The following is a 72089-nucleotide window of genomic DNA, read 5'->3' on the forward strand; positions in this document are numbered from 1 at the left end:
GTTTTTCACAATTAAATTCCTAATGTATCGAGCAAATTTTGCCAGTAACATAAAGTCCAATGTGTCACGAGAAAACAATCTCAGAATCGCTTGAATAGGTAAAAGCATTCCGAAGTTATTACCACATAAAGTGAAACATGTCAGATTTGAAAAAATTGGCTGCGTCGTGAAGGCCAAAACAGGCTGCGTCCTGAAGAGGTTAAGTCTGACAAAAGGCAACATCTGCTTGGAGTTTGGTCTCCCTGTGTTTGTGTGGGTTTCCTACCACATTCCAAAATTATAGGTTAATTAACTTCCTTTGGTATTGGCTCTAGAGTGTGTGCGTGCGTGCGTTTGTGCATATATATAACATAAAATTAGAAATAGAAATTAAACTATGACTAATCTTTTTATTGTAAGAGAAAAGTAAGGCTCCATGCACACGAACGTGCTTTTGCGGCTGCAATTCCCCTAAAAATGCACGGGTGAATTGCAGCCGCATTCATTTCAGTGGGCCCATGCACACGACCGTGGTTTCCACGGTCCGTGCATGGCCCAGGAACCTGGACCGCAAAAAGAACGGACATGTCTTATTATGGCCGTGTTTTGCGGCCCAGGGTCATAGAAAATAATGCACGCGGCCATGTGCACGGCCCGCGATTTGCATGTGGCTTGCCAACCTGAAAATCACGGCCGTGCACATGGCTACGGTCGTGTGCATGAGGCCTAAAAGGCAGGTTAAACTATTTATAAAGGAATCTCTCTTCTATGTTTGGTTTATGAAGCAGGGTTGCCAACCATCCGTTAATTTACAGACAATCTGCAAAAATGTGTGTTTTTATCTGCCGTCCGTAGCGTCCGGCAGAAAAAAGCACCGTCCGGGATTTTTTCTTATTCTCCCGGAACTTTGCACTGCGCATGCACCAAAAAGTACATGCACAGCGCAAAGTTAGAGTAGGCCGTGGCCGGGCATGTTTTCTGTTTACGCTTGACTTCTGCGGAATCTGAAAATATGCAGGCCGCTGCCAAGTGAGGTTGGTGCCAGGAGTCAGCGACATGAGGTCAGGTAACTCAGGTGAGGTGACTGGACTGGTCCACTCCCAGGCCGTCAGAAGTGGAACTCCGCCGCTGCACCGCATTACCTCCTCGGCTTCTCCTAACGGTGAGTCACGTCAGGCAGAGCGGAGAGTGGTAGGGGTAGGCTATTATTACCGCTCTCCGCACTGTTTGCAGTGTGGCGCTAAGTACAAGGGGGGGTGGCATTATTTACAAGGGGGCTATGTGGTGCTATCTACAAGGGGGGAAGTGTGGCACTATTAACAAGGGGGAGCTGTATGGCGTTATGTACAAAGGGGGGCTGTATAGCGCTATTTACAAGGGGGCTGTGTGGCGCTACTTACAAAGGAAGCAGTGTGGCGCTGTCTACAATGGGCATGTGTGCCGCTATCTACAAGGGGGGCTGTATGGCGCTATTTACAAGAGGCGGCTGTGTGGCACTATTTACAATGGGGGCTGTGTGGCGCTATTTACAAGGGGTGCTGTGTGGCGCTATTTACAAGGGGGCTGTGCGGCGCTATTTACAAGGGGGCTGTGTAGCACTAGCTACAAGGGGCAGCTCTGTGGCGCTTTCTACAAGGGGGGGCTGTGTGGCGCTATCTACAAGGGGGGCTGTGTGTGGTGCTACCTACAGGGCCACGGTTACTGAAGAGGCACTTTTATTGTTTTGAGCACTGAGGGATCATTATTACCATCTGGGGCACTCTGGATTACTCTAGTTTGTTTAGCGGATGGGATATGGGTGGGGATGATGCTGGAAAAGCAAGAAACCAACATGTCTGTGTGTCAAATTCTGCAGAAGAGTCATGGCTGGAATAAGTCATCACAACGGTCTGGGCCGGATGGAGAAAAAAAGGGAAAGTGAACGAGAGAAAACATCATCTAAGTTAGCATGGGAAAGCTTCAAGCGGAGCTGTAATTGGTCAATCACTCCTAGCACACTGCACAGTGCACAAGCAGTGATTTTGTAATGTGTCCGTAAACATTTTGGTCTGTCCGTGATTTTCAGCTCAGTTGTCCAGAAATTTCTGAAGTGGAGGTTGGTAACCCTGTTATGAAGGAGTGTGCATTTTAGTAAACAAGAACAACAGCAAAGTTTTGATGTTACTAAAATTAACCATTTTTTATTTTTTTGTACTTTTAGAAGATAGTGATCTTTATGTGTACCTTGATATAAAAAAAATTCAGGGTATTTTGTCAGTTAAATTATAAATTAACATTAGTACGAATTTCAACATTATTATCAGACTACAAAATGTAAAAAAAAAGATATTGTGTTATCTGCTTTACTAGTTTAAGTGGAGCAAAGTAATCAAAATAAGAATGTAATCTATATCTGATTTTAATTATAAATGATAGTAAATACAACAAAATGCATATTGTATTAATTTGAATAGTATGAAATTCCGGAAGACATTTACAAAAATTGCTTTGTCTTGTTTAATATTACCAAGTTCCATTTAAAGAGCATCATCTCACCATCTTTTTGCTACCTTCACTGAGGGCAGTATAAGGTAACATCAGTGATGCTGATTTCAGCCTTTTTGAGTGTTATGTCTCCGCATTCTGTATTTTAAAAAAAAATTTAATACTTAGTTTTATCTATGCAGCGCTCACATGGCGCTTTGAGGAACAATCCTTGGTATTTATGAGCGGCCGCTGTGCATAGGGAAGAAACTCAATCAGGGGTGGGAGGGAAGAGTCATCAGCTCATGATTACATAAGACTCACAGCACAATGCTAGCGCTGCAACGATTACACTTAAAGAGGCTGTCACCAGATTTTGCAACCCCTATCTGCTATTGCAGCAGATCGGCGCTGCAATGTAGATTACAGTAACGTTTTTATTTTTAAAAAACGAGCATTTTTGGCCAAGTTATGACCATTTTTGTATTTATGCAAATGAGGCTTGCAAAAGTCCAAGTGGGCGTGTTTAAAGTAAAAGTCCAACTGGGCGTATATTATGTGCGTACATCGGGGCGTTTTTACTACTTTTACAGGCTGGGCGTTCTGACGAGAAGTATCATCCACTTCTCTTCAGAACGCCCAGCTTCTGGCAGTGCAGACACACAGCATGTTCTCGAGAGATCACACTGTGACGTCACTCACTTCCTGCCCCAGGTCCTGCATCGTGTCTGACGAGCGAGAACACATCGGCACCAGAGGCTACAGTTGATTCTGCAGCAGCATCGGCGTTTGCAGGTAAGTCGATGTAGCTACTTACCTGCAAACACTGATGCTGCTGCAGAATCAACTGTAGCCTCTGGTGCCGATGTGGCCGACACGATGCAGGACCTGGGGCAGGAAGTGAGTGACGTCACAGCGTGATCTCTCGAGAACACGCTGTGTGTCTGCACTGCCAGAAGCTCGGCGTTCTGAAGAGAAGTGGATGATACTTCTCGTCAGAACGCCCAGCTAGTAAAAGTAGTAAACACGCCCCGATGTACGCACATAATACACGCCCAGTTGGACTTTTACTTTAAACACGCCCACTTGGACTTTTGCAAGCTCCATTTGCATAAATACAAAAATGGTCATAACTTGGCCAAAAATGCTCGTTTTTTTAAAATAAAAACGTTACTGTAACCTACATTGCAGCGCCTATCTGCTGCAATAGCAGATAGGGGTTGCAAAATCTGGTGACAGAGCCTCTTTAAAGAGGCTCTGTCACCAGATTTTGCAACCCCTATCTGCTATTGCAGCAGATAGGCGCTGCAATGTAGATTACAGTAACGTTTTTATTTTTAAAAAACGAGCATTTTTGGCCAAGTTATGACCATTTTTGTAGTTATGCAAATGAGGCTTGCAAAAATCCAAGTGGGTGTGTTTAAAAGTAAAAGTCCAAGTGGGCGTGTATTATGTGCGTACATCGGGGCGTTTTTAATACTTTCACTAGCTGGGCGCTCTGAAGAGAAGTAACATCCTCTTCTCTTCAGAACGCCCAGCTTCTGACAGTGCAGATCTGTGACGTCACTCACAGGTCCTGCATTGTGACGGCCACATCGGCACCAGAGGCTACAGTTGATTCTGCAGCAGCATCAGCGTTTGCAGGTAAGTCGATCTTACCTGCAAACGCTGATGCTGCTGCAGAATCAACTGTAGCCTCTGGTGCCGATGTGGCCGTCACGATGCAGGACCTGTGAGTGACGTCACAGATCTGCACTGTCAGAAGCTGGGCGTTCTGAAGAGAAGAGGATGTTACTTCTCTTCAGAGCGCCCAGCTAGTGAAAGTATTAAAAACGCCCCGATGTACGCACATAATACACGCCCACTTGGACTTTTACTTTTAAACACACCCACTTGGACTTTTGCAAGCCTCATTTGCATAACTACAAAAATGGTCATAACTTGGCCAAAAATGCTCGTTTTTTAAAAATAAAAACGTTACTGTAATCTACATTGCAGCGCCTATCTGCTGCAATAGCAGATAGGGGTTGCAAAATCTGGTGACAGAGCCTCTTTAAGCTTTACAAAAACAACAGCACACGGAGACATAGCGTTCGTAACTTGGAAATCAGCATCTCTGTCACTGCCTTATACTGCCCTCAGTGAGGGCAACAAAAAAGTTGTGACAGATTCTCTTTAAAGTTACTTGGTGAACTAGTCCAGACAATACTAGCTGCTTATAAATGAATGCGAAAATCATCTTGATCCTTATGTCTAGCAGCAAGATAAACTGCTGGTAAGCGTTGTCAGCTGACAATATCCCTCAGTTGCCAAATACTTCAAGTTAATGCCTCACCATCAGGGGCGTGGCTAAAGGCTCATGGGTCCCGATGCAAAGGTTCTTCTTGGGCCCCCCCAACTTCTCATGGCCGACGGCCCGCAGCTCTCAGCTGCCTCGCTGGGTCTCCTAAGTGACCAACGATACATCATTAGCAGCCAGGGGCGTCACTAAGGTCTTGAAACTTATGGGGAAATAGTCCCAATACATATACCCCCCAAAAAAATATGGGTGAATGTATGTATATGTATAGTTAGGAGACAGCATATCTATAACACTACGACCCTAAAGCTATGGATAGGATTAGATACAGTGGCTCAGCAGACAGTATCACACATGATATGATTAGGTATAGGGCCCAGCTCGCTGACATTGCGGCTCTGGCGCTGGACCCAGAAAAAGTAAGTATAAGAATTGTTTTACTTTTTTATGTTACTAATTATTTTTGTGTGTTTGTGTTTTTTTTACAAATTTGGTTGTTGAACCACTTCAGATTCGAGGACTACTTTGATAACAGCGTTTTTCTTCATTATCAATAAAATGGTTAATGAGGGTTGTGTGGGATTTTTATTTCAATAAAATATTTTTTCTTTGTCTTTGTATTTTTCTAAACTTTTTTACTACCGCCTTAGTAATGGCCGCTGGTTGATTGACAACGTTCATTACTAAGGCGAGGCTTAATGTTAGACATGCAGAGGCTAACACGAACCCCCTATTATTACCCTGGTACCCACCGCAACCAGGGGTACCGGGAAAAGGGTACGATCCAGTACCCGACTTCCTGTACTGATGGAGGGTACTAGCGCGGCCACAGGCTGGTATTATTAGGCTGGGAAAGCCCAAAAACAGTGGCCCTTCCCACCCTGGTAATGCTAGCCTGCTGCTGCTATGTTGTATTTGGCTGGTTATAAAAATGGGGGAACCCAAATCATTCTTTCCAATTATTATTATTTTTATTTTATTTTATAGGGTCTCCCCCATTTTTTATAACCAGCCAGATACAACACAGCAGCAGCAGCCTGGCATTACCAGGGTGGGAAGTGCCACTGTGTTTGGCCTTTCCCAGCCTAGTAATACCAGCCTGCGGCAGCCTCAGTACATGGCCATCACTGCAGATGGTCAGGTACTGGATCGTACCAGATTCTTCCCAGTACCCCTGGGGCGGTGTATACCGGGGTAATAATGGGGGTTAGTGTTAGTCTTTTCACCGGCTAACACTAAGCCCCGCCTTAGTAATGTATGCTGTAAATCAGTCAGCGGCCATTATGAATAGTAGTAATAAAGTTTAAAAAAATAAATAGACATAGAAAAAATAGGTTAATTGAAATAAAAAAAAAACACACATCCCTCATTAACGATTTTATTGATAACAAAAAAAAGCCGTCATCGAAGTAGTCCTCGAATCTGACGTAGTCCAACGCCCGAACCTGTAAAAAAACACAAACACAAAAAAAAAACATTAGTAAGGACCTGTTCACATCATTGCTGCCCTTCCATTGAGGGGTTCCGTCTGAGGTTTCCGTCGGGTAACCCCTCAACGAAAAGGCAAACTGAAACCTCAGCTTCCGTTTTCCTCACCATTGATCTCAATGGTGACGGAAACATTGTTAAAGGTTTCCGTTTGTCACCGTTATGACAGGGTTCCGTTGTTCTTGACGCAACCAATAGTGCAGTCGACTGCGCTATAGATGCCGTCAAAACAACGGAACCCTGTCACAACGGTGACAAACGGAAGCCTTTAGCAATGTTTCTGTCCCGGAAGCTGAGGTTACATTTTGCCTTTCCATTGAGGGGTTAACCGCCGGAAACCTCTGATGGAACCCCTCAACGGAAGGGCAGTGGTCGATGTGAACACAGCCTAACACCTATGGTAGGCTTAGATACAGGGCCCCTGTGCATGTGTGATACTGTAGGTAGGCTTAGATACAGGGTCCAGCAGAAAGTAATCTTATACAGTATAAGATTACTGTTTGCTGGGGCCCTGTATCTAAGCCTACCACATGATAGGCTACTGATAGATGGCCTATCCTTAGGATAGGTCATCAATAGCTAATGGGACAGGGTCCGACTCCCAGGACCCCCAACAATCAGCTGTTTTGAAGGGGGTACAGCGCTCGTACAAGCGCTGCTTCCCCCTCCATTTCCTTTACTTGCTCACACTGTGAATCACTGACACATCCGTGTAAGGCAATTCACAGTGTGAGAAAGTGACCGGAATGAAGGGGAAGTAGCGCTCGTACGAGCGCTGCACCTCTTTCAAAACAGCTGATTGGCGGGGGTCCTGGGAGTCGGACTCTGACCTATCAGCTCCAGCAGACAGTGGTATTAAACTTACCCTCCTCTTCGGCTGCAGCGGAGGTCCTGACTCCATCCAGGGTTGGGATGTTGTGAGCAGTGCATAGCTTTGTGACGTCATGCGGTGCGCACAGCGTTGTGACATCAGGACCTCCGCTGCGCTCCGAAACCAGGAAGATAAGTACTGGGTTACTATAGCAACCGGGCCCGTGTAGTTTATTACATAGGCCCCAGCAATTGCGACCTCTGCGACCCCTATAGTTACGCCACTGCTCACCATTGTTATCACAAAAAGGCAATAATGAAAACATTTTATATCCAACAGTTTTGTCTTCTAAAAGTCAAGCTATAAAACAAACTAGAGCAATACAACAAGAAAGACTTCACCTACAGAGTAGAACATTTTTAAATAAAAATATTGAAACGTAGACAAACAAAACTGGTTCTTCTTTTCTCAAGTTTTTATGGTACAGGTTGGACTCAAAAATGGAAAAGTTGGTTTTCTCCAAGGTATTTTTGGAGAACAATGTTGATTCAATATACAGTGAAACCTCTCCAAAAGATCCCCCAGTTTGAGAAGACCACCCCCTTATCCAGACCAAATTTCTTTTGACACATTTTCTGTTCCATCATAAACTAGGCATGTTGCCCATCGTCTTTGAGAAGGAGAAGACCACTTTTTAATGCAACTTTGGGTGGTCGTATCAAAGAGGTTTCACTGTGTTTCAAATAATTCAAGTTATCCCACCTTTAGCCAATTGCTGTCCATTTGGTATATTAAAGTCAATCTAATTATGCCTTTTTCACACAACCGTGCTTGGTCCGTGATATACGGACCGCATGCCGGACCGAACACAGTTCAGGGAGCCGTGCTCCTAGCATCATAGTTATATATGATGCTAGGTGTCCCTGCTTCCGCGCGGGAATACTGTTCCGTCCTGAAACATGTTTTCAGTACGGAGCATTAGTCCCGCAGGGAGGTAGTGACTCACAGCGTCATACATAACTATGATGCTAGAAGCCCGGCTCCCTGAACTGTGTTCGATCTGGGAACTGCAGCCGACATGCGGTCCATATATCACGGACCGAACATGGTGGTGTGAATAAGGCCTTAATTTTCTTTGAGTTAACTAGATGGTATGCATGCTATTTTCACTCATCTGCAACATCTAACTTGGGAGCAATATTTGAATTCAGGTATATGCAATTGTACGGGTATGTTCACATGTAGTGTAATTACTGCAATTTTCCGCAACAGATTTCGTTTCGGAAAATCTGTCGAACTATACAGTAGCAGCAAAGTGGATGAGATTAATCAAATCTCAGCCTCATGCTGCGTAAATGATGAGTGGAAAAAACGCTCAGAAATTGACCTGTGCAGTGTTTTTTTAATCCGCAGCTGTCAATTGTATTTGCATAAACCCTACTTTTTATTTTGCTGATATTCCCCATTGTCCGAAACATTTTTTTTTATGTGCAGTCTTCTGCAGCAGACATTCCGGATGAAAAACTGCTCCACAATTTGGTGCGTTTTTTCGGTCGGAATACCCTACGGCGATGTGTGCTTTTATGCAGCGTATACTCTTTAAATGTAAGAAATTGAGGAATTTATATACTTTTGACCTTTGCAGTTCTTCAGGAGGGAAAGTCAAGAGATTTTCTTTAGAAGAACCATTAGGCTGGGTTCACACGACCTATTTTCAGGCGTAAACGAGGCGTATTATGCCTCGATTTACGCCTGAAAATGCGGCTACAATACGTCGGCAAACATCTGCCCATTCATTTGAATGGGTTTGCCGACGTACTGTGCCGACGACCAGTAATTTACGCGTCGTCGTTTGACAGCTGTCAAACGACGACACGTAAAATGACTGCCTCATCAAAGAAGTGCAGGACACTTCTTTGAAACGTAATTTGAGCCGTTTTTCATTGAATTCAATGAAGAACAGCTCAAATGTTCGGCCGTCAAAGACGTCTCGCAAAATGCGAGGAGGAGCATTTACGTCTGAAACGACGCAGCTGTTTTCTCCTGAAAATAGTCTGACTTTTCAGACGTAAAAGCCAGTCTCGTGTGCACATACCCTTAGCCTTCCACTGAACTATTATGTATAGGTACATGTTCAATGTCAATTGCTTATGACATTTAGTGCTAACTGCATTTTGATTGCTTAAAGATTTGCTGCTCTGAACCTGATTTCTGCATACATTTTCTAAACTGTTACCTCGAGTTGATTTGGAGCTTTCAGTTGTAAAGACAATAAAAAGAGGCATACCTTTTTAGTTTATGAGTAATGGGTCAAACACTTGAATGAGATTGGAGAGCTGCGCCTGCATTATCTGGTGCCATGCAGGTCTGTCTTACTGCAAAGTAATTTCAGAAAAGCTCCCCGGCTCTCTGATTGCAGTGTTGGATTACTGCTTCAATCATGGCTTATCGTGGGTTTCCACAAAAGGCAACTCACCAGCAGTGTTCTCAAGGGAAGCCAGATTTAAAAGCCAATTTTCAGCAATACCTACCCCTTTTCTAATGTCGCCTTACAAATAGGAGGGTGTAATAAACTGTAATATTACACATCAATTTATGGAAACAGCTCAAGTAGAATTTTTAATCAGCAGGTAGCTAAGGTTGTCGTTGAAGAGATTACAGCAGGATCACACTTTAACATGTTCCTTGCTCTAAGATGATTTCCATATAAAAAGTCTGTGTACACAGCACTGATTCCCATCCATCAGATGTGTTGCAGTCTAGATCTTATTGTTCACGGATATTTATAATGTTTAGAATGTGTATTTTGTTATTTCTATTGAAGTAATGTGTTCTAAAAAGAGACAAAGAATAAGTAAACTGTTGTAACATAATTACCTTGCTGTGCTCCTGCGCTGTTTTTCCCCTGCCAGTCGCTGCTGCAGTGAGAGAAGTGGTGGGGCTAAAGGGGACATTGGCGGACTATGCCTAGCCAATCAGACAGCTAGGCTCTCTATTTTTTTCCCCAGCCCCCTGGCCTCTTTGCCAGTTATTAGTTTATCCTGGTAGCATTATTATTCTATTCCATGGGCTATCTTTTTGAACCTGCTTTACTGAACTATCTATTTTACCCTGCTTGCCTCTGTCTATGCTTTTTTCATTTCCCTATTGGAATATAGACTATGTATCCTGTTACTGAACCCAGGACCATCTGATTATTTATTTGACTTCTGGCTTGGTACCTGTGTTTCTATTCCAAGTTCATGATTGACTCCTAGTTGTAATCTCTGGTTTAATATACAACTCTGCTACCACTCACCTATCCAAACTATTTCCAATTGGTGACTATTCTGGGGACCGAAACTTGGGAATCCTCTTTCAACTAAGTCCAAACCTCCTTTCAGGGGGTCAATGCTAAAGACCAGAGAATCCCTTTAGACTGTGTACCCAAGTCTAGCCTGTGCTAAACTAATTACAGCTCCAAATAAACTTATATTCATCTTCCCCACCAATTGGTGTGACGCTAAATCTGACGTTGACTGTGGCTAGAGCGCCCATCGTCGGTGAATGAGGGAATTGATCGTGCTCTTTGCATGTCATCATATTTTTCATGTGATGCTGCTATTGTTTAGGTTAGGAAGTATGGGTGTGGCACACTTTTAACAAAGACAGATAAAGAAGCTGCGTTTTACTGATCTACTGCTGATTTACTATCAGTTCATCCACTCAGTTTCCTTTTCTTGGGATGTTGTTGGCAGGGGCAGTATTTTGTAGACTGCTGTCTCTCGTGGGAATTGCTCCATTTCCTGCTCCTATTTGGAAATTTTCAGCACCTTTTTGAAAAACTATAGGTGGCTAGGGGAGAAGCGCAGGTGTCATCTGTGTTGCATTACTTGGACGACTGTTTTAGTGCCCACATGACACCAGGGTGTGCGTTGCTTTGTTGCATATCATGGAAAGGCTTGCTTCTGACTTCGGCATTCCTTTTGCTCCAAATAAAACTAAAGGATCTGTTATGGTCTGTAAATTTCTAGGCATTGTTGTTAAATCGAAGCGTACGGAATGCCGGCTTCTGGGCAACAAATTGGGGGAGTTGAAATCTGCAGAAGATCATGTTTTAACAGTGAAGAAAATTCAGTTGCAAGACATGCAGTCTTTACTTGGCAGACTCAAAAGGGTTTTCCCACGAGGGACGTTTATGATATATCCACTGGATCTGCTTCCGTAAGTGCTATTTACTACTATGGGAGTTATGGAAACAGCGCAGCTCAGCGAGCTACGCTGTTTTCGTAATTCCTGACCATAAAGTCAGGAAGTGGCCGGGAGTCAGCGATAGCAGACAAAGCTAGAACGGGGTTTAGGGGGCCCCATTCTAGAGATAGGTGCAGGTCCCGGCCACTTCCTGACTTTATGGTCGGGAATTACGAAAACAGTGTAGCTCGCTGAGCTGCGCTGTTTCCATAACTCCCATAGTAGTAAATAGCAGTTACGGAAGCAGCGTAGTATGCAAGCTACGCTGTTTCCGTAACTACCATTCAGCTCTATGGGGCTTACGAAAACAGCATAGCTCAGCGAGCTACGCTGTTTTCCCCTTCATGGTCGTAAATCAGCCGACACACACAGAGGTAGAACAGGGTTTTGGAGCCCTGTTCTAGAGATAGGTGCAGATCCCAGAGGTGGGACCCGCATTTATCTGACATTTATGACATATCCTGTGGATATGTCATACATATCCTGTGGATATGTCATAAATATCCCTCGTCGGAAAACCCCTTTAACTCCGCATGCAGGATAATGCCCATGGGCCATGTCTTCTGTAGGCAATTGGCCATAACGACAGTGGGTGTTACGAGGCCCCATTATTTAATTTGCTTGATTGCTCCACTGCGTGATGATTTTGTTGTCGGGTGGGAATTTTTAGCTCAGTACAATGAGAAGTCTGTGTTTCTTGTGAATCCAGTGTCCAATGCGAAAATTGATATTACTGTTGTGTTGGGTGCGCACGGTTTTGGCGCCTACATCCAAGGTCAATGGTGTATTGGTCAGTGGTTGGATTCCTAGAAGGAGATAGGGTTGGTTTCGAACCTGGTCTTATTGGAATTGTTCCCCATAATAGTGGTCACAGAGATTTGGGGTGATCGATTGTGGAATAAATGGTTCCGGAACAGAGAGCTAATTCTCCTCCTGTGGTTGAAGAATTTAGTTTAGAGAGGGTTTGTTTTAAATGCTGAACATGTACCAGGGGTGTTTAACTCTATAGCAGATTCCCTTTCTTGTCTACAGTGGAATAGGTTTCTGGAACTCGCTCAGCATGCGAATGTACAGGGAGTGCTTTTTCCAAGCATCTTTGGAGTCTGGTATAGGAATGGAGGTGGCTTTGGATCGTTGGTCAGTAAGTACGGCAATGTGGACTGGATATCTCAAGATTTGAGGTGAATGGGAAGAGTTGGTAGATGGAGTAGAGGCTTGCAGTGGCGAGCTTGTGCTGTATTGAATTGGTAGGCATTATGGGCATGGTGTGTCCATAAGCTGTCGGCTCTTGCTCTTTTGTTTAAACTCAGTAATGAACTTGACTTCACAAAGTCTTATCAGGCCAGGCAGGCCATGAAAGGGTTTAGAAAGGGTAATGTGGTGCGCAATGCGAGGAGGCCAGTGTCCTTTTCTTTGTTATTGAGGTTAGGCACAGCTGTGGGAGGTGGGTAGGTGTGAGTTTGAGGCAGTAGTCTTTTGCTTAGCTTTTTTGCTTGCCTGGTAGCTGGTAGGAAGAAACAGGTCAAATGCATGCATTATGCTGATGTGTGCTTGTGTGGTGCACTAAGACTAACCAGTCAGAGAGAGAAGTTACTATACAATTGAGGCAATTGCAAGGGTCTGACATGTGCCCCATACGTTGCTTTCAAGATTATGTGGCGTTAAATCACATGAAACCCGTTCATGTTGGTTCATGCTGATGGGCGTTTTCGTTCGAGATTCCAAGTTGTACAGGATTTCAGGAAATATTTCGTTTTGTTGGGGTTGTCGGACCAGGAATTTAGTTCACATTCCTTCCGTACAAGTAAGACTACGGAAGCAGCAAGATGGGGGTCTGGTTTCAGATATTGCAAAGAGGATTGGTTGGTGGGAGTTGGCACGCTATAAGATTTGTGTGTGTCCTCATCTGTTCGAGGGATTGTTGGTCTGATGTGCTTTTTGCTTATGTCTTTTTTTGTTTTTCTTTCAGGGAACAGACCGTGCATGTTGTGGATCGCGGGACACTCCTATGTATATTGGGGTGAAGTTAGAGCTGATGTACGTTCGGCTGGAAACTAGTTGGGCTTTACTAAAGATGAGGTGCAGGTTTAGTGGTTGGGAATGGGTGGTCTTTTGTGAAGCAGGTTACTTCCGGAGATTATTTTTATACAGGTTTTGATTGGGCATGACATATTAGTGATGCATGCCGGGGGAAAAGGATTTGTGTGTCCGAGCATTAAGAGACTTAATGAGAGACATTATACTAGATTTTCTACGATTGTGGGCTTAACAATTATTTGGTCCAATATTTTGGCATGGCAGAAGTAGAGGCAAGCCAGATCGGTTTATGGCGCGAACAAGTACAGACCAATGGTCAACAAGGTAGTGGAGAAGTTTGTGGTGCGGAATGGTGGTATTGTGGTACGTCATTAAGACTTGGAGGGGGCTGACAGTGGTTTTCTTAGGTCAAACAGGGTTCATCTCAATGATGTCAAGATCGACATTTGGACATCGGGCCTGCAAGACGGTGTTGAGTAAGCCCTTTGTTTGTGGTGGGAGGATCATGTATAAGAGATCATACATAATTGATATGATGTGGAGGAGAGTGGTCTTTGAAGGCAGAAAGTAAATATTTAAGTTTCATGGAAACTTGGAGCTCGCAAATCCCAACCACTTGTTTTTGGATTTGTGGGGTTTTAGTGAATCATTTAGCCGCAATGGTTTTAATTCCTGTGGGCAAGGTCCTCAGGATGGGTTTTTAGGTCTTGAATATATTAAGTGTCCTCAGGTCATGTACAGAACGGCTAAGGGGAAGGTGTAAGACCTGTTTAGTAGTGGAGTGATAATTGCAAGAAATGCCTTGAAAACCCCTCAGCTGGTTTAGGTCCTTTAATAATGGGAAATGGGAAATACGGTGTTCTGTTCCGACGGGGCGTTATTTTACACCTCATTTTCAAATAACGGCGTGTGAAAAGACGCCGTGTAAAAAAGTAGTGCATGTCACTTCTTGAGCCATTTTTGGAGCCGTTTTTCACTGACTCAATAGAAAAACAGCTCCAAAAACGTCCGTAAAAAACGCAGTGAAAAATGCTAGTTTGATAAAAAAAACGGCTGAAAATCAGGAGCTGTTTTCCCTTGAAAACAGCTCCGTATTTTCAGCCGTATTTTGTTAACCATGTGAACATACCCTAATTGACATTCGTTTGACCAGCTGCTACTCCATTAGGGCTTGTCCACACGTAGCGGAATTGCTGCGTATTTTCCATCCTGAATTGCGGATGGAAAATACGCAGCAGAATACAGTAGCAGCAAAGTGTGTGAGATTAAACAAATCTCATCCACACGCTGCGTAAAAATTCCGACCCAGAATTGACCTGCGGTGCATATTTTTCGTATCGCAGCATGTCAATTCCTGCTGCGGAAAGTGGACTGAATTGCTGCGTTTTTCTGAGGAGATGTCACCATCTCCCAGCATTGAGAAAAACACCGCAAAATACACACCATTTTCTGCAGTAAAAAAATGCTTTTTTTCCACAGCGGATTGTCTGCTACTTTCAACTGAATTGCTGCAGAAATTTTCTGCAGCAATTCCGTTACATGTGGACAAGCCCTTAAAGGGATCCTGTCATCAACATCTTACCTGTTAAACTCGCCTTACCCCTCAATGGCCGCAGCTGTCCAGAGTTCGTTCCTGTCGCTCTTCTTTCCTGAAGTCCTCCTCTGTCTGTAAATATAGTCGTTTAAACTTTTCCCGCCTTTTATGGTAATTATTTTTCCCTCTGGGACGCAGCTTCTTAACCACGCCCACTGCCACCACCTGTCCGGCCCTGACTGGCTAAGGAGTTGTCAATCAAAAAGAAGGAGGTGGAGTCCACTCTGAGACACTGGAGGAATGAAAACCTGACTCTTTTCAGATGAAGATTTGACTCTTTTCTGCTCATTTGCATACGGCGTGGGACCACTGAAAAACGGAATACTAAAGCTACAGAGCTTACTTATAACATATTTATAGCTTAGATGACAATGATTTTCCACCCACTTTCACAAGGTATTGCTGGCTTTATAGCTAAAATGCTGGTGACAGGTTCCCTTTAAGGCGGAGTGGCCCAGTGGGTCCACAATCCCCACAGCCCTGACAATGTTGCTTAGGCTGGGTTCAAGCACTCAATTTGCGTCTTCTTATTCTTGCCAGTTTTTTGCGATACCCCCACAAAATGGTGCAGGGTTGCTGCAATTTTACGAAATTTGCGGAAAAAAACACAAATTGGTCCGCAACATGTGTACCCAACCTTTGAGAATCGCAGATTATTTACGACTAAGCTTTTTCCAGGTATTCTGCATGGTCATGCAGTCAGGTGAAGGAAATGCAGCCTCAAAAGCTGATTTGCTTGAGGGATCGTGGACCATAGTTTTTTTTTTTTTGCCAATTTGGTCATTAAACAGTAGAAAAAAACCTACATAAATGTCCTTACACAATGTTCTACTGTTGCTTTATACTTTTCTTTCCATCATTCAATTATTTTGAGTGAAAATTATTGAGGGCTCTAAGAGATGGCCATTAGAAATTTAAAAATACAATTATATTTTTGGTGTTTACATTTAGGCCAGTATCACACAGTTTTGATCCAGTTTTGGGCTCCGTTTTATTGTTTAGCTAAAGCCAGAAATGGACCCAAAGGGACGGAAAGATTTAAAGAAAAGATTAATGCAAATCCTCTCTTTTGTGTCCACTCCTGTGTTTGGCAAAAAAAAAAACAACTGGATGCAGAGTTTCCGCTGCAGAAGTTGCAACATTTGCTATTTGTTGCTGGTTTTATCTCACCATTGAATTCAATGAGGAAAACACGCAACAAAAAAACAAGGCATCTGCTGCATAAATTGACATGGTTGCAGATTTAAAAACCGCACTGCATGTCAATTTATGTACGTTTTAGCTTCAAATCTCATTCACTTTGCTGCTACTGTAGATGATACAGAATTCTGCAGCATTTACACTACGTGGGAGCCCAGCCTTCGACATGTAAATTTAAGCTGCGTATTTGTCGCTTTGTCCGTTGCGTGTTTTCCCCATTGAATTCACTGAGGATGTAAAACCTACAACAAATAGCCAAGTGTTACGACTTGAAACGCTGCAGTTCTACCCCAAAAAAAAAATGTCTCCGTAATTATGGCAATGCGTCCCTCTGTTGTCCTGCAGCCCGGCCTCCTGGGATAATGCTTCATCCCATGTGACTGCTGCAGCCAATCCCAGGCTGCCACCGTTACATGGGATGAAAAGTAATCCCAGGAGGCTGGGCTGCAGGATAACAGAGGGAGGCATCGCCATTAGGGAGACAGGGGTAAGTTTAAGCTTTTTTTTTTTTTTAACCTGCACTTTTCCGCAGCGGAAAATTCCGTACGGTTTTTCGGCCTGATTTCCCGGCGGGGTCCAGCCTCCTGGGATTACTGTTCATCCCAGGTGTACTTTTACACAGCGTATCAGCCCTGTGTGAACATGGCTTTTGTAGCTGGGAGAGGGACCCCTGGCGAGACATTCACCCCTGAACAAAAGGAACGCCTGTTCACCATGACGCATAATTCCTCTTTGGCCAGCAGATTTCAGGAGGCAGGGTTCAAGATTCTGTCCCGTTTGTATAGGGTGCCTTCCAGATTGCATGCAATGATCCCGGCGGCCTCGCCATTATGCTGGAGATGTGGTGACCATGTGGGTACGATCATGCATATTTTTTGGGACTGCCCACTCCTGACTGGGTTCTGGTCCGAGGTGTGGCGCATTTCCTCGAAATTTACAGATTTCCCCCTCCCACGATCCCCGGGCCTTTTCCTGCTCCATCTGTGTGAGGTCCCTCTGTTTACATATAGACGCTCAGTAGTTCGCCACTTGGTGAACGCGGCTAGGGCGTGTGTTCCTGCACTGTGGAGACAATCCTGTTCCCCGTCAGTGGGCATGTGGTTCGGCAAGATTCAGGAGATCATGAGAATGGAGGACCTCACAGCATCAATGAAAGGGTCCCATGCTTCCTTCCTCAGAACATGGCGTGAATGGATCAGATTTCAATCAACTGCGGAATATAAGACCATCATGGCCTCTTGAATTCACATCTAGATCCGGTGTGTCAGGTCAGCTCCCCCCTCCCTTTTTTCCTCTCCTTCCTACTGTCTCTCTTTTCTTTCTTCCTCTTACTGTTCTCATGTTTGCTTCTGGAGTATTATGCACGGCTGCGGGTTCAGGGTGCTTATCGGAGATTCTTTCATACTTGATTCAAGCGATGTATTAATTTCATGTGACCCCATGCACTTATGTCATACTGATAGCCGACCTGTGGCCTGTTGACTGTTTTGCACTGGCAATTTCCAACTGTGTTGTGTATACTTTATATACTTTGTGTTACAAAATTACAAAATGAAAATAAAAGAATTTATAAAAAAAAAAAAAGAACATGGCTTTTGGGTAGATTCACAGGTAAAAGATTTTGTTGCAGAAAATTTTTGCGACTAAAATCAGTTTCGTTCCATAGAATGGAACTTGTAGAAATCATTGCACCTGCTGCGGAAATAATCTCAGAAAGATGAATGGAGCTGATTTTCAGTCGCAGAAATTTCTGAAACAAAATCTCCTGCATGTGACTGCTCTCTTAGACAGGGTTCTCACGTAGTGTAATTGCTGCGGAATTTCCGCAAAGGAATTCTGTGCGGAAATTCCGCAGCATTTACAGTAGCAGCAAAGTGGATGAGATTTTCAAAATCTCATGCCCACACTGTGGAAAAATAAACGCAGTGAAATCGTTAATAAATTGACCTGCAGTGCTGAATTTAAATCTGCAGCATGTCAATTTATGCTGCGTTTACGTTGATTTTCTGTTGCGGGTTTTTCCCATTGAATTCAATGGTGATGCCAATCTACAGCAGATAGCCAAGTGTTGCGGCTTTTTCGGCTGAATCGCAGCGATTCAGCCGTAAAATCGCAACTCAGCAAAAAATAAAATAAAATCATACTTACCCGGAACTCTCTGCTTCTTCCTCCAGTCCGGCCCCCTGGGATGACATTTCATCCCATGTGACCGCTGCAGTGGCCACATGGGCTGCAGCGTCACCTCTGGAGGCTGGACTGGATGGCAAAGGAGGGACACGGCACCATGAAAACGGCCACAGTAAGTATTAAAGGTATTTTTTTTTCGGAACGTCCTGCAGGTTCCAGGACAGATATGCTCCGTAGTTTTATGCAGCGTATCCAACCTGTGGGAACCTGGCCTGAGGGTATATTAACGTGGTGTGGTTTTGACACTATTTTTGCTGTGTGGCTACAAAACCGCATGTGTTTTTCCAGTGTGGTTTTTAAAAATGTAAAAACTGCACCGTGTGAATACACCCTGAAGCCATGTTCACATAGTGCAGATTTGCTGTAGATTATGCATGCGTTTTTTTTAAGACAAAACCAGGAATGAAATCTAAGAAATATATAAAGGAAGGCCTTATAGGTTTGCTCTCTTGGCCCCAAATCTGTTTTTGGCTTGAAAAATTATTGCATAATCTGCACTGTGTGAACAAGGCCTTACACATACAATCCTCTGCAATGCACAGTCAGCTACTCCAAAAGTGGAGTGTTTAATGTGTTGTGAGATGCAGAGTCCCGACGCCTGATTTTCACTGCACTAAATAATAGCTTTTTGAGTTTCTTGAAGGCTGCTGTTTCATGCACACTCATCTGTGACCTATATCAAATTAAATACTGGCAGAAGACGGCTGTTTAATATTCAGGGTGGGTGTGCATTAGCACTCTTGGCTTCACCTAGGAACCTAATTACCACTTCTTGCGTTGTACTGCAAGCAACCTGCTCAAATTCACACACTGACCTGCTATTACATATAATCTGAGTGTTAAACATCGGAGAACGAAAAGATGCCAGCCCTTGGATAGTGAGTAGTTTCATTAACCAGTTGTAAGGAATCCCCCAAAAATATTTTCTCAGATTTAGGCCAAATTCACACGAACGAGCGCGAACTCGAACGTGAAAAACAATAGTTTTTCACGTCCGAGTTGCATGCATGCAGGACTTGAAAACAGCTCCGTGTTTTCAGACATTTTTTTGCTAAGGCCTCATGCACTCGACCGTAGTCATGTGCATGGCCGTGGTTTTCGGGTCGGCCGGTGAGTGACACGCGCGAGTGCATGCCCGTGTGTATTATTTCCTATCCGCCTGGACCGCAGAACACGGCCATAATAAGACATGTCCGTTCTTTCTGCGGTCAAGGCTCCTGGGCCATGCACGGACCGTGGAAACCATAGTCGTGTGCATGGGCCCATAGGAATGAATGGGGCTGCAATTCTCCCGTGGATTTTCGGGATAATTACGGCCGCAAAAGCACATTCATGTGTATGGGGACTAAGCGTGTGAACATACCCTTAGGCTTTATTCAGACGAACGTGAATTACGTCCGTGCAACGCGCATGATTTGCACGCGCGTTGCACGGACCTATATTAGTCTATGGGGCCGTGCAGACATGCCCGTGATTTTTACTCAGCGTGAGTCGGCTGAAAAAAAGTCACGACATGTCCGTTCTTTGGACGTTTTTCGCGCATCACGCACCCATTGAAGTCAATGGGTGCGTGAAAACCACGCATGTCGCACGGAAGCACTTCCATGTGAACAGCGTGATTCGCGCAACAGCTGTCAAAAGGATGAATGAAAACAGAAAAGCACCACATGCTTTTCTGTTTACAAACATCCAAATGGAGTGTCATAATGATGGCGGCTGCGCGAAAAGCACGCAGCCGCGCATCATATGCTGCTGCCCCACGGAGCTGTTAAGTGGCTTTTGCGCACACAAAACGCCGCGTTTTTGCGTGCGCAAAAACGCCACGCTCGTGTGAATGAGGCCTCAGAATAACTTTCTCGTCAAAATCAATTTATGAAATAAATTCCATTGTTCTTATTTGTTCTTTAATTATGAATGTGCTTGAAATCTGGCCTAAAAAGTAAATTGCCATCTGACCTGATTACGTTTCAGTTTGTAATGACCAGAAATGTAACACGTGAGTGACCATGGGGCCCCATAGCAAAAGTTATAATGGGACCCTGCTAAATGTGGACATAAATTTAGGATTATTTGGGTTTTTACTTTGATTCTCTGTGTCATTTCCGCCTTTAATTGGTGTCCCAGTGATTGACATTAGTTTTTCCACTCTTGTCTGCCATCATCTACGTCTTTTACTAGCTGCACCTCTCCTCTGAGTGAAGACAGGCCTAATCAAATGCTGGGTCCCATAGAAGCTGGTATGCCTTCTACGCTGGTAGGTACACCCATGTAATAATGATGGCCATGAGGGTATGTTCACACGGCTTATTTTCAGCCGTTTTTTGGGGTGTAAAAGCCCAGAAAATGGCTGAAAAAAACAGAAGCTGCCTGCCTCCAAACATCTGCCCATTGATTTCAATGGGAAAAACCGTGTTTCGTTCCGACAGGGCGTTTTTGTACACGGCCGTTTGAAAAAAATGGCGCGTAAAAAGAAGTGCATGTCACTTCTTGAGCCGTTTTTGGAGCTGTTTTTAATCGTGTCAATAGAAAAACGGCTCCAAAAACAGCAGTAAAAAATGCAGTTTTCTTAAAAAACGGCTGAAAATCAGGAGCTGTTTTCCCTTGAAATGTGATGCTAAATCAGGGATTGAAAAAGCTCTCTTGGTGCCTTAGGCCCCATACACACAAACTTAGTTTTTCCCATCCGTAAATACGGATCCAATATCGCCCGTATTCCACCCGTATTTACGGACCCGTTTTCTCTGCTATTTCCACTGCACTAATCGGCAGCCCCTTCTCTCTATCAGTGCAGTAAAAAATGCAGTTTTCTTAAAAAACGGCTGAAAATCAGGAGCTGTTTTCCCTTGAAAACTGCTCCGTATTTTAAGATGTTTTTGCTTAAGCGTGTGAACATACCCTTAGGGTATGTTCACACGGCATATGTTTGAGGTAGAATAATACACGGCTGTTTTAAGAGAAAACTGCCTCTTAATCCGGATGTTTTTGGAGCTGATATTAAAAGCGTATTTGATTTTTGCAAGCAATTTTAAGCGTATTTTGACGTTTTTTTTAAATTGTCAATGGAAAATCAGCTTGCAAAACATTTCAAGAAGTGACGTGTCGCTTCTTTTGTATGAGGCTCTTTTTAATTCAGCATTGTAAAAAAACGCCTCATATGAACTATACCGTGTATTTCCCTTTGAAATCAATAAAAAACTGTTTGCAGGCATATTTTAAGTGTATATTGGAGAGTAATACAGGCGTTTTACGCTTTGAAATGCGCCTGAAAATTAGCCATATGAACATACCCTTAACCTAAATTCTAAGCAACAGAATCCCTGTGACATTTCCTTTACTATTCTTATTACTATTAAGGCTGGGTTCACACACCCTATTTACGGACGTAATTCGGGCGTTTTAACCTCGAATTATGTCCGAAAATAAGGCTCCAAAGCGCCGGCAAACATCTGCCCATTCATTTGAATGGGTTTTACGATGTGCTGTGCCGACGGTCATTTTTCTTACGCGCCGCTGTCAAAAGACGGCGCGTAAAAAAGACGCCCGCGTCAAAGAAGTGCATGTCACTTCTTGGGACGTAATTGGAGCCGTTTTCCATTGACTCCATAGAAAAACAGCTCCAATTACGTCCGTAATGGACGCTGCGAAAAACGCTTGCACATGCCATTACGTCTGAAATTCAGGAGCTGTTTTCTCCTGAAAACAGTTCCGTAATTTCAGGCGTATCGAACGTGTACGTGTGAACCTACCCTTACTATGAGTATTGAGGTGAAATTTTATGACCCATTGTGATGCTAAATCAGGGATTGAAAAAGCTCTCTTGGTGCCTTAGGCCCCATACACACAAACTTAGTTTTTCCCATCCGTAAATACGGATCCAATATCACCCGTATTCCACCCGTATTTACGGACCCGTTTTCTCTGCTATTTGCACTGCACTAATCTGCAGCCCCTTCTCTCTATCAGTGCTGGATAGAGAGAAGGGGCAGCCCTTTCGGGCAGAGTTTCCGCAGCGGAACGGAGCGATTGAAAGTAAAAAGTTTATACGTACCCCGGCCATTGTCTTGGTGACCCGTCCCTCTTTTGACATCCAGTCCAACCTCCCTGGATGACGCGGCAGTCCACGTGACCGCTGCAGCCTGTGATTGGCTGCAGCGGTCACATGGGCTGAAACGTTATCCCAGGAGGCCAGACTGGAGAAAGAAGCAGGGAGTTCTGGGTAAGTATGAACTTTTTTTTGTCACATGTATTTGAAGTTAACGTTAGGCATCTATATTGTGAGCGCCGCACATGGTACTCACTGTCCAGGGTGCTGAAAGAGTTACTGCCGATCAGTGCAGCCCCTTCTCTCTATCCCGCACTGATTGTTTAACTCTTTCAGCACCCTGGACAGTGACTATCCCCTGACGTCGCCTAGCAACGCTCCCATTATTACGGGTGCACACACGTAGCCACCCGTAATTACGGGAGCCCCATAAACTTACATGGGCCTGCCCATGCTGTAATTACGGCCTGAAATAGGACATGTTCTATATTTTTCAACGGCCCGGGCACCTTCCCGTAAGCAAATTTTTTGCTAATTTTCTGTAATAAATATTGAATTTATCGACCAAATTTTTTCACTAACATAAAGTACAATATGTCACGAGAAAACACTCTCAGAATCACTTGGATAGGTTAAAGAATTCCAAAGTTATTACCACATAAAGCGACACGTCAGATTTGAAAAAATCATCTGTTTCCACAAGGCCAAAACAGGCTATGTCCTAAAGGGGTTAAACACCTTAGGGTATGTTCCCACAAACAGGATACACAATAGAATTCTGTGTGGAATTTTTGTGGCATTTACAGTAGCAGCAAAGTGGATGAGATTTCCACAAAACCCACAAAAATCTGGGAAAATGGGAAAACCACAAAAATCTATTGCGGTTTATACAACGATCACGCAGTGGAAATGCTGTGAAAACTGCTCGAAATTTGCAGGTGCACATAAAGTTTGCTACAATGAATGCTTGAGACTATGGCCTAATTCACACGAGCGTATTTCACGTCCGTGTAACGCGCGTTAAAATAACGCACGTCACACGGTCCTCTGCAAGTCAATGGGGCCATTCAGACATTCAGTGTTCTTCACGCAGCGTGTGTCCGCTGCGTGAAACTTACTGCATGTCCTATACTTATGCATTTTTTGCGCATCACGCACCCATTGAAGTCAATGGTTGCATGAAAATCATGGACAGCACACGGACGTCATCCGTGTAATGTGCGTGATTCACACAACAGTTGCTAAAGAAATTATTTTGTTAAAGAAAAACACCACCTCCAGTTTATTTTGCTGCCGTGAAAAGCGTGACATACTGATGACATACGCGCGTAAAAAATGCTGCGTTTCTTACGCGCGCAAAACGAACACGTTCATGTGAATAAGGCCTAAATCTGCAGGTTAAACCGCTCTGTAAAATCTGCAATGATTTCCGCAGCTACATTGCATTTCTGCAGACATATGCGCAGCAAAAACGTACTATTTCCTGCGTATTTCTGTAACTGATTTACCTGCATTTTTTTTAGATTCTCCGTCCGGACAAAAAATACGCAGCAGAATACAGTAGCAGCAAAGTGGGTGAGATTTAACAAATCTCATCCACATGCTGTGTAAAATTTCCGACCGGAAATTGACCTGTGATGCATATTTTTCATACCGCAGCATGTCATTTTCTGCTGCGGAAAGTGGACTGCATTTCGCAGCAAAATGTGCACAATTTTCTGTAGTAAAACACGCAGGAAATGGTGCGGTTCTTCCGGAGCGGAAAGCCTGCTAGTTTCTGCGGAATTGCTGCAGAAATTTTCTGCAGCAATTCCGTTACGTGCGGACCAGACTTTACGGTGTCACTTGCCCGTGTAAACATACCCTCAGGGTATGTGCACACGATAATTGCATTTACGTCTGAAATTACGGAGCTGTTTTCAGGAGAAAACAGCTCCTGAATTTCAGACTTAATTGCTCGTACTCACGTTTTGTGGGGCGTCCATTACGGACGTAATTTGGAGCTGTTCTTCATTGGATTCAATGAAAAACGGCTCCAATTACGTCCCAAGAAGTGTCCTGCACTTCTTTGATTGACGAGGCTGTTATTTTACGCGCCGTCTTTTGACAGCGACGCGTAAAATTACAGGTCGTTGTCACAGTACATCGGCAAACCCATTGAAATGAATGGGCAGATGTTTGCCGACGTATTGGAGCCGTGTTTTCAGGCGTAAATAGGGGCGTAAAACGCCTCCATTACGCCTGAAAATAGGTCGTGTGAACCCAGCCTTGGGCTGGGTTACCACGTAGCGTAACCGCTGCAGAATTTCCGCAACAGAATTTTGTGCACAGATTCCACAGCATTTACAGTGGCAGTAAAGTGTATGAGATTTCAACAAATCTCATGCACTTGCTGCAGAAAAAAATCTGCTGCGAAAACGTTCATAAATTTGAAATCCACAGCATGTCAATTTATGCTGCGGAATGGTTGTTCTTTTGTTGCAAGTGTTCCTGATTGAATTCAATTGGAAGGTAAAACCTGCAACAAGTAGCAAATGTTGCAACTTTTGCGGTGGAAATGCTGTGATTCCGCTGCAAAAATTGCAAATCAGAAAGCCAATACATACCCCAGGGTGTTGTAATACAGATGCATTCCTCTGTTCTCCATCCAGTCCCTGCTTCCTAGGATGATGTTTCATCCCATGTGACTGCTGCAGCGAATCACAGGTTGCAGCGGTCACATGGGCTGCGGCGTCATCCCAGGAGGCCGGACTGCACGGAGAACAGAGGGGCGCGCCATTATGACAATGCCTGAGGGGTGAGTATTAACTAAATTCCGGAGATTGCGCCTGAAAACCTGTACCACAATTTGATGTGGTTTTTCAGGCGGAATTTTCTGCGGGTTCTTGGTCAGAATGCATTTGACAAAATGGGCTCAACTTTGCTTAATAAACATATCCTAGTATTAGATTTTATGTAAATGCTCGTTTTTATGGGGGTGCTAGGAAAGTTGTTTGCCCTTAAAATAACTTCTTCACACCTACTGATTTAATTGGAAGTATTCCACCAATCTCACAGAAGAGTTGGATGGTGTTGACATCAGTAGATCACGCAATGTAAATTCTGCTTGTTTGAATGTTTTCTTTTTTTTCCAAGCATAAACACATTTAGCTAACGTCCTTGATTGCTTCACAATAAAACCTTTTTTTCTAGTGCTATGGAGCTATCCACAAAGAACTAACACTGCTTGATAACTGTGTCTGTTGTGTGCATGGAGGTGAACAGTCTATTCTGCAACGCAGGAGAAAAAAATATCAAACTAATTGTCACAGAAGGCATTATACTGTAGAAAGGACTGTACTTGCAAGCCTAGGAAGGCATGATCAGGGGACTGTAGAGTGCGTACACTCCTACCGGGGGGGGGGGGGGAAGTGGCTTCACCTACTCACCTTCCCCATTAATGGCCATACCTTTTCCCAAACCCCCTGTCCCTCTAATAAGACTCAGACACTTGGGTTGGATAAATTTGGCCACAGCAGCCATTTTATTTACAAACAAACATCAAGAACAACAATTTACAAATAATAATAACAATGGAAGGGGAGTCCTTGGAGCTACAAAAGTCTGTCACGAAACAGCCCACCTGCAAAGTATTTTTCTCCCAGCCGTCACCCTACTGGCTCAGGGGCACCGTTGTACCTGCAGTTGGCTGACCTCAACCGCAACCACTCCCCGGGACACCACCCAGCGGGAGCCCTAATTGACCACTCCTCGGGACACCACCCAGCAGGAGCCCAAATTGAGCAGACTACCAACCATAATAAATTGGGGAGGGACCATACCCCCTATGAATCCCCCCCCCCACAGTAATTTACCACCAACTCCAAGGACCCCCAATCCGCCACACGAACATACTTAGACACCTTTAAGTATGCGAGCCCCCACCCAACGAGAGGGCCCTTTCGATACCTTCCTGCAGGCACAGAGTCCACAGGTCGATCCCCACGGCCGTCAGGTGCACACCATCACCTAGCCAATAATTACCCTGGCCATCCTCGAAGTCATAATGACGCACGAAGACCCCCCCGTTTCTCACCACGAAACCCGAAACTGCCCGATTAACCTTAACCCTGGCTTTATTCAACCGTTGCACCGATCTAGCATGCCGCCAAACCTTCCGCGGGACAATCTCTGACCACACCACCTTAATAGCCGGGAAAACGGACCATAACCTGAGTAGATCGTATTTTATATCCCTGATCAATTCCCGAAAAGGACGACTACCCAAATCGTTACCCCCGACATGTAACACCAAGACATCCGGGGCCCTGTCCATCAGCGCAAACCGATGCACGTCCGGCAACACCCGACTCCACAGCATCCCCCTACTCCCCAGCCACCGCACGACTACATCCTCCCGCCAAAAACCCAATTGCCGCCCGTCTGGACGAACATCCGCCCGCTCCGCCCCCCAATGAACGTAGGAATGCCCGACGATCCACACCAATCGGCCCGCGGGTCCTGAAAAATAAAACCACTGATTAACAAAACGAGTAAGGATGCAAGCGAAACATGGAGGAGGAGAGAAAAAACGATGAGGGGAGCCGGAGGGAGTGTAGAGAAGGAGGGATTACGACTGGACTATCATATAAACTGAGGGCGCACATACAGCTGGAAGCGGCGGGAATCCCATCGACCTATCTGCTTTACCACTTCCTCACCCAACCCCCATGCCACCGCCTCCGTCGCTGCCCCAATCCGAAAAGAATGGGGGGAAAACAACGCCTCCTCCAGACCCAACTTCCGCAGACACCTACGAAAAACCCACGTAAACTGATACCGGGACATAAAGGACCCATCCTCATGACACAACAACTGTCCCCTACGCACCGTTGAGACCTCTCTGAACCCCGCAAAGCAGGCGACCGGGCACATCCTGACCCCCTTGGCCACCCCCAACACCACTCTCTTACCCCGACCCCCTTGATCCGTCTTAGACCGCCGGATCCAGAATTCCACACTCCGATCCGTTACCAACACATCTTCCATTCTCAACCCCCCAGGTCTCCTTGTGCTGGGAGCCACCAGCTCCCCGACCCTCAGGGCCCCAAAAAATGCCCACGAGAATGCCAACCTATACAGGGTCACCTCGTAGCTGGAAAAACAAATGTCACACAACACCCCCCACAACTGTTCCAACAACATAAACGACACAGGGCGCCACCGATCCGGCAACATCCTCCCTCTCCTGTACCGCCTCAGGGCCTGGCCAACCAAAAAACTTTTTGTAACATCCGTGTACCCCCGGACCTTAAAACCAAAAGCCAGGGCTGCCACAAAACGATTTACCTTGGACACTGACCAGCCCGCGATAGAGACTTGCCCCAGAAAAACTAACAACGCCACCACCCGATCATCATCCGTCACTACACCCTCCAGAACTGCCAACCAACTCTCCCACTCCCGCCACGCCGAATCATAAGCAGCCCAAGTACCCTGCGCAAGCGAAGCCTGAATCAAACCTCCTGCGGCTCGTAACCCAGCCCCCACAACCATTCCGGGCAAGCGATCCCGTCCTCCTCCGCGTCCGGAGCCACCATCCTGAACCGCTCCCACTGCAAGCGAGAAAGAGAATCTGCGATGTCATTTTTGATCCCTGGCACATGAACCGCCACAACCCAAGCGTTCAAAGACAAGCAACGTAAAACCAGGTGCCTCAACAGCCGGACGACCGGGGGGGATGACGCTGACACGTTGTTAAAAGCCCCCACCACGCCCAAGTTGTCACAATGGAACCGTACCTTGCTGTCCCGAAACCTCTCACTCCAAATTTCCACCGCCACTACTATGGGAAACAGCTCTAGGAATGCCAGGTTCTTCACCAAACCCAACTCCGCCCATTCCTCAGGCCACCGCGCCGCGCACCACTGACCCTTGCAGTAAGCCCCAAATCCCACGCCCCCCGCAGCATCTGTAAACAGCTCCCAATCCACGCTGTCAACCACCGGGGCCATGATCAAGGACCTCCCATTATAACGATGCAAAAACTCAAACCAAACTGCCAAATCTGCCCTCAGCGCCTGTGTCAGACGAATGAAATGATGAGGGGCTGTCACCCCAGCCGTCGCTCCCGACAGCCGCCTGCTGAAAATCCGGCCCATGGGCATAATCCTGCAAGCAAAGTTAAGCTTACCCAATAATGACTGTAATGCACGTAACGTGATCTTACGCAAATGTCTAGCCCCGTCCACCTCCACCCGTAACGCTACCAATTTATCTTCCGGGAGCCGACACTCCATCCCCAAAGAATCAATGGTGATTCCTAAAAAGACCAGACAGGAGCTAGGTCCTTCCGTTTTGTCCTGGGCCAAAGGCACACCGAACCTCTTTGCCACCCACTCTATCGTGTTCAACAACGTAGCACAAACCGAAGACCCGCCTGGACCAACACACAGGAAATCATCCAAGTAATGTATGACCGATGAGACCCCCGCAACCTCACAAACCACCCACTCCAGGAAAGAACTAAAAGCCTCAAAATAGGCACAGGAAATAGAACACCCCATAGGGAGGCAGCGATCCACAAAATAAGCCCCGTCCCAATAACATCCTAACAGCCGTATGCTGTCAGGATGCACAGGGAGGAGGCGAAAGGCCGACTCAATATCCGTTTTTGCCATTAATGCACCCACACCATAGCGGCGCACCCATGCAACTGCCGCATCAAACGACGTGTAAGCCACCGAGCAAAGTTCCGGAGAAATCCCATCATTAACCGATCGCCCCCTCGGGTAAGATAAATGATGTATGAGCCTAAACTTATTCGGCTCCTTCTTAGGCACCACCCCCAGTGGTGACACCACCAGCTCCGGTAAAGGGCAACTCTCAAACGGACCTGCCATGCGCCCCAACTCCACCTCCTTCCGCAACTTATCCCCTACTACCCCTGGATACTGCAACGCTGAACGCAAACTACGCAAGGTAAACGGCACCTTGTGAGCAGGGGCAGGGATCCGGAAACCAACCCGAAAACCATCCAACAACAAACTTGCCCTGGACCTATCAGGGTACCTATTTAGAAAGGGCTCCATGTCTTCCCACCTCACCGGTGTCCGGCCCTTGACTAGCGCCCCCGGCCCCTCGTCCTTTTCCCTTCTGAAAACATTTAACCGCTCCGTGAGAGATCCCCCCGCAGGAGGAGCAGCTATGTTTGAACTTACAACCCGATCCGAACTTACACTGGCCCTCATTAAACTGCCAGCAGAACCCGGATTTTCCTCCTGCTCCCCCCCCCAAGGCAATGAGGGGCCGGCCACCCCGGCCCCACCCCCTTGAAGGGACTGGCCAAAACGCACTGGAGCCATGACCCGCAACCATAACCCTATGTCTTTGTTATCCCACCTAATGTCAGGTCTCACTGCCTTCCGCTGCCGGAACTGCTCATCATAGCGCAGCCACGTCTGCCCGCCGTAAACTCGATGAGCCTCTCCGATAGCATCCATATAACAGAAGAGGCCGGAACAATGTTCCGGCGTCTTCTGTCCAATTACGCTTGCCAAAATAGCAAACGCCTGCAACCAATTAACAAAAGTTTGGGGAATCAATCGATACCGACGTTTTTCCTCCTTCTCCTTCTTGCTTTCCAACCACTTCCCTTTATCTAAATTGAACTTCTCCAACGGCAACAATGAAAAAATGTCCACATATTCATCCCTCCATATCTTTTCCCTTACTTCCGGTTTCAGATGCGCCCCCAATGGGCCCTCAAAACAAACATAGACCTCGCCCTTCGCCTTATCATCCAACCGCACCTCATCCACTGCCACATCCTTTTCTGTCTGCACCGACACTGCCACGCCCGATTCCCTAGACACCACCCCAGCTCCCCATAGCGTGCTATCCACCCCTGCAGGCCCCGACGGCCCCACCCAAGCTGCAACCGGGGACGGAGAACCTATCGCCCCCCCCTCCGCATCGCGCCAAAAGGTCACGCACACAACACAACAATTCCTGAATCTCACCCCCACCACCCGTACTTCCTGTAATCCCCCCGCTACACCCCGGCAATCCCATAGGCGAAAGTGAACCCCCACCCCCTACCCTTGGGGACCGATATACAGCAGGCAATGAAAAAGTAGGAGACAGCGACTCACCGGGCTGCGCAGGTGCTGTGTCCCCACCAGCCGGGGCGAAGGATCCATCCAGACGTCCCTCTTGGTCACCGAACTCACGGTCGTCCACTTCATCCTGCCCAGACGGGCCAGGACAAGCGCCGCACGCATGACATCCCCGACCTTCTGATGGAGCGCTCCGTAACTGCGCCGATGAACAGGGCCTCTCCGCCCATCTGTTGGGGGGCTCGACCACCCCGCGGCCCGCAGGTAGCCGCCCTCCTGCCTGCCGTGTCACCACCGACCGTGGCAGACGCCTGGAATTGGTTGCATCATCCTGGGTACAGGTGGGCCGCCCGACTGGAGCATCGCCAGCACGGCCCACCGCAAGTCCTGGGTCCCGTCGTCTGGAGGCAGAGGGAGGTCCCGGATGCATGGGCGCCTGCCCTACCACCTCCGCTGAGCCAGGCCGGCTTCCAGGATTCCTCTCAGACCAGGCCGTCCTGCTCACGGCAGCCGAGCGAGGGGCACGGCCTGGAGGGTCCCTCGTGGGGCTCCTTACCCTGCGCCTGGCTCGTGGCATCACTTCCGGGCTCAACCTCTCCGGAGGCCTCGTGCGACGTGACCGCCGCCGGGGAGGAGAGGACGGCACCGCCTGCGCCCCAGATCCAAACACGGCCGCGTCCTCCGTACTCGCCCCTGAACCAGGGGGCTCCCCATCTTCCTCTCCTCGTCCGCTCACCGCCGAGCTCGGAGCCCCAGACAGCGGGCCGGAAAGCCCCAGCCCCTCCGCTAGCCAGGCCATGCCTCGTTCTGCTACTGCTGCCCGGAGCTGGGTAAGTAGTGCATCCATTGTAAAGTCCTGGACAAGCTTCCCGTGCTGCTACAAGCTTCCCTGTGCTGTTACTAAAAATGGCGACGCCTTTCCCTCTCCTACCCTTAAGTAAACTGACCTCGCCCCCCTCACATCCGCCCCCTCCTAACCACACCCCTAACTCCTTAACTCCTTCCCTTCCTGATGAGTGCAGAGGAAATAAAATTAGGATCTATGTTGGCGCTGCTGCGTGGTGTAGAAAGGATGAAGATCCAAAAGCCAGATAAAAGTAAAATGATTTATTGCTATGCAACGCGTTTCAACGCCGAACTGGCGTTTTCATCAGGCATGGGGAACATAAAAGAAAGGGCATGTATTTATACAGAAGAACAAGTCATCTGATTTGGGGCAGTTCAGACTGGGTAATTAGGTAAAAAACCGCCAAAAAGACATCAGGAAGGGGGGGGGGCGGAGGAGGGGGTTCAAAGTTCAAAGTTACATTTTATTATAATGACATTTGTTGGTGTTAACTCATTAAAACATATATACACAGTAAAATAAATTAAATAAACAAAGAGACGAGCTGTCATAATAAGGAGTTCTCTTTATGATGTGTCGGTGTGGAAAGGACGGCTGAAAGAATTTTGTTTGCGGGGGACGGCAAAATTTTATTATTATCAAAAGGTATAGGGAAGGAGTGGGAGGTGAGCAAGTAATAACTAGATAAATATTTGTTTGCTTGTTTGTTTGTTTTTATTAATGTAAGGTGTTGTGACATTGAAATATACGTGTTTTGCGTGTATGAATGAAAGTTGTTGTCTGTTGCCAAGGAGACCGCCTGTATTACGGTGGCCGACGCGGTCCAAAACGAGATGGAACGCACGGTGAACCGCAAAACGCCAAAGAACCTCAGCGACACCTCTTTCTACAGAAAACTCACCTCCAACCCACTATCCACTTACACACAAGAATACAAAGACCTTATTGAGCCAGCTGCTAAATTAGGACTAGTAAATAAAAAGGAGAAGCGCTTTTTAACTGTCACCTTTCCAAATATGCCCTTCATCTACCACCTACCAAAAATTCATAAATCATTAATCAATCCGCCCGGACGCCCCATCATTTCGCTCGTGTGAACCCAGCCTTATACTTCTGGCTACCCGGATCAATATGCGGATCCAAGAGCACATTCTGGAAGTCCATCGGGAGAGGAGACCTTGTCGAATTTCAAAAGCTGCTACTACCCTGTCCTACTACACCTTTGGAGGAGCCTATGCAGAAAGATAGACTCTGATTGTCCGACCTGGAACGGCAACACAGACAATCGACTGGATTGTGTCTGTACTGTGGCCACAAGGGACATTTCGTGCGCCAATGCCCTCAAAAGCCGGGAAAATCCAGCACCTAGGTTTGATTGGAGAGACTAACTTAGGTAATTCACGCTCTACCACTTAATTTTCTCCCAAATTGTCTATTCCTGTGTCAATTCGCACTCTGTGCCTGCTTACTTGGATTCCAGAGCTGCTGAAAATTTTATCCAGCAGGACTGAGAAGATCGTCTCCATTTCACCACAGTTCCTCTAGAGAAACCCTTGGCAGTTGCCTCTGTAGATGAACAACCTCTGCCTGACGCGATTCTGTCTCACCAAACCACTGAGGCTACAGATCGAAATCCTTCATTCTGAGCTGATAGCTTTGGACAAGACATAGAAAGCAATCAACCCCATCCTACTGGGATTACCATGGCTATGTCAACATGCTCCTGTCCTTGATTGGAACTCCGGAGAAGTCCACCAGTGTGGATCACGGTGTCTGCACTGCTGCCTGCCTCAGGTTCGTCCCGTTTTTTTCTCCACTGCCTCAGTCTCTCTCTGGATTACCCCCACAATATGCTAGCTATGCGGATGTCTTCAGCAAGAGGGAGGCAGAGGTCCTTCCTCCTTGTCGTCGATATGACTGTCCTATAGAGTTACTTCCTGGAGTCTCTCTATCGCATGGACGGGTCTCCCCGCTTTCCTTGCCCGAAACCAAGACCATGTCAGGGTATGTCAAGGAGAACCTGGTGAGGGGGTTCATCAGAAAGTCTACTTCACCAACCGGAGCTGGATTCTTCTTCGTGGAGAAAAAGGACTGGTCACTCCGACCATGCATCGACTACCGTGGATTGAACCAAGTCACGGTAAAAAATAAGTACCCCTTGCCGCTTATCTCTGATCTCTTCAAAAGGATTTGTGGAGCTAAGGTGTTCACTAAGTTGGATCTACGTGGGGCCTATAACTTGTTTCTTGTATGCAAGGGTGACGAATAGAAACCACATTTAACACCCGGGGCAGTCACTACGAGTATCTTGTCATGCCCTTTGGACTGTGTAAGGCTCCAGTGGTGTTCCAGGAGTTCATAAACGACGTCTTCTTTGATATTCTGTATGTCTGTGTAGTGGTATTTCTGGATGACATCTTGATCTACTCACTCGATCTGATGATGCATCGGAAGCATGCACGCCAGGTCTTGTTGCAGCTAGGGTATGTTCACACGGCCTATTTACGGACGTAATTCGGGCGTTTTTTCCCCGAATTACGTCTGACAATAGCGCCTCAATAGCGCTGACAAACATCTGCCCATTGAAAGCAATGGGCAGACGTTTGTCTGTTCACACGAGGCGTATATTTACGCGCCGCTGTCAAATGACGGCGCGTAAATGGACGCCCGCGTAGAAGAAGTGACCTGTCACTTCTTTGGCCGTAATTGGAGCCGCTATTCATTGACTCCAATGAATAGCAGCGCTAATTACGGCCGTAATTGACGCGGCGTTCAAGCGCCTGCACATGCCGGTACGGCTGAAATTACGGGGATGTTTTCAGGCTGAAACATCCCCGTAATTTCAGCCGTTACGGACCCCCGCCGTGTGAACATACCCTTAAGGGGATAATAAATTATATGCTAAACTGGAGAAGTGCGTATTTGAAAAGAGATCCTTGCCCTTCCTGGACTATTGTTATGGAATTACAAGGCTGCAGGAGACTGCTGGGAGAGAGCGTGCAAATAAATCCGCCACAACTTTGATCAACTGTGTTTAAGGCTACTCTATGGTATTCGCCAGTGCCCACCGCAAGGCGGGATGTTTTTTTTTCTGCATAGAACCCAGGTTGTTTTAGCAGAGTTCAATGTTGGCTAAGAAGTGCAATGCAGGCAAACATAAACAGGACAACCAGACAGCCAGAGGTTAAACAAAGTCAAAATCAATAAGCAAGTAGATACCAGGTAAAGCATAGGTTAGAGCCAGCCGGGGGCAGATAACCCAAATCAACAAACAAGGGGTTAATTAGAGACAAGCCAAGGTCAGTATTCCAAGAAGTCCAAAAGTCAGAGGTATGGGGTTTAGTCAGAAGCTTGATTAAGACACCAGAAGGTAAGGAAAATCAGAGTAAGGCTGGATTCACACGAGCACATTACGTCCGTAAATGACGGACGTATTTCGACCGCAAGTCCCGGACCGAACACAGTGCAGGGAGCCGGGCTCCTAGCATCATAGTTATGTACGATGCTAGGAGTCCCTGCCTCGCTAAGGACTGGACCCCTGAGGTAGAGGCAGAATTCTCCAATCTCAAGAATGCCTTCACATCTGCTTCTGTTCTTCATCATCCTGATGGTACTTGTAACGTCCGGGGTCGCTGACCACGATTTCCTTCCAAAACAACCTAAACAAAAACCTCACACCAAAGATGGCATAAATTGGGGTCCCTTATAGTATATAAACCTAAAAACGAACCAAAAATGGGACATAACCCTTAGAAAAGTAATGTACTCCAAAAATAAAAGTACAAAAAGTCTTTATTAAATATAATAACAAATGACAAATGATGAAAAAGAGATATGATACAATAAATACGGAGACATATACAACAGGGTCAGATGGAAATAGACCAAGACCAACAGAATCAACCGTCCACTGATGACCTATAGCACGCTTGAGTATAAATAAATAATCAGTAAGTCCAGGGGTATGGGGTGGTAGGTCCCATACATAGTGCCATGCTATCAGCTAAAATATCAACGTATGGAGAAATGTAGCCTGCACAGAATATAGTACATGTGGTAGTACGTACAAAGCCTGCAAAGTATATATGGTAGTACGTAACGAATGCAGCTGAAAACGTATGCAGATAGTATGACGGCTCAAATGGCCAAGAAAAATATAGCTAACATGGCTGAATGACAAAGCACAATACTGTGGAGGCTACACAAAGCTGAAAAAACCTATGCACATACCCTGAGACATGATGAAAGGCGTGAAGGCTCAAAGGAGTGGATGGGTGAACAAGCGCCTCGACGCGCGTTTCGCCCTGTGACCGGCTTCGTCAGGAGGCTACATACATAAAAAATCCAGGGGTTTAAATAATAAGTAGACAGAGTTAGGCTCACCTGCGCTGAATAAAAAGCGGCGCTCGACACGCCCACCGGGCGGCACACGCATCACGGGACGCGCCGCGCGTCATGTGACAGGTGCCACGTGATGAAAAACATCTCCATGGCAACCCTAGACGCTATGCGGCACTCCCGGATACCTGCCCCGCTGCTCGTGCGCAGCCGAGCGTCTGTGCAGACACCACAGGAGAGACAACCCAAAATGACAAAAAAAGAAAAAGGAAAGTACCTGTAGCAAAGGGGCCAGCTGACGGTATTTGTATATAGTATGAAATGAGTACAACGATGCAAGAAGGACAGTTATACAGATGTCGATAGCAAATACATATATTAAAGAATACATATGAAAAAGAAGATAACGCAGGTCAATAGTTAATAGTGATGTATGGAACGTGCAAAAAAATAATAAAAAATAAAATAAATAAATAAAGAAGTGAAGAGATATTCACCCAAAAATACTGATAATTTAAGGTAATAAATAATTTACTGTGCAAAATACAAGAAAGGACATTTATCAAAAACACGATAATAATAATAAAGTGCCGTGTACAAATAAAGTGATAACAGGGATAAAAAATGTATTATATGTGTGAAATATAAGGCATAATAAATAAAGTTGTAAAAGTGAAATTAGATAAAAAATAAAAAATATATGAAGTGTGAATATATAACTATATATGTATATAAATATATAATAAATTAGAAAGATAAAAATACAAATACATCGTATTCGACATTTGTGAAGGTGTGAAAAGGAATAGATACATAAATATACAGACATATATAGATAATGATAAGTATATAAATACATCAAAGCATATGCAAGTAATATAAAAAACACAGTATATAATAGTACTAGATGGTGAAAATATCACAAGTCTAAATAGCTGTACCAAATGCCATGACGGTAAATATACTCAGGACATAAAACTGTGCAGTATAATATAAATGTATACATGTAAAACTCCATACTACAGCACATATATACAAAACATGTATTATCCATAGTGCCACAAAGATATAAAAATAAGTAACATTTCAGAAATATATCAGAATCTATGTATGTATCTTCTCTCCTTCGAAACTTCATTTGTAGCCATACGAAATCTTTACCAATGTATAGGTCCATATACTAGGCCCATTCGCTAGAGGAGATAACTATAACAGAAAAAATAGAATAAAAAACAAGTAATAATACACCCTAGAAAAAAGAAATACAATTCACGCATGGTTAGAAAGTTACAAAAAAGGCCTGAAACTGGTGGCTTCATTTAAACCAAATGGGGCTGTAGTGTTCAATAACGTGATCCACTTCATTTCTTTTCTTAACAAAGCCAAACGTACATCCCCACCTCTGCAGCCCAGGGAAACCTTATCGATACCACGTACCTCAAAGCCCCTAGGGTTACAGTAGTGGAATTCGCGGAAATGTCGCGGAACAGGCTGGATTTTATCCACATCCAGAGCATTAGAAGCCGACTTGATTTTGCCAACATGTTCCAGTACCCGCACCTTCAATTGCCTAGTGGTCATACCTACATAGATGAGCCCACACGGACAAGTGGCAAAATACACCACAGCTACTGTACTACATGTGATATTATAAATGATTTTATATTCTTTCCCTCTATCAGAGCTGTAGAAGTTGAAGGTACGTGGAACATATTTGCAAGCGGAACATTTGCCGCAGTTATACGACCCCCAAGGAGGACCTTTGCTCCCAAATGGATTCGGTGGAGCGCTGGGGATGTAATGACTAGCCGTCAGAAGGTCCTTCAGATTTTTGGATCGCCTCCAAGTAATGGAGGGATACTTGGGTAAAACCCCTGCCAGATCTCGATCAGTAAGAAGTACCCGCCAATGTTTTTGCAGAATATCACGAATCCTAGTCCAATGAGGATTAAAAGTGGTGATAAATCTCACATTCTGATCTATTTTATGCTTCTTAGGCCTACTTACCAAAAGTTCATCACGGGTCGAATTCTTGGCTCTGAGATATCCTCTCTTAATGACCCTCTGACTATACCCACGACTCTGAAATCTTGCCGTTAGATCCAATGCTTGGCGCTCAAATTTGCTGTCATTGGAGCAGATACGCTTAGCCCTCAGAAATTGGCCCACAGGTATGGATGTTGTGACCTTCGGATAGTGGGCAGACGTAGCGAGGAGGAGGGCATTTGTGGAGGTTTTTTTCCTAAAAATGTCGGTAGAAATGAAACCACTATCATCTCTACAAATACAAATATCCAAGAAATCAACACGGGTTTGGCTATACTGCCACGTGAGTTTGATATTGATATCATTCCTATTAAGGGAACCAAGAAACGACTCTAAATTGGACGTGGAGCCCTGCCAGATGAAAAGAATATCATCTATATACCTCGACCACAGGAGCACTGAATCATGACCCGGAGTTTGTTGCACAGTGTCCCTCTCCCACAGCCCCAGGAACAAGTTGGCATATGAGGGTGCGCACGTGGCCCCCATTGCTGTCCCCTGGAGCTGTAGGAAGAGGCGATCCTTGAATACAAAGAAGTTATGTGTTAATGCAAAATCAAGGAGACATAAAACAAACTCTATAAGATCCGGGTCATGATTAGTCATCTGTAGAAAATGTCTAGATGCTCGGATCCCGTGGTCGTGGCATATAGACGTGTACAGGGACTCCACGTCACATGTGACCAAGTACATATCGTCCTCTATGTGCAGCCCATCAAGTCGCTGTAACATATCTGTGGTATCCCTAATGTATGACGGTAGGGTTTCCACACATTTCTGTAGATCAAAAATCTACGAATCTACAGATATTCTCACACAGGCCACCAATCCCTGATACTATTGGACGACCAGGGGGGCAGATAACATTTTTATGCACTTTAGGCAATAAATAGAACGTCAGCTTAATAGGGAAATCCACAGAAAGGCCCTCCCTACACTTGGAATGAATAATATTGGCATCCACACCCCTTTGTAATAAGTTATCAAGTTCTCCTTTGAAAACTGACGTTGGGTCCGTTGGTAGCCTACGATAGCAATGACTCATGTCAAGTTGGCGAAAAGCCTCACATTCATACATCTGTGCCGGCCATAATACAACATTGCCCCCCTTATCGGCTGGTTTGATAACAACATCTCTGAGTTTTCTAAGCTCCAAAATAGCCTGCCTTTCCTTATAGTTGAGATTACGAGGTGTATCGAAATCAGAGATAGTTTCTAGATCTTTTTTGACCAGTTTGAAAAAAATGTCCACTGAGGGGCATAGCGCGAGAGGGGGGAAATATTGAGAACGGCGGCACAGATGCATGGGAAGTCTGGGGTCAGTTTTGACCTCCTGTTCCTCTAGCAGTGAAATAAGGGCATCGAATGCCTGTTGTTCTACCGGTGAGCACATCGGGACACTGTGATCCCTTTTACCGAAGTGTTTTTTACAGAGTAATTTTCTAGAGAAAAGAGCCAAGTCTTTAATGGTGGTAAAAAGATCGAATTTACCCGTGGGAGAGAAAGACAGGCCCCTTTGCAAAACATTGATTTGAGAAGACGACAGAGTATAGGAAGAAAGGTTAATTACCTTCAGAGCCTCCTGTTTCTCTTGTCCCTGTTGAACACCCCTCTGGTCTTTCTTTTGATTGCCGGTGTTCTGGAGTTGAACAGGGGGTCTCCATCTCCTGCGGCCTGAGGTTTGTCTAAAAAACCGCCACATTCCTCTTCAGATATAAGGGAAGTGGAGGAGACGGAACGAGACAAAGATCGGGCTCTATCCCTCTTGAAATGCCAGCGGTAGACCTTATTGGACTGAAAGTCACTTAAATCGCGCTGGAATTTTCTGGTTTTAATATCTTGTATTTCTCTCTCCCACTTAGTAAGCTCCTCCTCCAATGCTTTATCGAAAATACCGAGCTCCTCTGTGCTAAGGGATTGATGAATCTTATCCTTGAGAGGATCAATTTATTTTTCCAGAGAATCAAGGGTTCTGCGATCTGCCCCAATGAGCATCTCAATAAGCGTTCGTGAACATTTAGTGAGGGAATCCTCCCATTTAGCCACAAAAGAAGGATCTTCTGTGTCTAGAGTGGGGAACACCTGCAGACGTAAGCCACGAGGTATGATGTCTTTCTGTAAATAATTCTCTAAGGCTGCCTTATTCCACCAAACCTTAGTGCGTTTTTTAAGAAGATCACGTATTTTAAGTTTCAGACCCTTAATGTTACTACTTTCTGTGGTCACTGCAGAATTCTCTCCGAATATAGTACCAACTTGTGTAATCCAATCCTTATCTCTTTTCCTGAAATCCATATATCCTGAGGTATTCTCTGTAAACACAGACAAGAATAGTCAAAACAACCTAAACAAAAACCTCACACCAAAGATGGCATAAATTGGGGTCCCTTATAGTATATAAACCTAAAAACGAACCAAAAATGGGACATAACCCTTAGAAAAGTAATGTACTCCAAAAATAAAAGTACAAAAAGTCTTTATTAAATATAATAACAAATGACAAATGATGAAAAAGAGATATGATACAATAAATACGGAGACATATACAACAGGGTCAGATGGAAATAGACCAAGACCAACAGAATCAACCGTCCACTGATGACCTATAGCACGCTTGAGTATAAATAAATAATCAGTAAGTCCAGGGGTATGGGGTGGTAGGTCCCATACATAGTGCCATGCTATCAGCTAAAATATCAACGTATGGAGAAATGTAGCCTGCACAGAATATAGTACATGTGGTAGTACGTACAAAGCCTGCAAAGTATATATGGTAGTACGTAACGAATGCAGCTGAAAATGTATGCAGATAGTATGACGGCTCAAATGGCCAAGAAAAATATAGCTAACATGGCTGAATGACAAAGCACAATACTGTGGAGGCTACACAAAGCTGAAAAAACCTATGCACATACCCTGAGACATGATGAAAGGCGTGAAGGCTCAAAGGAGTGGATGGGTGAACAAGCGCCTCGACGCGCGTTTCGCCCTGTGACCGGCTTCGTCAGGAGGCTACATACATAAAAAATCCAGGGGTTTAAATAATAAGTAGACCGAGTTAGGCTCACCTGCGGTGAATGAAAAGCGGCGCTCGACACGCCCACCGGGCGGCACACGCATCACGGGACGCGCCGCGCGTCATGTGACAGGTGCCACGTGATGAAAAACATCTCCATGGCAACCCTAGACGCTATGCGGCACTCCCGGATACCTGCCCCGCCGCTCGTGCGCGGCCGAGCGTCTGTGCAGACACCGCAGGAGAGACAACCCAAAATGACAAAAAAAGAAAAAGGAAAGTACCTGTAGCAAAGGGGCCAGCTGACGGTATTTGTATATAGTATGAAATGAGTACAACGATGCAAGAAGGACAGTTATACAGATGTCGATAGCAAATACATATATTAAAGAATACATATGAAAAAGAAGATAACGCAGGTCAATAGTTAATAGTGATGTATGGAACATGCAAAAAAATAATAAAAAATAAAATAAATAAATAAATAAAGAAGTGAAGAGATATTCACCCAAAAATACTGATAATTTAAGGTAATAAATAATTTACTGTGCAAAATACAAGAAAGGACATTTATCAAAAACACGATAATAATAATAAAGTGCCGTGTACAAATAAAGTGATAACAGGGATAAAAAATGTATTATATGTGTGAAATATTAGGCATAATAAATAAAGTTGTAAAAGTGAAATTAGATAAAAAATAAAAAATATATGAAGTGTGAATATATAACTATATATGTATATAAATATATAATAAATTAGAAAGATAAAAATACAAATACATCGTATTCGACATTTGTGAAGGTGTGAAAAGGAATAGATACATAAATATACAGACATATATAGATAATGATAAGTATATAAATACATCAAAGCATATGCAAGTAATATAAAAAACACAGTATATAATAGTACTAGATGGTGAAAATATCACAAGTCTAAATAGCTGTACCAAATGCCATGACGGTAAATATACTCAGGACATAAAACTGTGCAGTATAATATAAATGTATACATGTAAAACTCCATACTACAGCACATATATACAAAACATGTATTATCCATAGTGCCACAAAGATATAAAAATAAGCAACATTTCAGAAATATATCAGAATCTATGTATGTATCTTCTCTCCTTCGAAACTTCATTTGTAGCCATACGAAATCTTTACCAATGTATAGGTCCATATACTATGCCCATTCGCTAGAGGAGATAAACTATAACAGAAAAAATAGAATAAAAAACAAGTAATAATACACCCTAGAAAAAATAAATAAAATTCACGCATGGTTAGAAATGTGTTTTTTATATTACTTGCATATGCTTTGATGTATTTATATACTTATCATTATCTATATATGTCTGTATATTTATGTATCTATTCCTTTTCACACCTTCACAAATGTCGAATACGATGTATTTGTATTTTTATCTTTCTAATTTATTATATATTTATATACATATATAGTTATATATTCACACTTCATATATTTTTTATTTTTTATCTAATTTCACTTTTACAACTTTATTTACTATGCCTTATATTTCACACATATAATACATTTTTTATCACTATTATCACTTTATGTGTACACGGCACTTTATTATTATTATCGTGTTTTTAATAAATGTCCTTTCTTGTATTTTGCACAGTAAATTATTTATTAACTTAAATTATCAGTATTTTTGGGTGAATATCTCTTCACTTCTTTATTTATTTATTTATTTATTTTATTTTTTATTATTTTTTTGCACGTTCCATACATCACTATTAACTATTGACCTGCGTTATCTTCTTTTTCATATGTATTCTTTAATATATGTATTTGCTATCGACATCTGTATAACTGTCCTTCTTGCATCGTTGTACTCATTTCATACTATATACAAATACCGTCAGCTGGCCCCTTTGCTACAGGTACTTTCCTTTTTCTTTTTTTGTCATTTTGGGTTGTCTCTCCTGCGGTGTCTGCACAGACGCTCGGCCGCGCACGAGCGGCGGGGCAGGTATCCGGGAGTGCCGCATAGCGTCTAGGGTTGCCATTGAGATGTTTTTCATCACGTGGCACCTGTCACATGACGCGCGGCGCGTCCCGTGATGCGTGTGCCGCCCGGTGGGCGTGTCGAGCGCCGCTTTTCATTCACCGCAGGTGAGCCTAACTCGGTCTACTTATTATTTAAACCCCTGGATTTTTTATGTATGTAGCCTCCTGACGAAGCCGGTCACAGGGCGAAACGCGCGTCGAGGCGCTTGTTCACCCATCCACTCCTTTGAGCCTTCACGCCTTTCATCATGTCTCAGGGTATGTGCATAGGTTTTTTCAGCTTTGTGTAGCCTCCACAGTATTGTGCTTTGTCATTCAGCCATGTTAGCTATATTTTTCTTGGCCATTTGAGCCGTCATACTATCTGCATACGTTTTCAGCTGCATTCGTTACGTACTACCATATATACTTTGCAGGCTTTGTACGTACTACCACATGTACTATATTCTGTGCAGGCTACATTTCTCCATACGTTGATATTTTAGCTGATAGCATGGCACTATGTATGGGACCTACCACCCCATACCCCTGGACTTACTGATTATTTATTTATACTCAAGCGTGCTATAGGTCATCAGTGGACGGTTGATTCTGTTGGTCTTGGTCTATTTCCATCTGACCCTGTTGTATATGTCTCCGTATTTATTGTATCATATCTCTTTTTCATCATTTGTCATTTGTTATTATATTTAATAAAGACTTTTTGTACTTTTATTTTTGGAGTACATTACTTTTCTAAGGGTTATGTCCCATTTTTGGTTCGTTTTTAGGTTTATATACTATAAGGGACCCCAATTTATGCCATCTTTGGTGTGAGGTTTTTGTTTAGGTTGTTTTGACTATTCTTGTCTGTGTTTACAGAGAATACCTCAGGATATATGGATTTCAGGAAAAGAGATAAGGATTGGATTACACAACTTGGTACTATATTCGGAGAGAATTCAGCAGTGACCACAGAAAGTAGTAACATTAAGGGTCTGAAACTTAAAATACGTGATCTTCTTAAAAAACGCACTAAGGTTTGGTGGAATAAGGCAGCCTTAGAGAATTCCCCACTCTAGACACAGAAGATCCTTCTTTTGTGGCTAAATGGGAGGATTCCCTCACTAAAGGTTCACGCACGCTTATTGAGATGCTCATTGGGGCAGATCGCAGAACCCTTGATTCTCTGGAAAAATAAATTGATCCTCTCAAGGATAAGATTCATCAATCCCTTAGCACAGAGGAGCTCGGTATTTTCGATAAAGCATTGGAGGAGGAGCTTACTAAGTGGGAGAGAGAAATACAAGATATTAAAACCAGAAAATTCCAGCGCGATTTAAGTGACTTTCAGTCCAATAAGGTCTACTGCTGGCATTTCAAGAGGGATAGAGCCCGATCTTTGTCTCGTTCCGTCTCCTCCACTTCCCTTATATCTGAAGAGGAATGTGGCAGTTTTTTAGACAAACCTCAGGCCGCAGGAGATGGAGACCCCCTGTTCAACTCCAGAACACCGGCAATCAAAAGAAAGACCAGAGGGGTGTTCAACAGGGACAAGAGAAACAGGAGGCTCTGAAGGTAATTAACCTTTCTTCCTATACTCTGTCGTCTTCTCAAATCAATGTTTTGCAAAGGGGCCTGTCTTTCTCTCCCATGGGTAAATTCGATCTTTTTACCACCATTAAAGACTTGGCTCTTTTCTCTAGAAAATTACTCTGTAAAAAACACTTCGGTAAAAGGGATCACAGTGTCCCGATGTGCTCACCGGTAGAACAACAGGCATTCGATGCCCTTATTTCACTGCTAGAGGAACAGGAGGTCAAAACTGACCCCAGACTTCCCATGCATCTGTGCCGCCGTTCTCAATATTTCCCCCCCTCTCGCGCTATGCCCCTCAGTGGACATTTTTTTCAAACTGGTCAAAAAAGATCTAGAAACTATCTCTGATTTCGATACACCTCGTAATCTCAACTATAAGGAAAGGCAGGCTATTTTGGAGCTTAGAAAACTCAGAGATGTTGTTATCAAACCAGCCGATAAGGGGGGCAATGTTGTATTATGGCCGGCACAGATGTATGAATGTGAGGCTTTTCGCCAACTTGACATGAGTCATTGCTATCGTAGGCTACCATCGGACCCAACGTCAGTTTTCAAAGGAGAACTTGATAACTTATTACAAAGGGGTGTGGATGCCAATATTATTCATTCCAAGTTGAGGGAGGGCCTTTCTGTGGATTTCCCTATTAAGTCGACGTTCTATTTATTGCCTAAAGTGCATAAAAATGTTATCTGCCCCCCTGGTCGTCCAATAGTATCAGGGATTGGTGGCCTGTGTGAGAATATCTGTAGATTCGTAGATTTTTATCTACAGAAATGTGTGGAAACCCTACCGTCATACATTAGGGATACCACAGATATGTTACAGCGACTTGATGGGCTGCACCTAGAGGACGATATGTACTTGGTCACATGTGACGTGGAGTCCCTGTACACGTCTATATGCCACGACCACGGGATCCGAGCATCTAGACATTTTCTACAGATGACTAATCATGACCCGGATCTTATAGAGTTTGTTTTATGTCTCCTTGATTTTGCATTAACACATAACTTCTTTGTATTCAAGGATCGCCTCTTCCTACAGCTCCAGGGGACAGCAATGGGGGCCACGTGCGCACCCTCATATGCCAACTTGTTCCTGGGGCTGTGGGAGAGGGACACTGTGCAACAAACTCCGGGTCATGATTCAGTGCTCCTGTGGTCGAGGTATATAGATGATATTCTTTTCATCTGGCAGGGCTCCACGTCCAATTTAGAGTAGTTTCTTGGTTCCCTTAATAGCAATGATATCAATATCAAACTCATGTGGCAGTATAGCCAAACCCGTGTTGATTTCTTGGATATTTGTATTTGTAGAGATGATAGTGGTTTCATTTCTACCGACATTTTAAGGAAAAAAACCTCCACAAATGCCCTCCTCCATGCTACGTCTGCCCACTATCCGAAGGTCACAACATCCATACCTGTGGGCCAATTTCTGAGGGCTAAGCGTATCTGCTCCAATGACAGCAAATTTGAGCGCCAAGCATTGGATCTAACGGCAAGATTTCAGAGTCGTGGGTATAGTCAGAGGGTCATTAAGAGAGGATATCTCAGAGCCAAGAATTCGACCCGTGATGAACTTTTGGTAAGTAGGCCTAAGAAGCATAAAATAGATCAGAATGTGAGATTTATCACCACTTTTAATCCTCATTGGACTAGGATTCGTGATATTCTGCAAAAACATTGGCGGGTACTTCTTACTGATCGAGATCTGGCAGGGGTTTTACCCAAGTATCCCTCCATTACTTGGAGGCGATCCAAAAATCTGAAGGACCTTCTGACGGCTAGTCATTACATCCCCAGCGCTCCACCGAATCCATTTGGGAGCAAAGGTCCTCCTTGGGGGTCGTATAACTGCGGCAAATGTTCCGCTTGCAAATATGTTCCACGTACCTTCAACTTCTACAGCTCTGAAAGAGGGAAAGAATATAAAATTGTTTATAATATCACATGTAGTAAAGTAGCTGTGGTGTATTTTGCCACTTGTCCGTGTGGGCTCATCTATGTAGGTATGACCACTAGGCAATTGAAGGTGCGGGTACTGGAACATGTTGGCAAAATCAAGTCGGCTTCTAATGCTCTGGATGTGGATAAACTCCAGCCTGTTCCGCGACATTTCCGCGAATTACACTCCTGTAACCCTAGGGGCTTTGAGGTACATGGTATCGATAAGGTTTCCCTGGGCTGCAGAGGTGGGGATGTACGTTTGGCTTTGTTAAGAAAAGAAATGAAGTGGATCACGTTATTGAACACTACAGCCCCATTTGGTTTAAACGAAGCCACCAGTTTCAGGCCTTTTTTGTAAATTTCTAACCATGCGTGAATTTTTTTTATTTTTTCTAGGGTGTATTATTACTTATTTTTTATTCTATTTTTTCTGTTATAGTTTATCTCCTCTAGCGAATAGGCATAGTATATGGACCTATACATTGGTAAAGATTTCGTATGGCTACAAATGAAGTTTCGAAGGAGAGAAGATACATACATAGATTCTGATATATTTCTGAAATGTTGCTTATTTTTATATCTTTGTGGCACTATGGATAATACATGTTTTGTATATATGTGCTGTAGTATGGAGTTTTACATGTATACATTTATATTATACTGCACAGTTTTATGTCCTGAGTATATTTACCGTCATGGCATTTGGTACAGCTATTTAGACTTGTGATATTTTCACCATCTAGTACTATTATATACTGTGTTTTTTATATTACTTGCATATGCTTTGATGTATTTATATACTTATCATTATCTATATATGTCTGTATATTTATGTATCTATTCCTTTTCACACCTTCACAAATGTCGAATACGATGTATTTGTATTTTTATCTTTCTAATTTATTATATATTTATATACATATATAGTTATATATTCACACTTCATATATTTTTTTATTTTTTATCTAATTTCACTTTTACAACTTTATTTATTATGCCTTATATTTCACACATATAATAAATTTTTTATCACTATTATCATTTTATTTGTACACGGCACTTTATTATTATTATCGTGTTTTTGATAAATGTCCTTTCTTGTATTTTGCACAGTAAATTATTTATTAACTTAAATTATCAGTATTTTTGGGTGAATATCTCTTCACTTCTTTATTTATTTATTTATTTATTTTATTTTTTATTATTTTTTTGCACGTTCCATACATCACTATTAACTATTGACCTGCGTTATCTTCTTTTTCATATGTATTCTTTAATATATGTATTTGCTATCGACATCTGTATAACTGTCCTTCTTGCATCGTTGTACTCATTTCATACTATATACAAATACCGTCAGCTGGCCCCTTTGCTACAAGTACACCATCCACCCACGCCTGAGCGAAGTTGTTGTAGTCCAAGTCTGTCCTGCAAATGGTCCCCTAGTGTTTCCTGCTCCCAGTGTTCCCTGTTCCTGTTTCCTGATCTAGTGCCGTGCTTAGAGTAGCCATGCTGTACTGTATACCACGCCTATCCTGCTTCTACACGCCTGACGTCTACCTGCTGCCTAGTTCCTGCCAAGCCTGCCTTGCTACTATCCGAGCTGCCACAGGTACCCTATATGAATTATAGACTCTGACCTGTGCCCTGTTGGCCAGCTGCCATACCACCAAGGTGGTACGGCCCAGTGGGTCCACGAACTCTACGTGACAGTACGCTCAGGCCATGGACCCCGCTGGTCGATCCAAGACCATGACGACGTCACAAGAGATGCGGGAGGATATGCTAGACCTCCGGTCTCGACGGGACCAACTCCTCCAGGCCTTGAACATTCTCGCACGTCGGCAGGAGGCAAGAGCTGCCTTTCCTCCTACTACGCCTCCTGGCAGTGTTGATTCTCAGACTACACCTCCTGGCAGTGTTGACCCGCGTTTTTCTTTGCCACTTCCGGACCGCTATGATGGAGACGCAGGTACCTGTCGTGAATTTTTAAATCCAGTGCCAGATCCACTTAAGCCTGTATACTAGGACATTTTCATCTGATGGAGCAAGGGTCGCTTTCATCATCTCTCTCCTCACTGGCAAGGATCTGTCATGGGCGAACCCTATCTGGGAGAGACAAGGACCAGAGACCCGTGACTTCCAGGGCTTCCTCCGGACTTTTCGCATGGTGATTGAGGATCCTGGACGGGTCTCATCTGCAGCGGCATTCTTGATTAACCTACACCAAGGAGACACCTCCGTGAGCGAGTACGCCATCCACTTCCGCACCCTGGCGGGAGAACTGTTATGGAACAATGAGGCCCTGGTGGCTGCATTCTGGCATAGACTGTCTCCTAAAATTAAGGACGAACTTGCCGCTCGAGACCTGCCATCTACCCTGGATGACCTCATCCTTCTGTCCGCCCGGATTCATATGCGGATCCGAGAACGCCTCCAAGAGGTTAGTTGGGAGGGAGGCCTTCCTAGTCTGGTCCCTACTTTGCAGCAACCCCTGCTGTCCTCAGATGTCGATCCTCCTAAGGTGTCTTTGATGATGGACCAGTGTAAGCTATCCACTTAGGAGAGACAACGCAGACGCACTTCAGGACTCTGTCTGTATTGCGGCCTCAGTGGCCATCTTGTGTGCCTGTGTCCCCAAAAATCCCAAAGCCTGGGGTTGCTAGGAGAGGCAACCATGGGTAAGAAAGGACTTCTGTCTAAATTGTCCATACCAGTGGCCGTAGTGTCCAGCGAGACAACACATCAGGTCTCTGCGTATCTTGACTCTGGATCCGCTGCTAATTTAATCCGTAGAGATGAATCTTCTTTAATTACCCACCACTCCCCTGGAGAGGCCATTGACGGTTGCATCAGTGAATGGACTACCTCTGCCAGACCCAGTTATAGCTGTGACCATGCCGCTGAGGCTCCAAGTGGGAGCTCTACACTCCGAACTCCTGTTGTTCTATGTCCTATCCAAAGCCGGTGACCCTGTGTTGCTGGGCCTGCCTTTTCTCCGACTACATGCCCCAGTCCTGGACTGAAATTCTGGAGGGGTTCTCCAGTGGGGCCCTGAGTGTCAAAGCCGATGCCTGGTGCAGATTAGTTCGGCTCAGCCTTTGCTGCCTCGGTCATTGGCAGGATTGCCGGGTCATTATGCTGCATTTTCGGACGTCTTCAGCAAGAGGGAAGCGGAGACCTTGCCCCCACACCGGGCGTATGACTGCCCTATCGAGCTGATTCCTGGTGCACCCCTTCCCCGTGGCAGGGTATATCCTCTCTCCTTGCCAGAGACTCTGTCCATGTCCGCCTATGTGAAAGAGAACTTGGAGAGGGGCTTCATACGGAAGTCTTTCTCCCCGGCAGGAGTCGGGTTCTTCTTCATCAAAAAGAAGGATGATTCTCTTCGTCCTTGTATTGACTACCAAGGTCTCAACCAGATCAGGGTGAAAAATAAATATCTGTTGACACTGATCTCAGAACTGTTTGATCGTATACGTGGTGCCAAGATTTTTTCCAAACTAGACCTCTGTGGGGCTTACAGCCTAGTCCGGATTCGCCAGGGTGATGAATGGAAGACTGCATTTAACACCCGTGGTGGACACTATGAATATCTAGTAATGCCCTTCGGCCTGTGTAATGCTCCCGCGGTCTTCCAGGTGTTTGTTAATTACATTTTCCGTGACCTCCTCTATGTTTGCGTAGTAGTCTACCTTGATGATTTTTTTTCTCCAGATACTATGACACATCAGAGACATGTCCATCAAGTTTTGTTGCGGTTAAGGGAGAATCGTTTGTATGCTAAGTTAGATAAGTTTGAAAAAGATGCTCTATACTTCCTGGGCTAGATCGTCTTGAATCGAGGTCTCAAGATGGATACTGAAAAGGTAAAGTCTGTCCTGGAATGGCCACGCCCTCAAGGCTTGAGGGCTATACAGCGCTGTCTGGGATTCGCCAATTTTTAAAGACCGTTTATTCCAAACTTCTCCTCACTGACTTCTCCTATCTCTAACCTCACTAAGAAGGGCGTGAACGCCAAGGCGTTGACTCTTGAGGCAGAGTCTGCATTCAATAGCCTGAAGAGTGCCTTCACATCAGCCTCTATCCTCAATCATCCAGATGTCTCTCTACAGTTCTCGTTGGAGGTGGATGCATCCTCTGTTTGTGCTGGTGCACTCCTGTTCCAGAGAGGCTCCAAGGGCAAGTCAATGGTATGTGGATATTTTTCTAAGCTTCTCTCTTCCGCAGAACGCAACTACTCGATTGGGGATCGGGAGTTACTGGCCATCAAATTGGCTCTGGAGGAGTGGAGACATCTACTAGAGGGCGCAGCTCATCTCATCCTGATTTTTACAGACCATAAGAACCTCACCTATCTTCAGACGACCCAACGGTTGAACCCTCATGAGGCCAGGTGGTCACTGTTCTTTACCAGGTTCCAGTTTGAGCTCCATTATCGCCCGGCCGACAAGAATGTGAGGGCCAATGCCTTGTCCAGGTCTTTCGAGACAGAAGACACCATGGAGATTGCACAGAACATCATTGATCCGTCTTGCATTGCATCGGTCAATCCCCTGCGAGTTGGGGACATTCCTCCAGAGAGGACTTTTGTGCGCCTGGCTGACCGTGGAAGAATCCTCCGCCGGGGACAATCCTCTAGACTGGCAGGTCACACGGGGACCCGTAAGACTCGGGATCTGATTGCTCGTCATTTCTGCTGGCCCACGCTGCCCAAGGACATTATGGACTTTGTTTCTTCATGTTCAGTATGTGCAGCCAACAAGGTCGCTCACTCCAGACCTGCTGGTCTACTCCAGCCATTGCCTGTGCCCTATGCCCCCTGGCAGCATATATCTATGGACTTTATTACGGACCTGCCTCTCTCTGCCGCAGGCAGTACTGTGTGGGTGGTGGTGGATCGATTTTCAAAGATGGCCCACTTCGTTCCCTTGACCGGTCTTCCTTCTGCTACTCTGCTGGCCAAGCTGTTCATCCACCACATCTTCTGCCTGCACGGCTTGCTGCAGCATATTGTGTCTGATCGGGGGGTTCAGTTCACCTCTAAGTTCTGGAGAGCCCTCTGCGGACTCCTAGGTATAAAGTTGGACTTTTCCTCGGCCTACCATCCTCAGTCTAATAGTCAGGTTGAGAGGATCAATCAGATCTTGGAGAACTACCTACGCCACTTCATCTCCAAGCAGCATGATGACTGGGTGCAGCTGCTTCCGTGGCCTGAGTTCTCTTACAACAATCATACCATCGAGTCCACACAAGACACCGTTCCTTATTGTTTATGGCCAGCACCCACGAATTCCTCTCCCAGTGTCTGATACGTCCGAGTTACCAGCTGCTGACACGGCTTTTGGGGACTTTCTGCAGATCTGGCAGCAGACTCGATCCTCCATCCTGCTGGTGGTCGACCGCATTAAACGGAAGGCTGACACCAGGAGAAGAAAACCTCCTCAATTTCTCCCTGGCACGAAAGTCTGGCTGTCCTCCAGGAATATCCGACTAAGGGTGCCATCATACAAATTTGCTCCCAGGTTGTTCGGTCCCTTCGAGATCCTGCAGCAGATCAACCCTGTCGCCTACAAGCTTCGGCCGCCTCCTACCCTCAAGATCCTCCTTCCATGTTTCTCTCCTGAAACCAATGGTTCTGAGCTGCTTTACCAAGACTACAAGCCCTGCGATTGCCTCCAGCGGCCCTTCAGACACCTTCGAGGTTAAGGAGATCTTGGACACCAAGAGTGTAAGAGGAAAGACTTTTTATTTTGTGGATTGGAGTGGGTTTGTTCCAGAAGAGAGGTCCTGGGAGCCAGAGGAGAATCCCAACGCTCTTACCCTCATTAAGTTGTTTCTCTCTCGTTCTGGTCCCAATAGGAGGGGGCGTAAGAGGGGGAATACTGTAATGTCCGTGGTCGCTGACCACGAACTCCTTCCATCCAGTCGACACCCTTCTCTCAAGAGATGTCTGCACATACGGCTGTCCTGCTCCACAGTGACCACCAGGGTGCGCTGACGAGCTCAGTCCAGACTTGAGAACCAGAGCGCACGTGTAAAGGGAAGTGTTTTATATATTTAAATCTATGTACATGGGAATTAAGATAGATATATATAATATATATATGTTCCTCCAGAAAGGTGTATATTCATCTCCCTACCATGTAATCATACACCCTGGGGGATGGAAGCCATAAACAGTGAACTAATCCAGGAAGCAGGAAGTTCCAACTGCCCTTCCATCCTCCTACTAGATAATGGTATTCCATGAGGCCCAGGCATGAGTTGTGATGTCACACAGATGTGCACAGACAAGGTATAAGAGGGTCAACAGCCTCACACTCTGTCTCTTGTTCCTGCTCCCTGGCTCCACTAAGGGACTGCTCTTCCCTCCTGGCCTGCTCTTGCCTCATGGCCCTTCCTGAGAGACCACACCACATGAAGCGCTAAGTATCTTCTCCCCTATACACCCTAAGTAACCCTTTCTCTCCAGCTCCTCACTTGCACATTCCCATACCCTGTTAACCCTTGTAGCCCTGAGTCCCTGTTAACACTTGGTGCTCCTGAGTCCCTGTTTACCCTTGCTGCCCTGAGTAACTTGCTGTCCCTGAATTACCTGCATATCCCCTGGTATACATCAACCCATTCCCCTTGTTAACCCTTTCTCCTCCTGAGTTCCTAAGATAACCCTTGCTATCCCTGTTAGCTGATTAACCCTTAGTGTACAGGGATAGTTATTGCTAGGTAGAAGTGGGACAGAAACAGTGAGCATGTACATGTGTATTGTGTTGTAATGTAACTGTATTCATATGTATGTTTAGGTAAGTGGGTGCCGGTATAATTAGGACTGTGATACCGTGTTTATACTTTACTACGTATAGTGTGAGTATACTCTGTATATAGTAACATGTTATATGTATTGGGGTATACTGATACTATACTGTGATCAGTTACTGTGTTCTGTGTTTAGTTGGTGTATTTTAGATGTAAGTGTGATTATTGTTAGTAATAATTATACCCTTTTATTTACTATACAATTGTATTTATTGTACGGTCTTATTCCATTGAGTAGAAGCTAAGAAAGTAGACATTAGTATAAGGAAAAGGTAAAGGAACTAGGCATAACCCTAGTGACCCTGATTATAAAGGAGGTAGTAATAGTGGGTGACACAAGTAGGTGAAACCCGCCATTTTACCAGTCCTTTTACACACGCGTGTGTGTAGTGAGCATATATATATTATATATATGTATGAGTCCTTTTTCAGCACGCATGTTGGATATTGAGGTAATTGCTCCCAGAGCACCCTGAGCTATAAGAAGGTGCCAGCCCCATCCTCCCACGCCTGAGCAATGTTGTGGTATTCCAAGTCTGTCTTGCAAATGGTCTCCTAGTGGGTCCACGAACCCTACGTGACAGTACTCCACAGTTTTCTGTGGAGGTTAATGCCTCTTATATTGGTGCTGGAGCACTCCTGTTTCAAAGGAATTCTAAGGGTAAGGGGGGATTCACACGAGCGTGTATTCGGTCCGTGCGGGCCGCGTGGTTTTCACGCGGCACGCATGGACCAATACAAGTCTATGGGGCAGTACAGACAGTCCGTGCTTTTTGCGCAGCGTTTGTCTGCTGCGCAAAAAGCGCGACAGGTTCAATAACTCTGCGTATTTCGCGCATCACGCACCCATTGAAGTCAATGGGTGCGTGAAAATCACGCGCACCACACGGAAGCACTTCCGTGGGACGAGCGTGATTCGCGCAACAGCAGTGAAAAGGATGAATGAAAACCGAAAAGCACCACGTGCTTTTCTGTTTCCGAACATCCAAACGGAGTGTCTTTGCGATGAGCGAAGCCGGACAAGCGTACCGAACTTCACCGGGTTCGGCCAAACTCGTTTTGGCCGATCCCGGCAAAAAAATTATCGGTACGCGACGTCAGGAGATAGTCACTGTCCATGGTGCTGAAAGAGTTAAACTGTTTCAGCACCATGGACAGTGACTAGCGATCCCAAAATACATTAACCTGTAAAAAAAAAACGAAGTTCTAACTTACCGATTACTCCTGTCTCCTTCCTGCAGTCCGACCTCCCGGGATGACACTTCAGTTCAAGTGACAGCTCCAGCCAATCACAGGCCAAGCACAGGCTGCAGCCAATCACAGGCTGCAGCGGTCACTTGGACTGCTGCGTCATCCAGGGAGGTGGGGCCCGATGTCAAGAGAGGCGCGTCACCAAGGACGCGTCACCAAGGACGCGTCACCAAGGCAACGGCCGGGAAGTTCTCGGTAAGTAGGAACTTTATCTTTTTTTTTTACAGGTTTTTCGCTGTTGTGTTCGGCATTCACTGTCGAGGGTGCTGAAAGATTTAGCTCTTTCAGCACCTTGGACAGTGACGGGCGTTGACAAGCCTCATCTCTATGATGCCGGCTGCGCGAAAATCACGCAGCCGCGCATCAGACACGCATGACACACGCAGCTGTCAAATGGTTTTTGCGCTCGCAAAACGCTGCGTTGTTTGCGCGCGCAAAAACGCAACGTTCGTGTGAATCTCCCCTAAGGCAGTATCTTGCGGATTCTTCTCCAAACTATTCTCTCCTGCTGAGCGCAACTACTCTATTGGGGATTGAGAGTTGCTTGCTGTCAAGCTTGCCTTGGAAGAATGGAGACCGCTGCTTGAGGGGGTCCGACCACAAAAATCTTACATATATGCAGTCTGCAGAGCAACTGAATCCTAGTCAAGCTAGATGATCGCTGTTCTTTGCCAGGTTTTATTTTCTTCTTCATTTCCGCCCTGCGGACAAAAACATTACGACCGATGCCTTGTCTCGATCATTTGAGACTGACGACTCAGATGAGAAACCTCAACGTATTATTTATCCTTGTAGGATTATTGCTGTGAATCCTCTGCAGATCAAGGACATTCTTCCTGGAAATATCTTTGTCCATCCTGCTGACATGAAAATAATTCTTCGCTGGGGGTATAATTCCAAACTGGCCTAGCATTCTGGTGTCCGTAAGACTCGGGACTTTATTCCTCATAATTTTTTATGGCCCTCGCTACCTAGGGGTGTCTTGGACTTGGTTTCCTCCTGTGCTAATTGTGCCTTAAACAAGTCCCCTCATTCTAAACCTGCTGGTCTGCGCCAACCTCTGTCGCAGCCTGATGCTCCCTGGCAACACATTGCTATGGACTTTATCACTGACCTTCCCTCTTCTGCCGGATGTACTACGATCTGGGTGGTAGTGAATCGTTTCTCAAAAATGGCAATTTTTTTTCCTTTAACGGGCCACCCCTCAGCTCCTCGTCTGGCAGATCTGTTCGTCCAACACATCTTTCGTTTACATGGACTACAGTTCGTGTCTAAATTCTGGAGAGCCCTGTGTAATCTTTTAGATGTGAAGCTGGTCTTCTCTTTTGCCTATCATCCACAGTCTAACGATCAATTGGAGAGGACCAACCAAATGCTAGAGAATTATATCCGTCATTATGTCTCTGTCCAACATGACGATTGGGTATAGCTCCTGCCTTGGGTGGAATTCTCTGGCAGCAGACAAAGTCCACAATTCTTGAGGCAGTGGATCGCATGAAAACATATGCCGATAAGAAAAGAAGGGTTCCTCATCAGTTTCTCCCCGGAGAACATTAGTCTGAAGATCCCTTCCCACAAATTTGCTACCAGTTTCTTCGTTCCCTTCGAGGTGTTACAGCACATAAACCCAGTGTCCTATAAGCTTCGACCTGCCTCCTACTCTCAAAATCCATAACTCGTTCCATGTTTCCCTCCTAAAGCCTGTGGTCCTGAACCGCTACAGTAAATCTCCTAGTTCTGCAGTTGCCCCCAACGGTTCTTCTGATGTATTTGAGGTGAATAGATAGAGCATCAGCCTTCCTGTTCCGAGATTAACCTCTTCGCGCTGTGCCACAACTGTACGTCCTGCAGAGGGCTTGCTTCCCGCATCAGGACGTACAGTTGCGGAGTAGTTCCCGGCGCACACTGTCTTAACGGACAGTGTCCGGGAACCGGAAGGTCAGCTGTCCTTGACCGCTAACACTCCAGTCTTGCCGGTCAGTGGACCATCGCCGCTGATTTTGGCATTTAACCCCATAAATGCTGCATTTAAGGGGTTTGAAGCACTTCGGCAGCCCCCACGAAGTGATTGTGGGGGCTGCCGATGCTTGTCGTGGCAATCGGAGGCCAGACAATGACCTCCGGGTTGCCATGTATGGAAGCCTCAGAGGAGAAGCTTCCGGACGGTCCTACGAGGTTTCCTGTCAGTGTGACTGTCCCGTCACAATGGCCGTTAGAACACATTACACTATGTAGGTGGTGTAATGTACTCTAGCAACGATCAAAGCTGCAAGTCTAAATGTCCCCTAGTGGGACAAGTAAAAAAAGTAATAAAAATGTTTTAAAAAAAGTGTAAAAATATAAGCTATATAAACAAAAAATGCTTTTTTTCCTATAATAAGACTTTCATTATAGGAAAAAAATGAACACATTAAAAAAGTACACATATTTGGTATCCCCTAGTTCGTAACGACCCAAACTATAAAATTATAATGTTATTTTTCCCGCACGATGAACACCCCAAAAAAAAATCAATAAAAAACGACACCAGAATCACTATTTTTTTGGTCACCACTCCTCCCAAAATAGAGAATAAAAAGTGATCAAAACTTCGCATGTACCCGAAAATAGTACCGATCAAAACTACAACCCGTCTCACAAAAAACAAGCCCTTACACAGCTTCTTGGACTAAAAAATAAAAAAAGTTACGGCTCTCAGAATATGGTGACAGAAAATAAATAATTTTATAAAAAAGTGATTTTATTGCGCAAACGCTGCAAAACATAAAAAAATCTATATACATATGGTATCGCCGTAATCGTACCGACTCGCAAAATAAAGTAAAACTGTCACTTATAGCACACGGTGAACGCTGCAAAAAATAAACAAAAAACATTGTCAGAATTGCTTGTTTTTGGTCATCCGGCTTGCAAAAAATGTGAATAAAAAGTGATCAAAAAAAAAAATCGCATGTACCCCAAAATGGTACCAATGAAACCTACAGATTGTCCCGCAACAAATAAGCCCTCACACAGCTCCGGTGGTGAAAAAATAAAAAAGTTCTGGCTCTCAGAATATGGCGATGCAAAATGTGCAGTGTTCCAAAATCGGATAAGATCGGGCGCCATTTATCAGTACGACACCGGCCACATATCTATGAATTATTATTTATTTACCACATTATTATACCCTCTTATTATGCCCTGATGTAATCCGCACAGATTACATATGCCCCCACATTATAAACTGAAATACCAGCAAAACCCCAAACAGAACTACTACCAAGCAAAATCTGCACTCCAAAAGCAAAATGGCGTCCCTCCCTTCTGAGCCCTGCAGCGTGCCCAAACAGAAGTTTGCGCCCACATATATGGCATCGCGATACACGAGAGAACCCGCTTAGCGTTTTATGACGTATTTGTCTTCAGTGGCACAAACTGGGCACGACATATTATACACTAAAATGGCATACCTGTGGAAAATTGCAATATTCACACCATCCGCTGTGCACCTTTGCACACTATGACTTAATAGCACGTCATGGTACGGGGGTTGATGTATGGTGCGGGCTCACGTGCTGAGCCCGCTCCATACGCTGCGGGTGTCCGCTGTGTATTACAGCTGACACCCAGGACTAACGGACAGGAACAGCAGCCAGAAGCCAGTAAAAATAACAATATACTGCAATACATTAGTATTGCAGTATATTGTACCAGCGATCCAATGATCGCTGGTTCAAGTCCCATAAGGGGACTAATAAAACGTGTTGAAGAATTAAAGTTATTAGTAGTGAGAAAACAGTTTAAAGTTAAAAAAAAACCTTTTCCCATTTTTCTTCTAAAGTAATGTAAAAAAAATAAACAAAATTGGTATTAACATATTGAATTACTTCAGATATGGTAGGAGTGGCAGTTTGCTTCCAATACCTAGCTATTAGAATTTTTGCAGAGGTCAAGACATGAAATACGATCATTCTATCATGAGAATGAAAATAAGCAACACCAATATTAAGTAAAGCCAATTCCGGTTTACAGACGAACGAATACTGAAAAACAGTAGTTAGGAGTTTGTCTATTTTGTTCCAAAACAATCTTAGAAGAGAGCACTCCCAAAAAAAATAATGATGAAGAGTTCCCATGGCGCACAACATCTCCAGCAAATATTGGACGAGTTTGGATAGATCAAAGCTAAACGATAAGGCGTAAAATACCATCTATATAACAATTTCCTCTTGGCTTCCAAATGCTGAGTGGATTTAGATAACTTAAATGCCAAAAGAAAAGTCGATTCCCAATCCACAGAACCTGGAGTGAGATGTAAATCTCTTTCCCAGTGTGAGAGACATGCAAGAGTTGTAGGCTGCAGAATCTGTGAAATAGTGAAATACACCTTTCATAGTCTTACTATAGTGTTGAAAATATATTTCATAAGGCGTTTTATGGGGGGAGGGGGGTTCATCTCCAGTATGAATATTTAGTATAAAGTGTCGAATTCTCAAATATTTGTAAAAGTCAACCTGTGGTATAGAGTATTTATTCGAGAGCTCTGCAAAGGATAACAAAAGACTGCCACTCCCAATATCCGACAAATCCCCAATGCCTTGCTTCTCCCATTTTTAGAGAGGTCTAAATCGGGAATCAAATACATAAGGGTCTTCAAGGACATGTCAAACACCCGCAGTGGAAAGAGAGCTTTTTGGACCACAATCATTTTCCAAGACATCAAGGCGGCTTTAACAGTCAATAAATGAGGGGAATGTGTTTGTAACTTAAGGGCAGAAGCCCAAAGATAAGTTACAAGTGAACTATATTGACCACAGTCACGTTCTATATTTACCCAATGTTTGGAATGCCGAGGATTCAGCCACTGCCGGAGTTGATCTAAAATATGGTAGTATGCCACCATATTAGGAAAACCAAGCCCTCCTTTCTCAATATATGATGAGCAACTCTAGCTCTATGCTTCTTCCACACATATTTGGACAATAGGCTCTGTAGTCTAGTCAGATATGAAACAGGTAGGGGGATAGGGAGATTTCTGAAGATATATAACATTTTCGGCAAAACCATAATTTTTATAGCTGCAATACGACTAATCCAAGAAACTTCAAATTTTAGATAGTTTTCAAGCTCTCTTTCCAATCGGGTAAGTAACGGGAGATAATTAGAAGTATATAAATGTGACACAGGGTACATCAATGTAATACCTAAATATGAAAGCCCCTGAGAAGACCATACAAAGGAATACTTATTTTGTAAAGTTTGAACGGTTTCCGGCGGTAGGCTCATATTCATAATCAGGGATTTACTCACATTAAGCTTATAATATGATACAGAACTAAAATGGTGAAACACTTTTACCACTTGAGGAAGGGAATTAAGTGGATCAGATAACACTATAAGCACGTCGTCAGCAAAAAAATACTATTTTATGCGTTGAATTGCCGATACTAATTCCCTGGATATACGGCGACGAGCGTATAGCTTCTGCCAGGGGTTCCATAATTAATGTAAAAATTTATCGTGAAAGAGGGAAACCCTGGCGCGTACCATTAGATATCTCAAAAGGTGTAGATTGATATCCTGAAGTTAAGACAGTAGCCGTGGGTGTAGTATATAACGCCATAATAATATCCCGCGTAACTCCTATGATACCAAATGTAGCCAGCACAGCATCTAGATAACCCCAATGCACGCGGTCGAATGCCTTCTCCGCATCCAATGATAGGAGCAGAGAGGGAATACAACGGCGCCCCACCCTGTCCACGATATCAATAAAGCGTCGAGTGCCATCCACCGAAAATAGTTTTTTAACAAACCCAACTTGGTCTTGATGTACCAAGTTCGGTAAAATATTAGACAAACGAGATGCCAGAATTTTAGAGTATAATTTTAAGTACGTATTAAGCAAACTAATCGGCCTAAAATTCTGTGGTCTATCTGCTGGTTTGCCCGGTCTAGGTAAAGTAACAATCGTGGTCCGTAGCAACAATTTTTATTTTCACAATTAGATTTTTCATTGTAAAAGTAGTATAATATAAAACTATATAAATTTGGTATCCCCGTAATTGTATTGAGCCGCAGAATAAAGTTAAGTTTTCGTTTTTACCGCACGGTGAAAGCTGTAAAAACCAAAACCCCAAAAAGTGTAATCAGATTTTATTCCTATATCAGCCCGCAAATATTTTTTTTTCCATTTCCCAGTACATTTTATGGCACTTTAAATGGTGTCAATAGAAACTACAGCTCCTCCCGCAAGAAATAAGCCCTCACACCACTCTACTGATGGAAAAATAAAAAAGTTATGGCTCTAAGAACGTGGAGAGTGAAAAACGAAAATAATAAAGCAAAAAATGGATCAGTCCTGAAAGGGTTAAGTAATTTCTAATGAAAAAAATGTTATGACCCCCATGTGGGGTGTTTCCGTACTCGGGAGAAATTGCTTTACAAAGATTGGTTGCTTTTTTCTCCTTTATCCCTTGTGAAAATTAGAAAATTCAACATTTTAGTGAAAAAAAATTGTGATATTCATTTTCGCGGCCTAATTCTAATAAATTCTGCAAAGGACTCGTGGGGTCCTCACTAAATGCTCACTATACCCCTAGAAAAATTCCTTGAGGGGTGTTTCCAAAATGGGGTAACTTTGGGGGTTTCCTCTGTTTTGGTCCCTCCAGGGCGTTGCAAACGCGACATGGCACCGAAAACCTTTCCAGCAAAAACTATGCTCTAAAATCCAAATGGCGCTCCTTCCCTTCTGAGCCTTGCTGTGGGTCCTATCAGCCGTATATTACCACATATGGGGTGTTGCCGTAATCGGGAGATATTTCTTTACAAATGTTGGGGTGCGGTTTCTTCGTTATTCATTGTAAATATAAAAAATTTCTGTTTTTTTCAGAAAAAAACAGTAGATTTTCATTTTTACAGACTAATTCCAATATATTTAGCGAATAACATGTGTGGTCAAAATTCTAACTATACCCCTAGATAAATTCCTTGAGAGGTGTACGTTACAAAAATGGGGTAACTTTTGGGGTGTTTCCACTGTTTTGGCATCACAAGACCTCTTCAAACCTGACAAGGTGCCTAAAATATATTCTAAAAAAAGGGAGGCCCAAAATCCACTGGGTGCTCCTTTGCTTCTGAGGCCTGTGTTTCAGTCCATTAGCGCACTAGGGCTACATGTGGGATATTTCTAAAAACTGCAGAATCTGGGCAATAAAATATTAAGTTGCATTTCTCGGGTAAAACGTTAAAACCTTCTGTGTTACAAATATTTTTTTTATTAGAAATGAATTTCGGCAAAAAAAATAAAAAATGTGTACATTTCACCTCTATGTTGCTTTAATTCCTGTGAAATGCCTAAAGGGTTAAAACACTTTGTGAATGCTGATTCGAATACCTTGAGGGGTGCAGTTTTCAAAACAGGATAACTTCTGGGCATTTTCTAATATATAAGGCCCTCAAAGCCACTTTAGAACTGAACTGGTCACTGAAAAAATGGCCTTTTTAAATTTTCTTTAAAATATGAGAAATTGCTGCTAAAGTTCTAAGCCTTGTAATGTCCTAGAAAAATAAAAGAATGTTCAAAAAACGATGCAAACATAAAGTAGACATATGGGAAATGTTAACTAGTAACTATTTTGCGTGGTATTACTATCTCTTTTACAAGCTCATTGAAGCGGACCTGCGCCGTACTATTGCGGAGCAGGAATAAACTGTCACTATGTGAAATCACATAGTGATAACACAGCTACGGCAACTGTCATTGACAGCTAACCATCTCTGTTACTGGCCTGGGGACCAATCAGCAGGCCCCCATGCCGGCGATTGCTGTGATTGGTCAGTCTTCAGAGACTGACCAATCACAGCCGTCTGTGACGTCGTCTATAGGAGAAAGCTCCTGTCACTTTCTCTGATCTCCTCATTTCTGTGAGATCCGTGAGAAGATCAGAGAAAGACATGTAAAAAAAAACAAAAAAAAACCACAATTTTCATTAACCCCTTGCCGCACATGAGCGTATAGTAACGCCATGAGAATGAAGTGGGCACAGGAGCTGTGCGCGTTCCATCTTCATCGGGTGTCGGCTGTAATATACAGCCAACCTCTCACTGTTCTCTCCGATCACCGTTGTTTAACCCCTTAAATGCAACTGTCAATAGCGACAGTGGCATTTAACCCCTTCCCGAAATTTTCCGTATGGGTACGCCATGGAAAGCTATGACTTCCCGCAAATTGACATATCCATACGCCAAATGTTTGGCAATGGCTCAGAAGTTGAGCCGATGCCATAATCGCCGGATCTCAGCTCTATCTTACAGCTGACATCTGGCTGTAATGGCCTTGACCGAAATAGCTTCGATCCCCGCCATTAACCCCTTAAATGCAGCGCTCAAACGCGAGTGCTGCACTTAAGGTGTTTGCAGCTCATCGGAAACCCCAGCAATGAAATTGCTGGGGTTCCGGTGGCTGCAATGGCAACCGGGGGCCTAATACTGGCCTCCAGGTCTTCCTAGCACGGAAGCCGGTCAAGATCCAGTAGCTGATCCGGCGTCATCAGCGGTGGAAGTCAGCTGTATGTTACAGCTGACATCCACCTGTAATGGCAGGAACCGGAGCTAGCTCCGATCCCTGCCATTAACCCCTTCGAAAGCGATTGCTGCATCGTAGCGGTTACTAGCAGATCGCGTAAAAAAAAACCGTAAAAAACTATACCAGAGTTTCTGTCTTTTGGTCACTTTGCCCTACAAATATTGGAATAAAAAGTGATCAAAAAGTCGCACGTATCCAGAAATGGTACCTATAAAAACTATAGCTTGTCTCGCAAAAAACAAGCCCTCATATAGCTCTGTCAACAAAAAAATTAAAAAGTTATGGTTCTCACAACTTGGCGACAGAAAAAATACATTCTTTTTACAAAAGTAATTTTAATGTGCAAAAAGTTGTAAAACATAAAAAAGTTCTATAAATTAGGTATCGCCGGAATCGTACTGACCCACAGAATAAAGTTAACATGTAATTTATAACGCATGGTGAACACTGTATAAAAAAAAAACTAAAAAAGCTGTGCCAGAATTGCGTTTTTTTGTTTACCTGGCATCCCAAAAAATAGGATAAAAGGTGATAAAAAAGTCGCATGTACCACAAAATGGTACCAATAATCGCTACAGCTCATCCCGCAAAATAACAGCCCTCATACCACTACGTCTATGAAAAAAATAAAATTAGTTATGGCTCCAATAAATCAGGAAATAAAAAATATGCAGTTGTGCCCGAGGGGAACATTCTTCTGTTTCAAGAGGCGATTTATCAAGGACCTAAAATTAGGGAACCAGGAAGGGGAGGGCCCAAACATATCTGCTGGATGAGAGGGCGCCCGTATTATACCAGGACAACACTTTCCCAGCAAAATTCCCCAAACTGCAAAGGTGCGGAGTGTGGACCAAAAGGGGGATAAGAAAGGACGCCATATATCAGTGCGACACCGGCCTGTACAGAAAGAATTGCTTCACAGCGTAACACACATCTATTGATTATTTCGTTTTTTTACCCCATTATTATACCACCTGACTATGCCCCTGATGTACTCTAACCAGCTTACATGTACCCCCACATTATAAATGGGAACACCAGTAATACTCAAACAAATCTACTACCAAGCAAAATCCGCTCTCCAAAAGCCAAATGGCGCTCCCTCCCATCTGAGCCCTACAATGTGCCCAAACAGCAGTTTCCTTCCACATATATGGCATCGTCATACCCGGGAGAACCCTTTTAACAATTTTTGGGGTGTGTATCTCCAGTGGCATAAGCTGGGCATGACATATTTGCCACAGAAATGGCATATCTAGGGAAAAATAATTTTTTTTAATTTCCACCATCCACAGCGCATTCATTTATGGAAAAGACCTGTGGGGTGAAAATGCTCACTACATCCCTTAATAAATGCCTTGAGGGGTGCAGTTTTCAAATGGGGTCACTTCTCAGGGGTTTATTTTTATTATTTCACATCTCAGCCTCTGCAATTGTGAACCAATACTTTGTAAATCGCCAAATTAGGCCTCAATTTCGCATGGTACGCTTTCACTCCTGAGCCTGGTCGAATGTCGAGGCAAAAGATTAGGGCCACATGTAGGGTGTTTCTAAAACCGGGAAACACCGCATAATAATTAGTGAGCTGTCTTGTTATGGTGGCACAAGCTGGGCACCACATATTGGCATATCTATGGAAAAAAATCCCATTTTCACTCTGCAACAACGAGTGCACACTAATTTCTACAAAACACCTGCAGGGTTAACATGCTCACTACACCACTAGGTAAATCCATTAAGGGGTGTAGTTTCCAAAATGGGGTCACTGCTAGGGGGTTTCCACTGTTTTGATCCCACAGGCGCCCAGAAACATATCCAGCAAAATCTGCACTCCAAATGGCGCTCCTTCCGTTCTGAGCCCTGCCGTGTGGCCAAACAGTAGTTTATGACCACATATGGGGTATTGCCGTACTCGGGAGAAATTGCTTTACAAATGTTGGGTTCTTTTTTCTTTTATTGTTTGAGAAAAATCTAAAGCTAAAGCTAAAGCTACGTCTTATTGAAGAAAAAGGATTGTTTTTATTTTCACTGCCCAATTCTAATAAATTCTATGAAACATCTATTGGGTCAAAATGCTTACTACACCCCTTGATGAATTCCTCAAAGGGTATAGTTTCCAAAATGGGATCACTTGTGGGGGGGTTTCCATTGTTTTGTCCCCTCAGGGGCTTTGTAAATGTGACATGGCCTCCGCTAACCATTCCTGCTAAATGTGAACTCCAAAAGCCAAATGGTGCTCCATCACTTCTAAGCCCTGCCGTGTGTCCAAACAGCCGTTTATTACCACATGTGGGGTACTGTTTTACTCGGGAGAAATTGCTTTACAAATTTTGTGGTGCTTTTTCTCCTTCAATCCTTGTGGAAATGCGAAAAAATTAGCTAAACCTACATTTTCTTTGAAAACATTTTAGATTTTTTATTTTCAGGGCCTATTTCCAATTTTTTCTGCAAAATACCTGTGGGGTCAAAATGCTCACTATACCCGTAGATAATTTCCTTGAGGTGTGTAGTTTCCCAAATGGGATCACTTTTGGGGAATATCCACTGTTTTGGCAACGCAAGAGCCCTTCAAACCTGACATGGTGCCTAAAATATATTAGAATAAAAATAAGGCCCCAAAATCCACTAGGTGCTCCTTTGCTTCTGAGGCCGGTGCTTCAGTACAGTAGCACACTAGGGCTACATGTGGGATATTTCTTAAAACTGCAGAACCTGGGCAATAAATATTGAGTTGCATTTCTCTGGTAAAACTTTGTGTTCTAAAGAAAATTGGATTAAAAATTTATTTCTGCAAAAAAATATGAAATTTATAAATTTTACCCCTACATTGCTTTAATTCCTGTGAAAAGTTTAAAGGGTTAAGAAATTTTCTAAATGCTGTTTTGAATACCTTGAGGGGTGCAGTTTTTAAAATGGGGTGACTTTTTGGGGGTTTCCAAAATATAAGGCCCTCAAAGCCACTTCACATCTGTACTGGCCCCTGTAAAAATAGCCTTTTGACATTTTCTTGAAAATGTGAGAAATTGCTGCTAAAGTTCAAAGCCTTGTAACGTCCTAGAAATATAAAAAGATGTTCAAAAATGATGCCAATCTAAAGTAGACATATGTGGGATGTTAGTTAGCAACAATTTTGTGTGTTATAACTGCCTGTCTTACAAGCAGATACATTTAAATTGAGAAAAATTCAAATTTTTGCAATTTTTCGCTAAATTTTGGTGTTTTTTACAATTAAATACTGAACATATCGAGCAAATTTTGCCAGTAACATAAAATCCAATGTGTCACGAGAAAACAATCTCAGAATCGCTTGGATAGGTAAAAGCATTCCGAAGTTATTACCACATAAAGTGAAACATGTCAGATTTGAAAAATGAGGCTCTGTCAGGAAGGTCAAAAGTGGCCAAAGAGGGAAGGGGTTAAGTGATTGATACAGAGGGAGGGGGCTCCCTCTGCACCCCGTTGCCCTCCCGCCAAAAATCGCGGAGTTCTGATGGTTGCAATGGCAACCAGGAAGCCTAGCAACGGCTTCCTGGTTGCCAGGTACGGGAGCCTATTAGGTCCTGCCCAAGGCAGGATGTAATATGCTCAACTGTCAGTTGTAAAATGACAGTTACAATACACTGCACTACACAAGTACATACATAAGTAGTGCAGTGTATTGTACAGGGAATCAGAAGATCAGATTGTCCAGTCTCCTAGTATGTGAAAAAAAAAAAAGTTTTAGATAAATAATAAATAAAAGTTTTACGTAATAAAAACAATAATCGCCCTGTTTCCCTGATCAAGCCCTTTATAATTAGAAAAAAAATAGACATAATAGGTATCGCCGCGTTTGTATCGGCCTGACCTAAAAAAATATCATATTATTTATCCCGCACGGTGAACACCGTAAAAAAAATACAATAAAAAACAACGGCAGAATTTCCTTTTTTGGTCACGTTGTTTCCAAAAAAATGGATTAAAAAGTGATCAAAAAGTCACACATACCCAAACATGGTACCAATAAAAACTACAGTGTGTCTGTAAAGGATCTGCCAGGCACTACGTCTGTGGATACTCCCAGGATTAATCAATCGACACCTGAGGCCGGACCTCTTAGAATGACTCCCCTTAAATGCTGCTCCCCGTCCTGGTCCCCCTCGAGGAAACCCCCTGTTCCCATTCTCACCCCTGAGGGGGTGGAATTCGAGGTGGCCAAGATTGTGGACAGTAGGATGATCCAGGGCTCCCTCCAGTACCTGGTCCATTGGAGAGGATACGGGCCGGAGGAGAGGACTTGGGTACCTGCTCGAGATGTTCACGCTGGGGTATTGGTCAGGAGGTTCCACCTTCTCTTCCCCACTAAACTAGGTCCTCTTAGTAAGGGTCCGGTGGCCCCTCATAAAAGGGGGGGGTACTGTAAAGGATCTGCCAGGCACTACGTCTGTGGATACTCCCAGGATTAATCAATCGACACCTGAGGCCGGACCTCTTAGACTGACTCCGGCTCCCACCAATCAGGGTGGCAGGCTCAGGAGTGGGAGAGCCTATCGCGGCCTGGTCAGTCGGAGTTAGCTCCGCCCCCTGTCCATTTATACCTGCCGTTTTCTCTTCCTCATTGCTTGTGATTCTTCCTGGTTTCCTGGCCCTGCTACAGCCTTGCTCCAGCCTGCTACTGCCTTGCTTCAGCCTTGCTACAGCTTCCGCTTATCCTGCTTCACTCTGACCCCGGCTTGCTTACTGCTCCTTCCTCTGCGTTCGTATACTTCGTGACATCCTGATTCTGAGTGGCTCGTTTTCCACTCTGGTTTCCTCACGGTGTTCCGTGGGCACTGCCCCTTCCCTTGCTTGTTCCCTGTTTGTATTCCCTTGCACTTAGTCAGCGTAGGGACCGCCGCCCAGTTGTACCCCGTCGCCTAGGGCGGGTCGTTGCAAGTAGGCAGGGACAGGGCGGTGGGTAGATTAGGGCTCACTTATCCCCTTCCCCTCCTTCCTGCCATAACAGTGTCACGCAAAAAACAAGCCCTCACACGGCTCCGTCGACAAAAAAATAAAAAAAGTTATGGCTCTCAGGATATGGTGACACTAAAACATTATTTTATTTAGAAAAAAGTGTTTTTATTTTGTAACAGTAGTAAAACATATAAAAATTATATAAATTTGGTATTGCCATTATCATATCGAACCGCAGAATAAAGCAAACATGTTGTTTATACTGCACAGAGAACGCCGTTAAAAATGTATAAAAAAAACTGAGAGAATTTCAGTTTTTTGGTCTCCTCACCTCACAAAAAATGGAATAAAAACTCATCAAATTATCACATGTACACCAAAATGATACTAATAAAAACGACAGCTCGTCCCATGAAAATCAAGCACTCACACAGCTCGTCAACGGAAAAATAAAAAGTTATGACTCTTGTAACGCAATAATGCAAAATGACGGCCCAGACTAATTTATATGTGCAGCAGTTCTTCACCTAAAACCCCACGTCATCATTTGCTAGGCCCCCCTGGTAGACCCAGTAAATGCAGCGAAAACTATGACATTTTGGGGTCTGTGCTACATATGGGGCTAGTGAAGAAGTCAAAGATTAGGCAATGCTGGAGTGCGGATATTTTGTACAATACCACGGACACCCTTTAGAAGTGCGACTCCTACACCCAAAAATCCGGCCTGTGCATGAAGGATTGGTTCAAAGCGTACGTCACTATCCATGGATAATTAATTTTATTATTCATTCACCCCATTATTACATCATTATGTATGACCTGTTGCACTCCGCCCAGCTTACATATATTCCAATAAAGATAGTTATCCTATTGAATAACCCAGAAAATGCAAACCAAATAATGCACGGTGCCGTCCAAAATAAGAATATAGAACAAAAACAAAACCAAAAATTATTTGGACAAAACCAGCACACTCTGGGTTAAATAATTAGTATCAAATTTTATAAATATTCAATTTTTAAAAAGAAGTATATAATATAGCATATTCAATTAACATATCAAGCTACAAGATACAGACATCCATGATATTGCAAAACTTGCACAGTATATATACACATATATTCATTCAGTCCTCATCCTTTTGATACACTGATGGGATCCTGTACATAAACATGTGAAGCTGTTAAATAAATTGTCCAAAAATATAATTGAGGGTGAGCAGGACGTGTGGATATATGCCAAAATGGAAAGGCAATAGGATCCTTTAAGCGGATTTAACTGCATCAAGTTCCCTTCTTATATATATGTGTACTCCGCACAGCTTACATATACCCTGATGTACTCCGCCAAGCTTGCATATACCCTGATGTACTCCGCGCAGCTTACATATACCCTGATGTACTCCGCAAAGCTTACATATACCCTGATGTACTCCGCCCAGCTTACATCTACCCTGATGCAGTGGCGTAACTACAGCCGTAGCAGCCGTAGCGGCTGCTACGGGGCCCGCGGCATGAGGGAGCCCGTGTCGCCCGCCGGCACGGGCCCCGCTATGGCTGCTACATCGGGACGCCACTGAACACTATGGCAGAGCAGGGAGTTATCTCCCCGCTCTGCCATTAAACAAAAGACATGTATCCCCTATCCACAGGATAGGGGATACATGTGTGATCGCTGGCATTGATAGGGAGAATGGGGGACTGAAAGTCCCCTGAAGTTCTCCCTCACAAACCTTGGACTTCCGGGGTCTGTGTCGGCAGCTCCGTAGAAATGAATGGAGCGCCGGTCGCACTTGTGTGCATGCGTGATCAGCGCTCCTTTAATTTTTATTGAGCTGCGCAGACGCCGGAAGTCAGAGGTTAGTCATGGAGAACTTGAGGGACTTTCAGTCCCCCGTTCTCCTTATCAGTGCCAGCGATCACACATGTATCCCCTATCGTGTGGATAGGGGATACATGCCTTTTGTAGGACACACTGTAGGTCGCATTTTTTTGGGAGGGGGGACGCTGTATGGCGTTCCTTACAGGGGGGGCTGTATGGCGTTCCCTACAGGGGGGACTGTATGGCGTTCCCTACAGGGGGTGCTGTATGGCGTTCCCTATAGGGGGGGCTGTATGGCCTTCCTTACAGGAGGGGGCTGTATGGCGTTCCCTACAGGGGGGGCTGTATGGCGTTCCCTACAGGGGGGGCTGTATGGCATTCCCTACAGGGGGGGGGCTGTATGGCCTTCCTTACAGGGGGGGGTCTGTATGGCGTTCCCTACAGGGAGGGACTGTATGGCGTTCTCTACAGGGGGGGCTGTATTGCATTCTCTACAGGGGGGCTGTATGGCGTTCTCTACAGGGGGGCTGTATGACGTTAGCACCATACAGCCCCCTTTGTAGAGAACGCCATACAGCCCCCTCTGTAGATAACGCCATACAGCCCCCCTGTAGATAACGCCATACAGCCCCCCTGTAGATAACGCCATACAGCCCCCCTGTAGATAACGCCATACAGCCCCCCTGTAGATAACGCCATACAGACCCCCCTGTAGATAACACCATACAGCCCCCTCTGTAGATAACGCCATACAGCCCCCTCTGTAGATAACGCCATACAGCCCCCTCTGTAGATAATGCCATACAGCCCCCTCTGTAGATAACGCCATACAGCCCCCTCTGTAGATAGCACCATACAGCCCCCTGTAGATAGTCATACAGCCCCCCCTGAAGATAACGCCATACAGCCCCCTCTGTAGATAACGCCATACAGCCCCCCCTATAGAGAACGCCATAAAGCCCCCTTTGTAGATATCTACAAAGGGGGCTGTTTGGCGTTATCTTCAGGGGGGGCTGTAAAAAAGGCACTATCTACAAGGGGGGGTTTTGTGACACCCTGGGGAGGGGGGGCCCCAGTCAAAAGTTTGCTATGGGGCCCAGTCTTTCCTAGTTACGCCCCTGCCCTGATGTACTCCGCACAGCTTACATATGCCCCCACATTATGAACTGAAACACCAGTAAAAAAACTAAACAAAACTACTACCAAGCAAAATCTGCGCTCCAAAAGACAAATAGCGGTCCTTCTGGGCCTGGCAGGGTGCCCAAACAGCGGTTTATGAACACATATGGGGTATTACTGTACTCTGGAGAACTGCTTAACAATTTATGGGGTGTGTATCTCCAGTGGTACAAGCTGGGCACAACACATTGGGCACTGAAATAGCACATATCTGTGGAAAATGGCAATTTTCAATCTGCAACATCCACTGTGCAAAAATTTCTGCAAAACCTTTTGGGTCAAATTGCCCACCATACTTCTAGATGAATTCCTTGAGGAGTGTAGTTTCCTAAATGGGGTCACTTCTTGGGAGTTTTCACTGTACTGGTACCTCAGCGCAATGCAACATGGCGTCAAAAACAAATTTTGTAAAATCTCCACTCCAAAAACGAAATTGTGTTTTTTCCGTTTAGACCCTTGCCATATGTCCAAATAGCAGTTTACTTCCCTACTCAGGAGAAATTGTGTAACACATTTTGGGGTGTCTTTTCTCCTGTATTAAATGTGGGAATGAAAAATTATGAGCTAAACCTACTGGTTATTGGAAAAAATATATTTATTTCATTTTCACGGCCCAATTCTAATAAAATCTATAAAACACCTGAGGGCTCAAAATGCTCACTACACCTCTAATTTAATTCTTTCAGGGGTATAGTCTTCAAATTGGGATCACACCTGGGGAATTTCTACTGTACTAGTAATTCAGGGACTCTGCAAATGCGACATGGCCCCCAGAAATAAATTTAGCAAAATCTGCGCTGCAAAATCCAAATGGTGCTCCGTCCCTTCTGAGCCCTGCCGTGGGTCCAAACAGCCGTTTATTACCACATATGGGGTATTGCCTTAATCAGGAGAAATTGCTTTACAAATATTGAGGTGTTTTTTCTCCTTTATTGCTTATAAAAATTAGAAAATTCTGTTTTTCAGAAAAAAAGTATCTTTTCATCTTCACAGACTAATTCCAATAAATTCAGCAAAAAAACTGTGGGGTTAAATGCTAACTATACCTCTAGAAAAATTCCTTGAGGGGTATAGTTTCCAAAATGGGGTCACTTTTGGGGTGTTTTACCACTGTTTAGGTCCCTCCAGGGCGTTGCAAACGTGACACGGCACCGAAAACCATTCCAGTAAAATCAGCGCTCCAAAATCCAAATGGCGCTCCTTCCCTTCTGAGCCCTGCTGTGGGTCCAAACAGGAGTTTATTACCACATATGCTGTATTTTCGTAATCGTGAG

The sequence above is a fragment of the Rhinoderma darwinii genome, chromosome 1 (genome assembly GCF_050947455.1).
Source record: "Rhinoderma darwinii isolate aRhiDar2 chromosome 1, aRhiDar2.hap1, whole genome shotgun sequence".
Lineage (NCBI taxonomy): Eukaryota > Metazoa > Chordata > Amphibia > Anura > Rhinodermatidae > Rhinoderma > Rhinoderma darwinii.